At 38.3% G+C, this 72089-nt stretch overlaps 1 protein-coding gene across 3 annotated transcripts; it reads left to right on the top strand.

Moving 5' to 3' along the window:
• The first annotated feature begins 31073 nt into the window (after positions 1 to 31073).
• Positions 31074 to 71403, top strand: CCDC126 (coiled-coil domain containing 126). 3 transcript variants are annotated; one of them, XM_027075126.2, is made up of 4 exons: positions 31079 to 31344; positions 31767 to 31846; positions 47281 to 47668; positions 69623 to 71403. In XM_027075126.2, exons 3-4 carry the CDS (start codon positions 47431 to 47433, stop codon positions 69805 to 69807), a joined length of 423 nt encoding a protein of 140 aa, XP_026930927.1. In that variant the 5' UTR covers positions 31079 to 31344; positions 31767 to 31846; positions 47281 to 47430; the 3' UTR covers positions 69808 to 71403. The 3 variants fall into 3 exon arrangements, with proteins under 3 accessions (XP_014936500.1, XP_026930927.1, XP_053074278.1); XM_015081014.3 differs by lacking the exon at positions 31767 to 31846 and having other exon boundaries at positions 31074 to 31344; XM_053218303.1 differs by lacking the exons at positions 31079 to 31344; positions 31767 to 31846 and adding an exon at positions 44815 to 44833.
• Positions 71404 to 72089: the final 686 nt, after the last annotated feature.

The raw sequence follows: 72089 nt of genomic DNA, 5'->3' as shown, positions 1-72089 counted from the left end.
AGTAAGCTCTACATTCAACATGGGACTTGAACTCATGACCCTCTGAGATCAAGAGTAGCATGCTCTGCTGACTGACGCAGGCATGGGCCTCAAAATAGAAAGTCTTTAAAAGAAGAAGTCTGCTTAAATTTATAAAAATTGGAAACAATGAAAACAAACAGACTTCTGTTGAGAATAACTCACTTAAGATTCCTGAAGAGGAGATTACAAATTGTTTATTTAATGAGATTTAGTAACTGATCAATGCAGTGAAAGCAGGAAGAAAATTATTCTTTTCATATCACTACTTGAACAGGTCAAATTAAATCTCTGTAATTTCACATTCTTTACTAATTAAGGTTTAGCAACTGACTGAAGCAAATAGAATTCATTGAGAATTATATATGAAATCAGCAGGTTGAATGAATAAGAGAAACCCTGAGGTTTTCAATGTTTTGTTGAACAATGATCCTGGACAATGACTATCACATTCTTCTGTTCCAACTGAATAATTATAACTTTGAATTTTTATTTTTACTCAGAAAAAAATTTAGTAATTTCCTTCATACCAAAATGCTTCTAAATGGGATATAGAACTGTAGAATTTATATTTTATACTTTAAGTTTAAAGGCTATATATTTTGTTATACTGTTACATACTTCACAACCAGTTTTCAAGATCAGCTTTGGCCAGCAAAAGTTTTTGTGACTAGAAATATTTAGGTTTCTGATGAAAAGAACAAAAATGTCACTGGCACACACAAAAACACACATGCTATTCTGGAGCTGGAAAAAGAAAAGGCTGAGTAATCAGCAAACGATAGCATTTATCAACACAAGTAAACACTGACATAGGACATTATTGTAATACTCTTAAAGTAATATTATTTTAACAGCACAACATTTACAGAAAACAGTGGAACTAAATTTAGAATAAATTATTTTGAAAGTTGAAGCCAGAATGGGTAAACATTTAAGACAGGTAACTAATGATCACTATCTAGGATGGAAAATTCGGTATGAGATTATTAATATAATGGCTAGTAAAGGGAGAGAAGAAATCATATATAAAATAAAAACTTAAGTGTGTACATTATCAACTTCAACTAGATTGTGTAAAGTCATGTTGAATAATTACACACACACACACACACAATTACTTTCGAACTATGTAAGAAAACAAAGTGAAAATTTAATAAATATTTGATTGGTATTACCCCTGTTGTAAAAAAAAAAAAAAAGTATAGACTTTTGGCTTAAAAGACGGACTGAGAAAATATTTGTCAATTTTAAGCATTGATTCAAAAGATTGCTGAAGGTTAAGTCTGCTCAGAAACAAATTTGGATGGCCCTGGAAGAACATTTTCTCATTTGGTAGCTTACCAGAGAGCTGGCTCAGTGGAACTAAACCTGTCTGCAGTGGAATAGCTAAGCCGTTGGCTAATGCCAGGGTTCCTAGCAGGTAGAGACTCTTCAAAACTGTTCCCAAGGCCCTGGGTGGAAGAACTCAGCCTTGGATTTACATACTTCTAGTGTTCTTCTTGGGCCTGAGATGCCTTGATATATTCTTGTTTCTTGGAGAAACTAGATCTTCTGTACACTCTTTTAGTCCAGTTAATAAATATGTAAAACAGGGGCAGGCAGAGTCCTTCTCATTGAGTGTTTGTGGAAGAGCTAGTCTATTGCCTTAGGCAGGCCGTGGGACTTTGACCAAGACGCGCTGAGAACATCTACATCAGGCCTATGTCATAGGGTAGTGAGAATTTAGGAGACTGTGTTTGCTTTCCCAGTAAATCCTATGTAATAGATGTATTAGTGGTATATGTACCACTATTGGTACATGCCTGTGATGGTGATCTGGTCCATGCATGATGAAGCCTACCATAAAGGCTTCGTTAAAAGTGTACATACCATAATTTAGCACCAAATCTAGAGATATTCCTGAAACCATTTATGAACTTTGTTTGAATCTGGTTTTTTTTTTTTTTAATGTTTATTTATTTTTGAGACAGAGACAGAGCATGAACGGAGGAGGGTCAGAGAGAGAGGGAGACACAGAATCTGAAACAGGCTCCAGGCTCTGAGCTGTCAGCACAGAGCCGGACGTGGGGCTTGAACTCACGGATCACGGGATAGTGACCTGAGCTGAAGTCGGCCGCTTAACCGACTGAGCCACTCAGGCGCCCCCAAATCTGTTGGTCTTAATCCTGTCAATTGTAGTGATATTCTTTGGAGCAAATCAAAGATCACATACAACATTCTGAATCTGCCCAAACATTGAACATCTTGAGGAAGCATATACAAAAATCACTTTTTCTCTTTTTTTTTTAATGAATTGTTATTCAGGGACTTTTTTTTTAAGTTTATTTCTTTATTTTGAGAGAGAGAGAAAGAACAAGTGGGGGAGGAGCAGAGATTGAGGAGAAAGCGAGGGAGAGAGCAAGAATTCCAAGCAGGCTCTGCATTGGCAGCATGGAGCCTGACGAGGGGCTCGAATTCACGAACTGTGAGAACATGACCTGAGCCAAAGGTGGTCGCTTAACCTACTGAGATGCTCAGGCACCCCTATAAAATTACTCTTGAACATGTGAGGAAAATGTTTCTAAATTTTGTCAAATTGGATTTAATTTAGACAAGATACAAGATGCATTAGAAAAGTTAAAAAATAGAAGATTTCAAACAAAGAGCAATTTGTGGCCTTTGTAGGAAAATGAACTTTATTTTGAAGTTGAGCTGGTACAATTATTTGGTATAAACTATTCATTGTTATTACTAATTTTAGCAGAAGTTTACCAAAAAAAAAAAAAAACCTTACATAGCTACATTTCACTTTTGAAAATAATAATTTCTTTAATTTTAGAAAAAAGTTTTTCTAAATCAAAAGATCTTCAACAACAATACCATTCAAATGAAATATAAGGAAATTAGACCAAAGAAACAAAAAGGTTTTATATAAACCTTTCATAAATAAGAAGATTTCATAAATAAGAAGATTCATGTATAAATAACCATCAAACTAATTTCCATAGAGCATGTTTTCTGGCCATGATAGATTAAGATATAGTCTCAAATGAAGAGATGTTGAACAAATTGATTAGTATACTTGTTTTGGTTTCCTTTGTAATATCACAACATTGAAATTTTATTTTTTTATTATTATTTTTTTAAAGTAGGCTTCATGCCCAGTGTAGGGCTTGAACTTATGACCCTGAGATTGACAGTCACATGCTCCACTGACTAAGCAAACCAGGTGCCCTACAATGATGAAATTTTTAAAAAAGAACTTTAATATTCTAAGGATCTACATGGCTTTAAGAGATGAAGTAGCAATATAACTGAAAGCCATTGTATGGTAAAATGAAAGTACTTGTAATGTTTTCTGTTATAACAATAATTTATCATATGCATTGCAATATTGCACTGTGATGATATCATTTCATTATCATGTTATATAAGGATGGAGGTAAGAATAGTGGTCACTTTGTGGGGGTACAGATTGGAGAGGGAACCTGTGAGCCTTCTGAGGAGCTGATCTATTTCTTGATCTGAGTGGTGTGTACATGTGTATAAGCACATAAAAAGGTATTGTGTTATACACCTAAGATTTGTACATTTATATTGCATGCAAGTTATAGCTCAACATAAAAGTTGAAAAATTTCATGGTTCATTTGTTTTGTTTTGTTTTGTGACAGAGATAGAGAGAGAGAGAGAGAGAGAGAGAGAGAGAGAGAGAGCAGGGGAAGAGTAGAGAGAGAATCTCAAGCAGAGCCCAATGCAGGGCTCAAACTCACGAACAATGAAATCATGACCTAAGCTGAAATCAAGACTTGGATGCTTAATCCACTGAGCCACTCAGGTGCCCCTCATGGTTCATTTTTTAAAAATCTAAGTATGGCTTCAGCTGAGTGAGATTTCTCCAAGTTAGTAAAAATCTATAAAATAACTATAACCACTCAAGAAAGTTTAAGTTGATGTTACTGCCAGTAGAAAACAAAATAGGGGGGGAATTTTAATACTTTATTTTTTTTAAAGAATGAAATTGGACCACTTTCTTACACCATACACAAAAATGGATGAAAGACCTAAATGTGAGACAGGAAGCCATAAAAATCCTAGAGGAGAACACAGGCAACAACCTCCTTGAACTCGGCCACACCAACTTCTTACTAGACATGTCTCAGGAGGCAAGGGAAACAAAACTAAAAGGGAACTGATGGATAGGAGAAGATATTTGCAAATGATGTATCAGATAAAGGGTTAATATCCAAAATCTATAAAGAGCTTATCAAATTCAACACCCAAAAAACAATCCAGTGAAGAAATGGGGAGAAGACATGAATAGACGCTTTTCCAAAAAATACATCCAGATGGCTAACAGACACATGAAAAGATGCCCAACATCACTCATCATCAGGGAAAGTTTATTCATTTACTTTGAGAGAGAAAGAGAGAAGGAGGGGCAGAGAGAGAGGGAGAGAAAATCTCAGGCAGGCTCTGAGCCGTTAGTGCAGAGCCCTATGTGGGGTTCAAACTCAAGAACCGTGAGATCATGATGAGGGGAAAATTTTGATTATTATTATATAACGATTTTGTTGAAGTGAAGGCAAGAAAAAGTTTTGGAATAAATTTCCAATTTTATTTTATTTATGTATTTATTTTATTTTATTTTATTTTTTATTTTTTTAATGTTTATTTATTTTTGAGAGAGAGTGAGAGACAGAGCATGAGCGGGGAAGGAGCAGAGAAAGAGGGAGACACAGAATTCGAAACAGGCTCCAGGCTCCAGGCTCCAAGCTGTCAGCACAGAGCCTGTCGCGGGGCTTGAACTCACAAACCGTGACATCATGACCCGAGCCGAAGCTGGATGCTCAACTGACTGAGCCACTTAAATATCCAATTTAAAAATTACACATGTCAGTATTACTCCTCCAGATGTCACCAGTCCACCAACAGAATAACCAGACATGGGCAAAAAGAATTAAATGTAGTCCTCCTGTTGTTTTTGCCAAATCTACGTCATGTAAAAACCAGAGTTGTACAGATATGTTTCTATTTTGTGCTTAGGAAGGAATATTTGTCAAAGAGAAGGAATAATTTTACAGTGTCTTACCTTCACTTAATGTTTTTTAAAAAGTTTAGACATATGGTGTATAGGCCTCCTGGGTCTTTTGCCTCGATCCTCACAAACACTAAGGATGAGCCTCATGAAGGGAGTGGACAGGTAAAATGCGGCATGCAGTTAGATTTATATATCATGATATGGTTGATTTAAAAAAGAAAGCATCGAGAGAAATAAACTGAATGCCAGTTATGTTTTTCAGTGATGCACATTTATTTGACATTCATTTAGCACCTATATCACCTAATACGTGCTGGACACTGTTCTTGGCATTTGATAACTATTAGCTCATTTAATATAACAATCCTATGAGGTAGGTATGATTTCTTTTTTCTTTTCTTTTCTTTTCTTTTCTTTTCTTTTCTTTTCTTTTCTTTTCTTTTCTTTTCTTTTCTCTTCTTTTCCTTTCTTTCTTTCCTTTTTGATTTTTTTCTTTATTTTTTAGGTGACAAAACTGAGATACATAGAAGCTAGTTAACTTGCCCACAGTCACACAGCTGGTAGTGGCAGAGCTGGGATAGAACTCAGGAAATCTGGCTCCAGAATCTTAACCCGTACTCTATGCTATTTACCTGAGTAAATGTAGGGAAGTATGTGGGAAGAACCTCCAGTTAATGACATTGGAGCGTATTCCTGTTGGGAGAAGGAAGTAGGATTGGAAGTGAAGGAATAAATAAAACAACACCAAAAGAGAAGTCTTGCACTGACCAATGTGATTATGGTCACATTACTATAACAAAATACTATAGACTGGGTGCCTTGCAAACAGCAGAAATTCATTTCTCACAGTTCTGGAAGCAGGGAGGTCTGAGAGCAAGGTAGCAGCAGGTGAGAGCCTGCCTCTTGGTTCACGGGTGGCCGTTTTCTCCTTGTGTTCTCAGATGGCAGAAGGGGCAAAGGAGTTCTCTGGGGTCTTTTCATAAGGCTACAAATACCATTCATGACCTAATCACCTCCTGAAGGCCTCACTTCCAAATTCCATCACATTGGGGATTTGGTTTCAACATAAATTTTGAGATAGAGGGAGAAGAGGGACACACAAACATTCAAATCTATGGTATTTATTTTCAGTTTCCATAGTCTATATTTCCATGTTTGATATATATTTTTTGCAATCAATGGTTATTACCTTTGTAATAATAAAAAAATTGCTTACATATGCTTACTTACACATATATGGATATATAGTATTTTGGAAATTACTGAACTGAAGGGAGGTTTCTTTTAATTTATTTTTGTTTTTAGTGTTTATTTATTTTTGAGAGAGACTGAGTAAGCAGGGGAGGAGCAGAGAGAGAAGGGGACAGAGGATCTGAAGGGGGCTCTGAGGTGGCAGCAGCAGCCCCGCCCGATGCGGGGCTCCAACTCAGGAAATGCGAGATCATGACCCGACCTGAAGCTGGATGTTTAACCAACTGAGGCACCCAGGTACCCCTGAAGAGAGTTTTCTGACTCTAAATCTCCCAGGCTCAATCCTTGAGACTGTCTAACATTTTTGTCAGTTACTTGGCTTAAGAAAGTTAGGGCTGACCCATTGAGATGACATACAGATTTTTAAAAGTCTAAGGACTCTATCTCAAAAAATAAACATAAAAAAAAAGGGGGGTGCCTGGGTGGCTCAGTTGGTTAAACTTCTGACTTGGGCTCAGGTCATGATCTCACAGTTGGTGCGTTCAGGCCCGCAAAGGGCTCTGTGCTGACAGCTCAGAGCCTGGAGACCGCTTCAGATTCTGAGTCTCCTTCTCGCTCTGCCCCTCCCATGCTCATGCTCTGTCTGTCTCTTTCTCTCTCAAAAATAAATAAACATTAAAAAAATTTAAAAGTCTAAGGAGAGTACAGGAATATTTATGTGATTTTATGACAAGTATGTTTAAAATCTTAATTTTTCAAGCAAAAGTTAAGAGCACAGACTCTAGAAACAGAAGGTCTGGATTCAATTCCTCTCTACCACTTGTTGGCTATAGGGCTTTGGGAAAATTACTTGACTAATCACTTTGAATTTTCTCATCTGTAGAATGGAAATCATAATAATATTTATGTTTTAGGGTTATTGTCAAAATTGGTCGATTTAATTATTTTGAGCTAATTCTTTTGAGCTAATTCAAAGCTATTTTTTAAAAAATGTTTATTTTTGAGAGAGAGTGCAAGTGGGGGAGGGGCACTGAGATGGGGATAGACAATCTGAAGTGGGCTCCGTGAGCACAGCAGCGAGCCCAATGCAGGGCTGGAACTCACGAACCGTGAAATCATGACCTGAGCTGAAGTCGGAGGCTCAACCGATTGAGGTGTCCTCAAAACTACGTTTTTTTACCCTTATCTGTGGAGAAATACAAGTCAGTATCCTTAATTTGCATATTGGAATATAAATCTTGCTCCATGCATGCTAGTAGCTGAAGCCCTTGGATGTCCTTTCACTCTGCTTCTGGGTTTTCACTCATGTTGTGAGCCTTGTTAAACAACAAGGGCAACAGCAACAACACCATTCTTTCTTATTGTAAAAGTAATACATCTGCATTGAGAAACTCTGGAAAATATAGACTAGCAGAAAAAAAAATTGCCATAATGTGAGCAACCAGATATGCCAATTTTATTATTTTATTTTATTTCATTTTATTTTTGTTAATTTATATTTTAAAGTTTATTTTTTGATAGAGAGAGACAGAGAGCCAGCACAAGTGGGAGAGGGGCAGAGAGAGAGAGGAAGACAGAGGATTTGAAGCAGGTTCTGAGCTGACAGCAGAGAACCCAATATGGGGCTCGAACTTATGAACCTTGAGATCATGACCTGAGCCCAAGTCAGATAGATGCTTAATTCAATAAGCCATTGAGGTGCCCTATTTTATTATTATTATTTTTTCCTATTTTACTATTTTTTAATGTTTATTTTTGAGCTGGAGAGAGAATGCACATGTACGGGTATATGTGCACAAGTGGGGAAGATGCAGAGAGAAGGGGACAGAGGACCCCAAGCGGGCTCTGCACTTACAGCAGAGAGCCAGATGTGGGGCTGGAACTCACAAACCTCCAGATCATTACCTGAGCTGAAGTTGGACTGAGCCACCCAGATGCCCCCAGATATGTCAGTTTTAATATTGTTGTCTATGTTCTTTCAGTCTTTTTTCTATGCATGTGTATGTATAGCTTACCAAACTATAATTACACTATAAATACTGTTTTGTAATCAGTCTTTACACTAACAATATAGGGAACATTTTCATATGTGATTAAATATTCTTCCACTACACCACTTTAATGGCTGCATAGTATTCCATTATATGGGTACACAATACCTGAAATTATTATACCAGTCCCCTGCAATTAGACATTAAGATTATTTCCTTTTCTTTTTCCCTATTACACTTGAGACAGAGGAAAAGAGCCGCTGATGTCTGGGTGCTGGTTTGGTACTAACAGCTGGTGATGTAAGTACTATCAGCACCTGATGTTGCTGTGAGCTGGCCTGGCACTCACAGCTATGCCTTGATGCCTTTATTGAACATAAATAATTTCACAGAACACCAATATCAGACAAGGCTTCTCTGTGATTGTGATGGACACCTGTCCAAACAGAGGCAAAATATGTACAGTACATTGTCCAAAATCATGAAAATGACCAAATGTCTCCCTATCCTGGAAAAATATGAGTGATTTTTGCTTCTTTAGCAATTTCAACTTTAGCCTCATGCTAGCTTTAGCCTCTTTCCTGTATCTAGGTAAGGCTTGTTAAGATAGTAAGTCATGGGGTGCCTGGGTGGCTCAGTCCGTTAAGCATCCAACCTCAGCTCAGGTCATGATCTCACAGTCGTGGGTTTGAGCCCTGCATCGGGATCTGTGCTGACAGTTCAGAGCCTGGAGCTTGCTTCAGATTCTGTGTGTGTGTCTCTCTCTCTGCCCCTCCCCTGCTTGGTTTCTCTCTCTCTCAAAAATAAAGTAAAACATTAAAAAAATAATACATCACATAATTGTCCTTTTTTCCTGATATCTAATATTGTTCAGCACTGGCTATATTTCTAATGATCTTTTGGGTGGAGAACATTGGTACAGTCATCCACTAGTTTTAGAATTATTACCTATTGTACCTGCAAAAAATATTCCCTCCTAAAGCAATAGATATTCAAGTGGGATAACCCAAGGGAAATGTTAACCATCTATTTCTATAAATTCTCTTTTACCCCTATATCAATTCAAATTATCATTAAGCAGTATGTTTGCAATGCATTACCCTGGGTTTCTTCAGAAATACCCTTTCTCTCAGGTGACATTATATTTTGACTTTCTTAAGAGTCACTTTAAAAAAAAGAGTCACATAAAAAGTCATGGTAAAAGGTAGCATGCCTTGGTATTTTTTTTTTTTTTAAGTTCTATTTATTTATTTTGAGAGTGAGAGAGATACGGGGTGGAGGGACAGAGAGAGAAGACAGAGAGAGAATCCCAAGCATGTTCTGCACTGTCAACACAGAGCCTGATGCAGGGCTTGACTCCACAAACTGCAAGATCATGACCTGAGCCGAAACCAAGAGTTGGACACTTAACTGACTGAACCACCCAGGCACCCCACCTTTGTATTTTCTATAAAATTTTAGTAAAAATAATATATGTAATAATTTCATAGTAAAATTCTAGGGAAAAAAGTTGATCTCTGTCTGTGGTAGCTATTCTCCAAAGAAGGCTCCAATGAATTATGTTTCCTGATATTTACACCCTTGGGTAGTAGTCTCTCCTACAAGGAATCTGGCTGGCCTGTGTCTTGTGTTAACAAATAAAATGTGGCAAAAGAGAGAGTGTGTTACTTCTAGGCCTACCCTTTAAAAAGACTGGTAGCTTCCATTTCTACTTTCTTGGAATGCTCACTTTGGGTAGCTCTGAGCTCAGGTCAGAAGTCCAGGTGCCATATTGAAGAGGCAACATGAAGAGCTCATGTGGAGAAGCCTACATGGAGAGGAAGAGGCAGAGACAGAGGCCCAGAGACATATGGATAGAGAGGCCTAGCCCTCCTACTATTCCAGCTGGGCAGTTCTCTCAGGTGTCCACAGGGTGCCAGAATTGTGTGTCATCTAGAACCTCTCCAGACCATTTGAGCCCCCAGATGTGGAATACCAAAATCACCCAGCTATGGAGCCCAGTTGACCAATGTCACCATGGGATCAAAAGTGGGCCATAATTAACTGGTTGTTGTTTAAAACCACTAAGTTTTAGGGTGGTTTGTTATGCAGTAATAGACACACCTCCTAATGATCTGGTAAGAATGTTGACATTTCTTCCTTACCTTGAGAACTATGTGATTTTCCTGTCTGCCTTTGCTTCCAGAAAGCACTCATTTTGTACTCATTTTGAGTTTCTTCCTTTTGTTAAGTTTTGTTTTTTTGTTTGTTTTGGTGAGATCATCCTCTCCATCTCCATCATGTCAGTTGGCTGCTACCCTCCCACTTCTGGGTTGAATGTTTCTCTCCTTTGCAGTTTGTGACTGATATGCATCCTTGCATTTAAATAAAAATAGTTTCAAATCCTTTATCAAAGAGGTGAGGTAAAAGCTGGAGATAAGTTTATACAGTGGGGAGGTGAATAGCATTGAGACTATGAGCATGAGTTTGGAGTTAAGATACAGGTGGCTTTGAATCTGGGCTTTATACCTTACTAGCTGTGAGATCTTGGGCATGCCATTTAACTCCTCTGAACCTCAATTTTCTTGTCAGTTAAATGGGAAAAATAACTACCTGATACAGTTATAAAAAGTAAACTGATTGGGGAGCCTGGGTGGCTCAGTCAGTTAAGCGTCCAACTTCAGCTCAGGTCATGATCTCACAGTCCGTGAGTTTGAGCCCCGCGTCAGGCTCTGTGCTGACAGCTTAGAGCCTGGAGCCTGCTTTGGATTCTGTGTCTCCCTCTCTCTGTGCCCCTCCCCTGCTCATGCTCTGTCTCTTGCTGTCTCAAAAATAAATAAAAACATTAAAAAAATTTAAAAAAAAAAGTAAACTGAGACTATGTGAATCACATCACAGTAAGTGCTTGATAGACAAAAAGTAGAGCAAATTCCTTAAGTAACCTAATTAGGATCTAAAAAGATCTGCCCAGCACAACAGGCTAAATCTACTAATGTGAAATTTGTGAGAATAAATTTAAGACACTAATTTTGGAATTCCAACTCTCCTTTTTATTATCTATGACCTAGGACAAGTTATTTAAACTTTTAAGGCCTTAGTTTCCGCATGTAATGGAATGTTAAAATAGGACTCTTCTTGTCCCCATTTGGAATGAGCCCCCCAAAATGATTATAAACTATCCCAAATTCTAAAGTGATGGGTAAGATCACCAAATCAGAAGTTGAAGAAGGGGTAGTTGAACATTGGTTTCCCAATACTTAGCTGACAACACCCCTATCCTGAGGGGAAGGCTGGAAATTAGAATAGGATATTTGGAGAGAACTATTGTGCTAAGTATTCTTGACCCTGAAGTGGGATCCCACTCATGCATTACATTTAGTGTCATGTGTCTTCAATCTCCTTTAATCTGGGCAGTTCTTCAGCCATTTTTGTCTTTTACGACCTTGACATTTTTAAGATTATAGGCCATTTATTTTGTGGGATATCTCTCAATTTGACTTTATTAGATGTTCCCAATGACTACATTGAAATTTTGCATTTGTAGCAGGGGTATTTCATAACTGACTCTCTGTTCTTCTTAACACTTTATATGAAGAGGCATATGGTGTCAGTTTGTTTCATTATTCATGTTAACTTTTTTTCTTCTTTTTAAATAGGCTTCATGCCCAATGTGGGGTAGAACTCATGACCCTGAGATCAAGAGCCTAATGTTCCACTGACTGAGCCAAACAGGCACCCCTCATGTTGACTTTGTTTGGATCGTATGGCATCTGCCAGATTTCTCTACCATAAAATTACGATTTTCCCATTTAATGAATAATTATTTTGAAGGAAAATATATTGAGACAACATAAATTTCCTTTTTCTAATCAAACTTCCACCAACTATGCTTAACATTCATTGATGATTCTTGCTTGAATCAGTTAGTGCTATGACCATTGTAGAATGAGAAGTTGGAAGCCATCCTATTACATGGGACTGAATAACTAAAATGTTTAAATGCTGAAGTAAGACTGTTTTAGAAGCCTATAAACATACTTTATTACCTGAGTGACCAGAAAAGTCATAGGATTTATGTTGGATTTCATCCTTAAAGAACTGGTGTGAAGGGGAAGGGGAGAAAAGAAAGACAGTTGTTTTTCGAATTATAACTAAGGAATCCCACCTGTTCAGTGTATCAGCTTTACTCATATGTAATATGACATAATAACAATAGTGACTACTCAATAGGTTGTTGAGGAAAGTAAGTGAGATGATGCAAATCAAATGCTAAGTGCCTCTTGGTATGCACATCCCTTTGTGACTTTGCTGTTCCTCCCCCAAAGAAGTGGAGTCTATTTATCTACCTCCTTTATTTTATTTTTTTTAATTGTATTTTTTATTTTTTTAAATTTACATCCAAATTAGCATATAGTGCAACAATGATTTCAGGAATAGATTCCTTAGTCCCTTACCCATTTAGCCCATCCCCTCCCCAAACCCCTCCAGTAACCCTCAGTTTGTTCTCCATATTTATGAGTCTCTTCTGTTTTGTACCCCTCCCTGTTTTTATATTATTTGTTTCCCTTCCCTTATATTCATATGTTTTGTCTCTTAAAGTCCTCATATGAGTGAAGTCCTATGATTATTTGTCTTTCTCTGACTGACTCATTTCACTTAGCATAATACCCTCCAGTTCCATCCACATAGTTGCAGATGGCAAGATTTCATTCTTTTTGTTTGCCAAGTAATACTCCATTGTATATATATACCACATCTTCTTTATCCATTCATCCATCGATGGACATTTGGGCTCTTTCCATACTTTGGCTATTGTCAATAGTGTTGCTATAAACATTGGGGTGCATGTGGCCCTTCTAAACAGCATCCCTGTGTCCCTTGGATAAATACCTAGTAGTGCAGTTGTTGGGTTGTAGGGTAGTTCTATTTTTAGTTTTTTGAGGAACCTCCATACTGTTTTCCAGAGTGGCTGCACCAGCTTGCATTCCCACCAACAATGCAAAAGAGATCCTCTTTCTCCACATACTTGCCAACATCCGTTGTTGCCTGAGTTGTTAATGTTAGCCATTCTGACAGGTGTAGGGTGGCATGTCATTGTGGTTTTGATTTGTATTTCCCTGATGATGAGTGATATTGAGCATTTTTTCATGTGTCAGTTGGCCATCTGGATGTCTTCCTTGGAGAAGTGTCTATTTGTGTCTTTTGCCCACTTCTTCACTGGATTATTTGTTTTTTGGGTGTTGAGTTTGATAAGTTCTTTATAGATTTTGGATACTAACCCTTTATCTGATATGTCATTTGCAAATATCTTCTCCCATTCTGTTGGTTGCCTTTTAGTTTTGCTGATTGTTTCCTTCGCTGTGCAGAAGCTTTTTATTTTGATGAGGTCCAAATAGTTCATTTTTGCTTTTGTTTCCCTTGCCTCCAGAGACGTGTTGAGTAAGAAGTTGTTGCGGCCAAGATCAAACAGGTTTTTGCCTGCTTTCTCTTCGAGGATTTTGATGGCTTCCTGTCTTACATTTAGGTCTTTCATCCAGTTTGAGTTTATTTTTGTGTATGGTGTAAGAAAGTGGTCCAGGTTCATTCTTCTGCATGTCTCTGTCCAGTTTTCCCAGCACCACTTGCTGAAGAGACTGTCTTTATTCCATTGGAAATTCTTTCCTGCTTTGTCGAAGATTAGTTGGCCATACGTTTGTGGGTCCGTTTCTGGGTTCTCTATTCTGTTCCATTTATCTGAGTGTTTGTTCTTGTGCCAGTACCATACTGTCTTGATGATTACAGCTTTGTAGTATAGCTTGAAGTCCAGGATTGTGATGCCTCCTGCTTGGGTTTTCTTTTTCACGATTGCTTTGGCTATTCAGGGTCTTTTCTGGTTCCATTATCTACCTCCTTTAATCTGAAATGGCCTGTTTTGTTTTTGGCCAATAGAATGTGGGAGTACTTAGGCTGGGTCTTAATAGGCCTTGCAGCCTCTGCTCTCACTTTCTTGTTTTCTTGACACTAGTGTTAAAGTAGTCTAGACCTGTTGGGGACAGGAGACCATTTGGAGAGACATGAAGCTGACAGGCAGGCCAACCACTAGACATGTGAGTGAGTCCGTCTTAGACAACCCAGCAACAGTCAAGTTGCTAGATGATGCATAGTGATTCCAACTAAGACCAGTAGAAGAGCCACACAACTGAGCTCAGCTCCAATTGTTGACCTTCAGAATTGATGGACCTTGGAAAAGAGAAGACACAATGTTGGCAGGGTGTGGGTTGGGGTAGGCCACAGGTAGAACAAAGAGTGATTATGTTTTTGAGTATAGTCCTAAAGGATAGGACTCAGGCAGAGAGGTGGATGGCATAGGAAGTTATGTTTTATGTTCTTGTTATTTTCAGAGCGTTTTTAAAAATGTTTATTTGTTTATTTTGAGAGGTGGGGGGAGGTGGGGAGGCAAAGAGAGAGGGTGAGAGGAGAATCCCAAGTAGGGTCTGCATGCTACTAGTGCAGAGCCTGACATAGGGCTCGATCCCACGATCTGTGATATCATGACCTGAGGTGAAATCAAGAGTTGGAGGTTTACCGACTGAGCCACCCAGGCTCCCTGTTGTTGTTATTTTTAAACATGTGGAAGAACTTTAAGCAGATTTCCCTTAGATAAATTTCCTTTGAAAAAATCTCTGCAGATCAGTTTGGCCTGGCAGTTCTGAAAATACTTTCCTTTTAGAATTCACTATAGTAACAATTTTAACAGTTTTCTAAAAGTTTACAGCAACAAAGATGATTCATTGCAAACATCTGTCAAAGCTATTCCTTTTTGTCCTTTCACTTTATAAAACTAGAGTTTGAACTCCTGAACAAACTCCTGTCATCTTCTGAGTCCCTTAAAATTGTATAAATTCTAATAATTTTATAAATTCACATCTTAACATCTATGAAATCAGGATATGTCTGCAATCACTATCAGCCAGGTGCAGTTACGACATAGATGTAATGGTCAGAGGTAAATGTGGTCATAGCTGTTCAAATTGTCATCACTTCAACTGAGTTAAACACATTATTGGTACCACATATGTTGAATGTAGTTGATCTTCAGAATGACCTACAGAATGGATGCCAGTAGTTTGGTAGATAATCCCAGAGATCATTGAGAACACTCTTTTTTTTTTTTTTAAGATTTTATTTTTTTCAAGTAATCCCCATAGCCAACATGGGGCTCAAACTCATGACCCCCAGATCAAGAGTCACATGCTCTGCTGACCGAGCTGGTCAGATGCCCCAGGGAGCACTCTTAAGCAATGCTGCGTCACCAACATCCCTGATGGCACGGAGGATGAGATTATGTAGAAAAAGTCTAAGTTATAGAAAGTATTGTATCTGAGTTTGATCAGAAGTGATTTTCTTTCATTATAATTCATAAAATAATGATGTATTTTTATAACCGGTAGCATTAATTGATACTGATGAAATACTGTAGCTATTAACTTAGCTTATTATGTGTTAATGTTAGTGCTTGTTATGTTTTGGCCAGGCATAGTTGGAAGGGTTTTACGTGGATTGTTTTAGTTTAATCTTCACCAGAACTCTACAAGGTAGGTATATTTATTATCCATGTTCTTACAAATGAGGAAATTGAGCCCAGAGAAACTAACATTCCTAGGGTTTTGTTCCTCATAAGGGATGGTGGCAAGATTGGGGCAGTGTAGTTCTAGAGCAAGGGTTTTAAGCACTACACTGAACTGTTTCCTATTAGGAGTAACACTTTTTGGCCCATGGCATATGCTATCTTATTTTGAAATTTCTTTTTTTTGTGTTTTGTCTCCTCGCCTAGACCATGTAGATCACTAAGCCTAGAAAAATAAATATTTTTATTGGTCTCACATTTGGGTCTTCAACACCTTGGCATTGTGCCCACTTAATGCTTGTTGAATGTCCTGGGATAGAACAGAATTTTACATTCTATGTTCAGACTTGGTTTTAGGGTATAGCCTTCCTCTAGGGGCTATGTCACAGCTAATTACATTGCAAGAAACAGAAACATATAGTGGAATTTTTGCCTTTTTTGGTAGGCCATTATCCAACGCCTTACCTGCATGGTGAATCTCTTATTAGATGGCAACTTTTGGGGATACTGTGCTGTGCTCCCCTCCTTGGTTGCCCCAGAAGGGAGTTCCCTTCTCTTCTACTCTTTGTAGCTGGAACACTGGCAGGTGACCACCTTAGGACTGACCTTTCAGTCTCTTAAACCTGGAGCTTTAAGTCTGGAGCAAATGATGCCTAGGTGAAGAGACTGTTTTTGTTTAAAAAAATTTTTTTTTAATGTTTATTTATTTTTGACAGAGAGAGAGACAGAGCATGATCAGGGGAGGGGCAGAGAGAGAGGGAGACACAGAATCTGAAGCAGGCTCCAGGCTCTGAGCTGTCAGCACAGAGCCTGACGCGGGGCTCAAACTCACAGACCGCGAGATCATGACCTGAGCAGAAGTCAGATGCTCAACCGACTGAGCCACCCAGGTGCCCTGAGAGACTGTTAAGATTCACTAAATGTACCTGTGAAGCTAGCAATGTCACAGAGCAGTGGTGGAGGTGTTCTGACCAGGTCATCCTTGTTAAAAGACAGTCGTTGGCCCCCTGGACACTCCAGTGAAGCCTCAATTCTTATCTATCTTCTCACTTTTGTTTTATAGTGTCTTATTGACTCACTGAATCCCTGATATATTTCCTTTTTTTTCTTAAGATAATTAGAATCAGTTTCTGTTGCCTGCGATCAGGAAATCCTACTGATCCCTTTAATCAAGATGCCTTCAGAAAAGGTACATTTGTTATAGGGATACAGAAGTGTCTTATGGAACTCATTTCATATAGACCTTCCCTGTATAAAATAGTTCCCATGCCCCTTGCCACTCTCCATCTTATCTTGATTTACTGTTCCTCATAGTATTTATCATCCTCTGCTATAGCATCCATTTGTTTATTGCCTTCACTGGACTCTCACTCCAGTAGAGCAGGGACTGCTATTTTCCCAGAATCTGGTTTATTGCTGAATAAATACTTACATAAATGAATCCAAAGGCTGAAACCAAATTGATGTTTATAAGGGACTGGAACTGAAAACCATCAGGACTGGGGCAGGTCTCTCCCAAGGGTTAATCTTTAGGCCCATGTGTTTGTCTTTCTCTTTCCAATTACTTTTCTTATTTTAGGTAAACTCTATGCCCAACATGGGGCTTGAACTCAAGACCCCCAAATCAAGAGTTACGTCTGGCATGCTCTACTGACTGAGCCAGCCAGACACCCCTCTTTCCATCTACTTTTTTGCTTTTCTCTACAGACTACTCTGAGGGGAGGGAGGAATAAAGAGAAACAAGATGCTTTAAACCAGAAGTTTCCAAATCTGGTGGCTCATGAGAATTGTTGCAGAATCATTTTAAAAACATTGATTCTTGGGCCTCACTCAAGACCCCCTGAATAAAAATTTCCATGAATTGGGTTCTGGAAACTTGAATAATTTTAAAATCCATATTTAGTGAGTCAGGTAGTGAATTATAGTTTGGTCGAGAACCTCTGCCCTGAGCAAATCAATCTTTTCCCAAAATATTGTATAGGATTGACTCCTTTTTTTTAATGTTTATTTATTTATTTTGAGAGAGAGAGAGGGAGGGAAAAAGAGAGAGAGAGAAAGAGAGTGAGTGAGCCAGGGAGGGGCAGAGAGGGAGGAGAGAGAGAATCCCAAGCAGGCTATGCACTGTCAGCATGGAGCCTGATGCAGGGCTTGACCTCAGGTATTGTGAGATCATGACCTGAGCCAAAATCAAGAGTTGATGCTTAACTGGTTAAGCCACCTAGGTGCCCCTAAGGTTGACTTCCTTGACAAATGTTTATTTGGAACACCTAATATAAGTGAGGCACTGGTGTAGATAATAGGAAATTGTAGGAAAGAAAACTAAAGTCCCCAACATTCTTATGGTTGCTCCCATACACAGGAAAAGGGAGGGAAATGCTTTTAGTTTTTCATCCCATTACACAGCTATTCAGAAAACAGACTGCTACTATTATTGAAAGAGTAGAGTCCTCGAGATGTCAGCAAGCATGTGCGTGCATGAACATGGTGGATATGTGAGCAGGAGAGGGGCAGAGAGAAAGGGAAAGAGAGAGAGAATCCCAAGCAGGCTCCACACTTTAAGCATAGAGCCCCAAATGGGGCTTGATCTCATGAAACATGAGATCATGACCTGAGCTGAAATCAAGTCGGATGCTTAACTGACTGAGCTACCCAGGTGTTCCTCAAAAGATCTAATTTCTAATCTTGACTCTGCCACCAACAGTCTGTGTCTCCTTGGGCAAGTCATGTCCCTACTCTGAGCCTTTGTTTCCTCAACAAAGAAACTGAGATAATATCTTCTTTGTGTACCTCTCAGAGTGTTATAAAAATTAGATGAGATAATGCAAAAATGCTTTGAAAATTCTACAAATGTTAGCTGCTATGTTTTACCCACATATGTTATTGCCTCTGTACTTGTATAGAACATTTTGGTTATGAGTTCCCAATAGTGTTGGTAACAGAAGAATAGGGATCCAAAGTTAACAATGTCCTTTCATGATTGAACTTTTTCATCCACCAGATGGTCTGAGTTAAGCACATTATAAACATTATATTATCTTGTATTTCTGTAATATCACTGGTATCATATCATTTAGTAATATCTATATTGCTCTTTAATTACTCTCCTTGTTGGGCTTGTTTCCCCAAACACCTTGTAAAATCATTAAGCATGGGCCTGTTTTGTGCTTGGCTTGTTCTCCAAGGCACTAGCCATAAAGCTGGGCAGTTGGTGCTCCATAAATACTTGTGTGTGGAGTGACTGAATTGACAGTTATTTGTATGATAACTGAGAGTATGTGCCCTGCTTGTTATCATCAGCCATAAGAGCAGGGAGGCAAGAAGTGAGGAGAGAGTGTCGTTAATGCCTGCTAGTTTTTCTCTTTATTCCCTCCCTCTCATTTTTTGGTGGAATCTGAGAGAGATGGCTGACAGGATGTGGGTGGGAATAGATGGATCCGACAGGGACTGAGTTTCAAGGTTGCATCTATCTGTTCTGCCAAAGGATTGATCTGAGTAGTGTGCAATGGGGAATGTATTGGAATGTGTGAATTTTATAGAACACGTTAAAATGGAATGTATGACAGACAAAGCTCTCGGGATTATACAAATTAAACACAATGAGGTTAGGTAATGCGTAGACCAAAATATTGATAAACTCTGCACTATGTAACATCTTTTCTGAAATTCACAGTGTCATACATCTTGATTGACTAGATCTTATAATTAACCTGACAAAAATCAGAGATACCTATATATTAAACATTTATTTTATTTTATTTTTAATTTTAAGTTTTAATTTTAATTCCAGTTAGTTAACATATAATATTTGTTTTAGGTGTATAATATAGTGATTCAACACCTCCACACAACACCCTGTGCTCATCATGACAAATGAACTCCTTAATCCCCATCACCTATTTTGCCCATCACCCCCATAACTAACCTTTTTTAATGAATGGGTAAACTAAGACATAGCCATGGAAAGTAGCTTAATCCTTGGGATTAATCAAACACAATTATTAAAAATTGAATCCTTTTTATCTAAATTAGACTATTTGGAGGATGTAATTTCTTTTTTAAAAAATTATTTATTTATTTATCTTGAAAGGGAGAATTCCAAATGACCTGAGCTGAAAACAGGAGTCATATACTTAACCGACTGAACCACCTAGGAGTCCCTGGAGGATTTAACTTCTAAATCTAGTTCCTTGTGTGGAAAAAAAATGTATAGTAATGAGTTTTGAATGCTATAGAATTCATCATTCCATTTACTTTACAGTGGGTACTCATTCTGAATTTTAAAATAATGAGCAAAATGTAGGTAATTTTGTGGTTAGGTACATTAGCAAAAAAAGATAAATATTTGCCCCTTCTCTTTGGTTAAAATCTAACCTACTGAGTGTGTGTGAGTATGACCTCGAGTCTGGTAGGAAATACAGTGGTCATTATGATCTTGATAATTTGGATGTTCATCTTTGCCTTTTTTTAAAATATGAAATTTATTGTCAAGGTGGTTTCCATACAACACCCAGTGCTCATCCCAACAGGTGCCCTCCTCAATGCCCATCACCCACTTTCCCCTCCCTTTCACCCCCCATCAACCCTCAGTTTATTCTCAGTTTTTAAGAGTCTCTTGTGGTTTGCCTTCTTCCCTCTCTGTGTCTTTTTTTCCCCCCCTCCCCTTCCCCATGGTTTTCTGTTAAGTTCCTCAGGATCCACATAAGAGTGAAAACACATGGTATCTGTCTTTCTCTGTATGACTTATTTTACTTAGCGTAACACTCTCCAGTTCCATCCATGTTGCTACAAGAGGCCATATTTCATTCTTTCTCATTGCCAAGTAGTATTCCATTGTATATTTAAACCACAACTTCTTTATCCACTCATCAGTTGATGGACATTTAGGCTCTTTCCATAATTTGGCTATTGTTGACAGTGCTGCTATAAACATTGGGGTACAAGTGCCCCTATGCATCAGCACTCCTGTATCCTTTGGGTAAATTCCTAGCAGTGCTATTGCTGGGTCATAGGGTAGATCTATTTTTAATTTTTTGAGGACCCTCACACTGTTTTCCAGAGTGGCTGCACCAGTTTGCATTCCCACCAACAGTGCAAGAGGGTTCCCGTTTCTCCACATCCTCTCCAGCATCTATAGTCTCCTGATTTGTTCATTTTAGCCACTCTGACTGGCGTGAGGTGATAATCTCATTGTGGTTTTGATTTGTATTTCCCTGATGAAGAGTAACATTGAGCATCTTTTCATGTGCCTGTTGGTCACCTGGACGTCTTCTTTAGAGAAGTGTCTATTCATGTCTTCTTCCCATTTCTTCACTGGATTATATGTTTTTCGAGTGTGGAGTTTGGTGAGTTCTTTATATATTTTGGATACTAGCCCTTTGTCCGATATGTCATTTGCAAATATCTTTTCCCATTCCATTGGTTGCCTTTTAGTTTTGTTGATTGTTTCCTTGGCAGTGCAGTAGCTTTTTATCTTGATGAGGTCCCAATAGTTCATTTTTGCTTTTAATTCCCTTGCCTTTGGGGATGTGTCAAGGAAGAAATTGCTACAGCTGAGGTCAGAGAGGTTTTTTTCCTGCTTTCTCCTCTAGGGTTTTGATGGTTTCCTGTCTCACATTCAGGTCCTTTATCCATTTTGAGTTTATTTTTGTGAATGGTGTAAGAAAGTGGTCTAGTTTCATTCTTCTGCATGTTGCTGTCTAGTTCTCCCAGCACCATTTGTGAAAGAGACTCTCTTTTTTCCATTGGATATTCTTTCCTGCTTTGTCAAAGATGAGTTGGCCATACTTTTGTGGGTCCAGTTCTGGAGTCTCTATTCTATTCCATTGGTCTATGTGTCTGTTTTTGTGCCAATACCATGCTGTCTTGATGATTACAGCTTTGTAGTAGAGGCTAAAGTCTGGGATTGTGATGCCTCCCGCTTTGGTCTTCTTCAATATTACTTTGGCTGTTCAGGTCCTTTTGTGGTTCCATATGAATTTTAGGATTGCTTGTTCTAGCTTTGAGAAGAATGCTGGTGCAATTTTGATTGGGATTGTATTGAATGGGTAGATTGCTTTGGGTAGTATTGACATTTTGACAATATTTATTCTTCCAATCCATGAGCATGGAATATATTTCCAATTCTTCGTGTCTTCTTCAATTTCCTTCATAAGCTTTCTATAGTTTTCAGCATACAGATCTTGTACATCTTTGGTTAGGTTTATTCCTAGGTATTTTATGCTTCTTGGTGCAATTGTGAATGGGATCAGTTTCTTTATTTGTCTTTCTGTTGCTTCATTATTAGTGTATAAGAATGCAACTGATTTCTGTACATTAATTTTGTATCCTGCAACTTTGTTGAATTCATGTATCAGTTCTAGCAGACTTTTGGTGGAGTCTGTCGGGTTTTCCATGTATAGTATCATCTCATCTGCAAAAAGTGAGAGCTTGACTTCATCTTTGCCAATTTTGATGCCTTTGATTTCCTTTTGTTGTCTGATTGCTGATGCTACCACTCCAACACTATGTTAAACAACAGCGGTGAGAGTGGACATCCCTGTCGTATTCCTGATCTCAGGGGGAAAGCTCTCAGTTTTTCCCCATTGAGGATAATATTAGCTGTGGGCTTTTCATAAATGGCTTTTATGATGTTTACGTATGTTCCTTCTATCCCAACTTTCTTGAGGGTTTTTATTAAGAAAGGATGCTGAATTTTGTCAAATGCTTTTTCTGCATTGATTGACAGGATCATATGGTTCTTATCTTTTCTTTTATTAATGTGATGTATCACATTGATTCATTTGCGAATATTGAACCAGCCCTGAAGCCCAGGAATGAATTCCACTTGATCATGGTGAGTAATTCCTTTCGTATGCTGTTGAATTCGATTTGCTAGTATCTTGTTGAGAATTTTTGCATCCATATTCATCGGGGATATTGGCCTGTAGTTTTCTTTTTTTGCTGGGTCTCTGTCTGGTTTGGGAATAAAAGTAATGCTGGCTTCATAGAATAAGTCTGGAAGTTTTTCTTCCCTTTCTATTTTTTGGAACAGCTTGAGAAGGATAGGTATTATCTTTGCTTTAAATGTCTGGTAGAATTCCCCCAGGGAAGCCATTTGGTCCTGGACTCTTATTTGTTGGGAGATTTTTGATAACTGATTCCATTTTTTTTGCTGGTTATGGGTCTGTTCAAATTTTCTATTTCTTCCTGTTTGAGTTTTGGAAGTGGGTGGGTGCTTATGAATTGGTCCATTTCTTCCAGGTTGTCCAGCTTGTTGGCATATAATTTTTCATAATATTCCCTGATAATTGCTTGTATTTCTGAGGGATTGGTTGTAATAATTCCATTTTCAGTCATGATTTTATCTATTCAGGTCCTCTCCCTTTTCTTTTTGAGAAGCCTGGCTAGAGATTTATCAATCTTGTTTATTTTTTCAAAAAACCAACTCTTGGTTTCATTGATCTGCTCTACAGTTTTTTTTAGATTCTATATTGTTTATTTCTGCTCTGATATTCATTATTTCTCTTCTTCTGCTGGGTTTGGGGTGTCTTTACTGTTCTGCTTCTATTTCCTTTAGGTGTGCTGTTAGATTTTGTATTTGGGATTTTTCTTGTTTCTGGAGATAGGCCTGGATTGCAATGCATTTTCCTCTCAGGACTGCCTTTGCTGCATCCCAAAGCATTTGGATTATTGTATTTTCATTTTCATTTGTTTCCATATATATTTTAATTTCTTCTCTAACTGCCTGGTTGACCCATTCATTCTTTAGTAGGGTGTTCTTTACATTGAGGTTTTCCAGACTTTTTCCTGTGGTTGATTTCAAGTTTCATAGCATTGTGGTCTGTGTGCATGGTATGGTCTTAATTCTTTTATACTTATTGTTTGACCCAGTATGTGATCTATCTTGGAGAATGTTCCATGGGCACTGGAGAAGAAAGTATATTCTGCTGCTTTGGGATGCAGCATCTCTGACTTTTTTTGCAATTTATATCTGGGAGTTTAAATGAATAAGATCTGTTTCCTGTAAAGTAGGCTACATTTCAATTGTGTGAGATATGATGAGTTCCTAGTATAAGGGGCATATGTATCTCAGCCCAAACTCTTGCTTACACTTTTTTTTTGTTAATTTTATTAAGTTTTAACTGCAGTATAGCTAACATAAAGTTTTATATTAATTTCAGATGTACAGTATAGTGATTCAACAATTCTATACATTACTCAGTTCTCATCATGACAAGTGCACTCTTGGGGCGCCTTGGTGGCCCGATCATTTGGGCATCTGATTTCGGCTTAGGTCATGATCTCATGGTTTGTGAGTTTGGGCCCGCGCAGGTCTCTGTGCTGACAGCTTGGAGCCTGCAGCTTGCAGGCATTTAATAAGTAAAACAAAAACAAAAACAAAAACAAACAAACAAAAAAACAAGTGCACTCTTTAATCTCCATCACCTATTTCACCCATTCCCCTCCCCCCACCTTCCTTCTGGTAACCATCAGTTTATTCTCTATAGTGAAGAGTCTGTTTCTTGGTTTGTCTCTCTCTCTCTCTTTTTCCTTTGTTGATTTGTTTTGTTTCTTAAATTCCACATATGAGTGAAAACATATGATATTTGTCTTTCTCTGAGTGACTTATTTTGCTTAAGCGTTATACTCTCTAGCTCCATTCATGCTATTGCAAATAGCAAGATTTCATTCTTTTTTATGGTTGAATAATATTCCTCTGTGTGTGTGTGTGTGTGTGTGTGTGTGTGTGTGTGTGTGTGTATCACATTTTCTTCATTCATCCATCAGTGAATGCTTAGGCTGCTTCCCTAATTTGGCTGTTGTAAATAATGTTGCAATAAACATAGGGGTGGGTGGGTGCATATATCCTTTCAAATTAGCGTTTCATTAAAAAAAAACCTCTTTAGTAAATACCTAGTAGTAGGATTACTAGATCATAGGATAGTTCTATTTTTAAGTTTTTGAGGAGACTCCATAATGTTTTCCACAGTGGCTGTACCCGTTTGCATTCCCACCAACTGTGCAGGAGTGTTCCTTTTTCTCCATGTCTTTGCCAACTCTTGTTGTTTCTTGTGTTTTTGATTTTAGCCATCTGACAGGTATAAAGTGATATTTCATTGTGGTTTTGATTTGCATTTCCCTGATGATAAGTGGTGTTGAGCATCTTTTCATGTGTCTGTTGGCCATCTTCTTATACTTTTGATTAGAAGCTTTTCCTGTGGTTGCCAGGCTCCTCTCACATCCTCAAACCCCAAAGAAGAAAGGCATTCCAGGGTGATCCCTCCCCTAGCATGTGAAGCTCCCTCAGATGAAAGAAACACTTTGATATACTATACTGGAAAATAGAACTGTCCATGAAGGGTCAGGCAAATCACAGAAACATCATGATGGAGGAAGAACAAAGATTCCATTAACTTGAACGTGCTCTTTAGTCCTTACCAACAACCGTTATGTCTTTCAGAGAGGCTCCCTTCATTTCTCATCTGTCTCTCCTTCCTCCTGTTCTCCCCTTTTCAAACTCTCAGGAAAGAGCCACATCTCCCTACAGGTTTAGTCCAGAGTTCTTTGTATGGCCTTGGCAAATCTGAGCAATACGTCAGGTCTGAGCTGTGTCCTGCTGTCTCATAAATAAGAGTAGAAAAAGGTCCTCCAATTCCAATTCTTTCTCCCAGTTCAGTTTCTCTTTCCTTGAGAGACAACATGATTAGCCCCTGGAAAGGTGATTTTTCTTATTAGCATAATATTCCTAGTCTTGTCTTTTAGGAATAGACTACCTTTTCACTCTTATATTGCTAACAAGGCACTTTCCTATCTGAGACTTCAACTCTGATTAAATTTATTTGAGAAGCTGATTACATTCTTTGGATTCCACTTCTTGCTTTGATAAGTGAATGTGAGGATTTTGGCAATACATCTCATTCCATCTAAGAAAATTGTTTCTAAGTTGTAAGGTGCTAGAAAAGATAATGATCATTATTATAATCTCTCAAATCTTCCAAATTAATTTTCTCTTTGTCCACCAAGATGTGGGATAGAATAGAGGTGGTAAGAAATCTTGAAAACAGCATTGAATGAAACTTGGCCAAGGAAATCTCTGTCAAACAGCATTTATTAAATATAAATGATGTCCAGCGATTTTGCATATGAGGTCAGCAGGAGGATTCATTCATTCACCATATATTTACTGAGTGCCTTCTACCAGTGTCTGCTAACAGTGGATAATAATCTATCTGTTCTCATTTATTATTATCAGTCTAATATAGGAGATTGATTTAACATACATAAATACTACATGACAAGATAGAGTCTCATAGGCAAATTCATAACCATCTCTTCATCTTAGAACTTTTCAAAGTAAGTAAAAGTTCCTTAGTTTGGCATTTGAGGCCCTCTAAGTTCTTGCTCTGTACTACCTTTTTTTTTTTTTCTCTTCCCCATATATCTCCTTAGCAATATTGTCCAATAGAAGTATACTGTAAACCACAAATGCAATTTTATTTTATTTTTTAGAGAGAGAGAGAGAGGGCACAAGTGAGCGAGGGGAAGAGAGAGAGGGAGGGAGGGAGAGAGAGAGAAAAGCAGGGCTCATCCGGGGATCATCGTGTTTTTACCTGAAGCAGGGTTCATGCTCACCCAAAACAGGGCTTGAGCTCACCAAAAGCGGGGCTCCTCCTCACTGAATGTGAGACTTCAACTCACCAAATGTGAGATCATGACCTTAGTCAAAGTCAGATGCTTAACGACTGAGCCACCCAGGCACCCTGTAGTCTTATTTGAAAAGTAAAATGTAGCGAGTGAATTAGTTTGAATAATATATTTTATTTAACTGAATATATCCAAAATATTATCATGCTAACATATAATCAGTATTTTATAACTATTAGAGATATTTTACTTTCTTTTGTATTTCTTCAAAATTTGGTGTGTAGATTATACTTAACAGTTCATCTCAATTCAGACTAGCCACATGGCAAGTTCTAAAAAGCCACATATATCTAGTGGCTACTGTATGGGACAGCTGAGGTAATCTCTACCTAGATTATTCCATGTTTTGTGCACATGATCTGTATTCTCTCTTCCTTTATGCCAGGCTACCATGCACACTTTTCCCATTTAGACAGCAGTGACATATAGAGAAAACTGTCCGTATAGCAGATATATTCCACTGTGGCTGCTCGTATATTTATCTTCTCCTCCCTAACCCCTGCCACAAGGGACCATCTCATGATTTTACTGGTCTCAGTGTCTTCAATACTTTAACGTGATCACGATAACAATATTCCAGAGGTCTTGCCATATGCCAAGCACTATGCAATCTGCTTTACACACATTAACCCATTTTCTCATTTTAATCTCACAATGCCTCATGATGTACCCTTACTACTGCCATTTTGCAGATGGAGAAACTGAAACTTAGAGAAATTATGAAGCTTGCCTAGGGTCATTAGGCTGTAGGGCCTAGAATCGAAAGAATGTAATCTGACTCCAGATTTACGCTCTTTTATTTTTAAATAGGTAAATGTACCACATATGTGGAAAAATGCATAAATAATAAAAAGAAATATGTAGTCTAATTATCATAAAGCCCACAACAGTGTAACCACTATCTACATCAAGAAACAGAAGATTTGTGGAATTCGAACCTATTGTTTCTTCCCAGTCTCAACTCTTCTCCATAAAGTTCCTTTTGTCTTAGAGAGTCATTAACTTAACTATTTCCTTACTCTTCTCTACAGTTTTAACACCTAAGTATGCATTATTTATTCATATTTTTTAACTTTATAAAAATGGAGTGATACAGTATATATTCTTTTGTGAGTGGTTTCTTTTTAACATTATATTTTTTAAGATTCATATATATCATTGCATGTAGTTGGTTCATTTTTGTGTCATATTACATTCCATTATACAATGATACCACAATTTATCTATAATGTTACTGATAGAGGACATTGGACTGTTTATCATTTTTAGCTATACCAATAGTACTGCTATTAACATTCTTTGGCATGCATCCTGGTGCCCATGAGAGTGCCTTTCTAAGAGTTTATACCTGGAAGTGACATGCTGGCTCATGTATGGGCCTGTGTTCAACATTAGTAGATAAGGCCAAATGCTTTTTCCACACTGGTCTATTAATTTACTCTCCCTAGAGTGAAGTGAAAATTCCCATTCCTCCACTCCTAGTCAGCAGTTGTCATTTTCAGTCTTTTTTATTTTTTATTTTTTTTATTTTAGAGAGGTAGGGAGAGAGTGTGAGCGGGGGAGAGAGGCAAAGGGAAAGAGAGGGAGAGAGAGAGAGAGAGAGAGAGAGAGAGAGAGAGAGAGAGAGAGAGAGAATCTCAAGCAGCACCGTGTTCAGTGTAGAGTCTGACTTGGGGCTTGATCCCATGACCCCCAGATCATGACTTGAACCGAAATCAAGAGTCAGATGCGCAACTGACTGAGCCACCCACCCATGTGTCCCTTCAGTCTTTTTCAATTTTAGCCATTCTTGTGGGTGGTGTAGTATTCTCTTACTGTGGTTTCAATTGCCCTGTTTTCATATGAAGTTGATATTTTTTCACGTTTACTGATTATTTGGATTTCTTAGTGATTTGCCTGTTCAAATCTTTTTCTTATGATTGTAGTTCTTTATATATTCCGGATATAAGACTTTTCTTGGTCATACGTGTTATAAGTTTTTTTTTTGTTTTATTGAGATATAATTGACATTCATCTCTGTATAAGTTTAAGATGTACAGTATAATGTTGTAAATCTCTTATTAGACTCTGAGGATTGCTTTTTAACTCTTTAATGATGTCATTTGATGAAACTGAGTCTTAAATATTAATGTAGTCAAAATGATCAGATTTTCTATTATAGTTAGTATTTTTTGATTAGTTTAAAATAGCTGTCTCCTATTTTTAAAAAAAATTTTTAATGTTTATTACTTTTGAGAGAGAGACAGAGCACGAGCAGGGGAGAGGCAGAGAGAGAGACACACACAGAATCTGTAGCAGGTTCCAGGATCTGAGATGTCAGCACAGAGCCTGACGTGGGGCTTGAACTCTACACTTGATCTTAGCCAAAAGGCCGAGAAGCAATGTGGGGCTCGAACTCACTGTGAGATCATGACCTGAGCCGAAGTTGGATGCTTAACCAACTGAGCCACCCAGGCTCCCCCCCCCTTTTTTTTAAACTAAACTCTGCCCCAATGTGGGGCTTAACCTCACAACCCCAAGATCAAGAGTTGCATGCTCTACTGACTGGGCCAGCCAGGCACCCCAGGTGTGTCCCTTACTCTTGAGGTCATGGATATATGCTCCTATTTTATATTCTAAAAGCTTTGTTGTTTTGCCATTCAAATGTATGTCTATTACCCACCTGGAATTGATTTTTTTTTGAATTGATTTTTTTCAACATATACTTTTTTTTTTTTAATTTTAGAGAGAGAGAGAAGAGAGCACAAGTGGGGGAGAAAGGCACAGAGGGGGAGAGAGAGAGAGAGAGAGAGAGGGAGGGAGGAAGAATCCTAAGCTGGCTACATGCTCAGAGGGAAGCCTGATGCGGGGCTCGATCCCATGACCCTGGGATCATGACCTGAGCTGGAATCAAGAGTTGGACACTCAACCAACTGAGCCACCCAGGTGCCCGATTTTTTTAAGTTTATTTATTTTGAGAGAGAGAGAGAGCACGCAAGCAGGGGAGGGGCAGAAAGAGAGAGAATCCTAAGCAGGCTCTGCACTGTCAGTGTGGAGCCCGATGTGGAGCTCAGACTCACAAATTGTGAGATCATGACTTGAGCTGAAACCAAGAGTCAGACCCTTAACTGACTGAGCCACCCTGGTGCCCCAACTGGAATTGATTTTTGTATGTGATGTGAAGGGTATCATTTCACTGTTTTTCTTCCAAATGGGGATCTATTTGTCCTAGCACCAATTATTGAAACCATTTTTTAGGCATTGCTGTGCATCACCACCATGACAATATAAATTCCCATGTATGGGTGAGACTCTGGGCTCTTTATTCTGTTCCATTGGCATATTTGTCTCTTCTTGATCCAATATCACACTGCCTTAATTACTATGGCTTTATAATAAAACTTGATATCTGATAATACAAGTCTTCCTCTTCTTCCTCTTTTACTTTCTTCTCTTCCTCATGAGTGCTTGCCTTTGATTTTTCATAAAACTTTTAGTTGGCTAAAGTTTCACACACACACAAATACCTATTGGGAGTTGCATTGCATCCCTTGACATTTTTCAGCATTGCAATTTCTATGAACATATTATCTCTTGTTTAGGTCTTCTTCAATGTTATTTTATTATTATTTTTTTAAGTAGACTCCATGCCCAACATGGGGCTGGAACTCACAACGCTGAGCTCAAGAGTTGTATACTCTACCAACTGAGCCGAGTACCCCTTCTTCTATGTTTTTTAAAAATGTTTTCTTCATATAGATCTTGCACTTCTTTGATTTATTCCTAGGTGCTTGATATTTAATTTGAAACTATTACAAGTAGTATCTTTTTTTTTTTTTTTTTTTGAGAAAAAGAGAGAAAGAGTGAGTGAGTGGGAGGTGGGGGAGAGGGAAAGAGAGACTCTTAAGCAGGCTCCACGCCCAGCACGGAAGCTCTATGTGGGGCTGGAGCTCACCACCATGAGATCATGACCAGAGCCAGAATCAAGAGCCCCATGCTTAATCTACTACTGAGCCACCCAGGTGCTCTATTATAAGCAGTATCTTAAAAAAAAAATTAATTCTCTTTTTCCTTGGACTATAGAAATATTGATTTTTTAAAAATATGATTTTTAAATTAATCTGTTTAACTCATTAATTGTAACAATTTATCTGTGGATTCTTTTGGATTTGCCACATACATAATAATTACATCATCTGTGAATAATAACAATTTGTTTCTTTTTATTTAATGGTTAGTCTTTTCGTTTTTCTTGCCTTACACCACTAAGGACATTCAGGGGCAAAAACAGGCATTCTTGCCTGCAGCACCCTTTTAATCACTAGTAAGCCCCTTTGCCTCCAGCTCACAGCCTTGGAATCATTAGTTTCCTGGGGAGGGTCGGGCGTTAAGACGCCCACACTCTCGGTTCATCTCCTGCAGTGAGTTAAGGCAGAGCGTCTGCCTCTCGTAAGCTCATCTTCCAATCCTGGAGAAGAAGCCGGCCGCTTCCTCTGGTTGCCACGCAACGGCGTCGTCCTGCCCCAGGAGTAGGTGCAGTTGGGCTACAAGCACGTGCCGCCTCTTCCGCGTTCCGGGACTACATCCCCCATAATACAGCGCGCCGCAATCGGCTGGTCTCCGAAGTGGGGGAAGGGCCAGGACGGGCCGGGAGGCGGAGCGGAAGCGGACTGCGAGGGACGAGAAGAGTAGAATCTCTCCAAGCTGGGAACCACCTTGTCCCTGATTCTCAATCTCGGCCTTTTTCCATCCCGACCTCGAGGCTGCTTCGTGAGCACGGGACGCAGCTGACGCCTGCTAATCGACTTTCGCTGCGCCGCCCCGGCTCGGGAGCCTGTTGGCGGCCGGCGACACTGACAAGAAGCCCACTGGCAAGGTAATGGGGAAGGGGCGAGAGAGAAGGTGGAGGGTGTGTGGAGACGTCTCCGTTCGCCCGGCGCGCGCCTTTACGGTATTCCCCTCAGGCCCGGCGGCCGCTCCTCCGCCTTGTCCCGTCCTTACCTCCCCCAGCCCCCCACCCCCCGCCCCACCCGGGCCGCTGCCCCAGGTGTCCGCAGAGACCAGGCTCGGGATCGGCCGGTAGCCCGCGGCTGTGGAGGCTCTTTGTCCCTGTCCCTCCGGGTCTGACAGCTGTGGCCCCGTCGGCCCCGGGCGCAGAACCGAGCGGGGCTCAGGCTGCTTGATCTGAGCGGGGCGGGCTCGGTCCCGTGGCCACTAGCGCGGGGGAGCGATGGACCTGGTGCAGGGATGGAGCGTCCGCGGGGCAGCCGCACTCACTTCTTTTTCTGCATTTGACAGCTCAGCTGTGTTCTACTTTGAGGGAGAAAGTCAAATGCCCCTTTTTTACCCCCTCTTCAAACTCAGCAGCTGGGTGACTGGTAAGGATGAACTTAAACTGCCGTGTTGACTGTGACTTGTACTCGAAAGCGGTTCTAAGAGTGGCTCAGACAACCCGGATTTCCATCCTGATCGAGTCACTGCCTGGCTTTGTGACCTTGGTTAATTAAAGGTTTCTCGGCAGTCAAATGGAGATAACAAAACACACCTTTAAGTTGTTGGAATAAAAAAATAATAATGCTTACAACGCCATTAATTCATATGACGAAAAAGTCCTTTGAATATGATACTTGCATTAGTTACACTGAAGTGGCCTCTGGATTTATGAGTTTTGTGCTTTTCTTTGTTTAATCATTTGTACCCTAGATTGTGTGTTCTTCACTTTATACTTTGTTCACCTTAAACCTAAGCAAGGTATTCTTTAAAATACGCTGGCTTCTTCATTGCCACTGTTTTAAGATGGCTGAGAATGTTCTTAGGAAATTGATGACTCTGCTTTTCTGTGGATCAGCTCTGGAGATACAAGGACTTATTCACCATCCCCTCCCCGCGCACACCCCCCCCCCCCCCCAGCTGTGTCCTTTGGGAGACTCTTTAGAGGAGCTTAAGTGTTTGTTTCAGCAGGGTAAGCATCTAGGTGTTCTGCAGTCCTGACGTGGGGCTTCACCACCTTTACCCTACGTCAACTTTTTTCCACCTCTCTCTCTACACTTTCCCACTGGTTAGTAATTTTCCCCCTTAGGGAATTTTGTTTGCAAGTGGCAGTTTCCTTCGCAGAACATCTTGAATGAGTGCAGTAAAATTCATAAGGAGGGATTTGGAACGTTACACATTAGTCCCTCTATAGGTTTGGTTCTTGCACTGTTCTCTCCTGCTACTTACTAACATTGGCGATGAGTTTTTCTTTAAGGAAATGTTTATGGTCCTTAGTTGATTTTTTTTTTCATCGAAAATGTCTATTTTGGGGCATCTGGGTGGCACAGTGGGTTAAGAGGCCAACTCTGGATTTCAGCTCAGGTCATGATCCTGTAGTTTGTGAGTTCGAGTGCAGAGCCTGCGTGGGATTCTGTCTTTCCCTCTCGCTTTCTGCCCCTTCCCTGTTTGCTCACTCTGATTCAAAAATAAATGAATAAACATTAAAAAAAGAAAAGAAAATGTTCTGTACTAGTTTGGGTTCAAACACTTTTGTGTGATATGTGAAGTAATATGCCTCGAGGAATGCTGTTTTTGAATGTACAAGTATAGCGAGAGAAAAGCTAGTAGGGCCTGATAAATTTTCTGTGTCATGTCTTTAGCGACTGATGCATTTTAAAAAATTCAAGAAGGAGAAATCTAATGAATGTACTTCATAAGGATAACAGAGAGCTAGAGAGTAAGTAAAGGGAAAACTTAAACTGTGGGACAGGACATATGTATATAAAGATTTCTGAGTCATTTAAAAATATGTGGCAAAAATACTCATTTTGAAAAAAAAAAGTGTTTATGTTGGTGTTAGTGCAGTGTAGGACAGAGAGTAATGGACTAAGGAAATAGGAGACCTTATTTTTTGTCCTAGCTCTGGCACGATCTGTATAACCTTATATTCCTTTGTGTTCCTCATTTTCCTCATGCCTAACATAGTGAATTGTTCTGATTCCAGACTTTAAATGAAAAAGATTTTTAGGTGTTCTTTTTAGCATGGAACAAATTAGTATAAGCTCTTTTAGTCATATATTTGTGTCTTAGGGTCCACTCCCTGCCTTCCCCCTGCCTCCCCGCCCCAGCTTGAGGAATACACATGTAGGAACTAGAAAGCTGCCACAAATAAGAATCTCTATTGACGAGTTCATTCTTTCATGAACTGCCCATGTGTTGTTTACACTTTTGACATGCTTAGTTCTCTTCCACTCTACTGTGTGTCTTTTATTTTACTCATTGCCTGTTTACTTATTATGCCTATTTCTTTTTAACTCTAGTTTGTCAATTCTGATCCAACATCATTGTTTCTTTTTGTGAATTCTTTTCCTTTTGCTTCTATTCCTAACATCCTTGTTTTCCTAGGGGTTCTTTTTCCCCCAAAGCCTCAAGCAAAGGTGCCCAGTGGTAGTCTAGTTAGCTGTGGAAGGGGATGTGGGCTCATGTGGCACAAAGCATGATTGGCTGAGGCTGTGGGCAGGTGACTGAAATATATGGCACTGCCTAATATATTTTAGATTAAACTTTTGCTATGGCATAGTGATTGAGTAGTTTCCCTTTTGCCCTAACGTTTGCTCTTCTTAACCTTGAATTACTTTACCCATTTTCTTTTATCTTTGTACTCTTCAGAGCTATTGTCTTCTCTCTTTAATCCCAAATATGCCATCCAAAAACAATCTGATATCTTGAGATATGTTTCTATATCTCACCTGGAATTTTAGTGTAGCTTCTCTCAAGGCAGTCCACATTTTATTTTATTTTATTATTTTTAAAAATAATTTATTTTTTTAAACTAATCTCTACACCCAATGTGGGGTTCAAACTCAAGATCCCAAGATCAAAAGTTGCATGCTCCTCTGAGCCAGCCAGGTGCCCCAAGGCAGTTCTCATTTTAAATTTTAGACCTAATTAGTAGTGGATGGCTGTGTCCTATGTTAATGTTTTTCCCTAGATATTAGCCTCTGGCAATATTATGTAGAAAAAATATTTTAAGAATGGGCTCTTCCCCCTAAAGTTATATTCTGAGGTCAAGTCTATGGAGGACTTATTTCTGAGTTTTTTTTTGGAGGGAATTGTCTGAACCTCTGAGTTCTGGTAAACACACCATGTCTTTTTGTAAAGAATATGTGCTTCTCTAACTGTAAATTCCTTAGGAGACTAATAGGCACTGATTCTTGTGGCACCGTCGCAGGATTTTTTACCTAACTACCCAGGGTTCATTGTCTCACCACTTTGAAGAAAGAAGAGGTGGACACAAAATGAGCAGCGGGCAAAAGTTTATTAGAGTATAAAATTAGAAAGTAAGAGTAGTAGGAAAGCTCTCTTACAGAGAGGGGGCATTTGAAGTGAATGCCCACCGACAATAGGCAAGGGTCCTTGTTTTATAAGGTTCTGGTCGCCGCCCCCCACCCTCTTCCCCCTTGATCCTCTCAAGCTCTACCCTTATTGGCTGAACAATTCTAGGTGCTGGGTTGTCCATTCCTGATTGCCTTGTTTCCATTGTATGAGGGGTGGTCTGTGGCCAAATCTTTCCTTGTGGGTCGTAGGTTTTATGGTCTTTTGTCAAATTCTTGAGGGAAACCTGAGGGGGAGAAGGTGGTGTCTGTTACATTCTTAAGAGAGATGTTAAGCGTGTTGGGCGGGGGGGGGGGGGGGGGGGGGGGGGGGGGGGGTGGCGGCTTGCTCTGGTCAGACACTCCCAGCATTGTTCCAAAATATGTGTTTTTCCCCACCCAGGGACTTCAGGTCCTATTTTTTCTCTCTCTGCCTATTTTATCCTCTCTTTTCCTCTCATAGCACCTTTAGCTGAGTGAGAGCTTCTTTGCTTGCTGGTTGCTACTATTGCTGTTGATGGTTACTTGAGCTCTAGTCATAAAGAGTGCAAAAAGCAAGAGCACTGAGTAAATGCAAAAACCGTATTTGAAGGGCAGATTTTTTTTAGGTAGGATTACCATCCATTAATGGTTTTTAATGTTGCTATTGCAGTGTTTATATAAGAAATAGAAGCAAGTATTTAAGACAGGTAGTGTGAAATAAAGTGTTTTGAAAATTTTTGACTGCAACCCATAGCAAGAGATCTTTTTTATGTCAAGACTCCATAAATAAATTTTGTGTGTGTGCATGTGTGTGTCTGTGTATGAAAAAAAATAGGTATATAACGGAAAGAAAACTGATGTAAAACAAAAATCTGCAGTGGATACAGTCTACTTTGATCGCTTCTATTTTATCTTTTTTTTTTTTTTTTTTTTTTTTTTGAAGCGCCATTTGCAAACTGTTGAGTTTTGTTCCTTGCTTTTGAAAAACACGGGGGTCCTGGGTTGAGAGTTTGTCTAATTTCCCCCCATTTGTTTGCCATTGGGTAATCATCAGTCCTCTTTATGCTTCACTTTCCTTTTCCTTAAAATGAGAGTGTTATAGTTTCAATACTCATTGATCCTCTGTCTTTACCATAGTAATAATTTGGACTAATATATTTGTCTTTAGGTCCCTGGCTAGGGAGAAACCACTAAAAAATTGCTTAATATCTACTTGTTTGCATGTTTGTTATTTGGTAAATGGAATAATAGAACTTTGAACAGATCTTTGGAGACTTACAGATCTCCAAATCTCCAAAGATCTTGTGCATTGGAGTAGAGACATCAAGGCCTGTAATAAATGTGAAAACTAAGAAAAAAGTTTCCCTATGTTTTTCTTTTTCTACCTTTATGCCCTTTAACAAGGAATATTTTAGAGTTTGAAAATTTGTATTTAAAATGCTTAATAACAATTGTAACTTAATACACTGGTAGATTGCTACCTAGACTGTATTCCGTACCCCATCTTGCCACATTGCCCCCTTCATATATTAGAAAATGCCAATGGGGATATATTTTTTTGTGCAAAGATCGCCATATCAGATTATTACTATTACTGTATATTACCAAACAGTGGAACTGCCATTCTTATAAGAAAGGAGAACACTGAACTTTCTTTGCTTGTGGGTTTCCTTCTGTTCACTTTGGATGATTTCTCCAAACCAAACCATTCCATGCTGGGGACTAGGATCCCTCCCATTCTCATTTGTTTGTACTGAGGAGGCTAAGATTAAGGAATTTACTGCCTGCTCCCAAGATTCTGGTCAGAAAAGAATTCTAAAGGTTTTCGTTGGAAGGAAATTGGAACCAGACTCTACTTCCTCTTCTTTCTCAGATGAGACCTCCTTAATGGGGCTTTCTTGACCTGATACTTCACATAGACTCCTCATATATCCTCACATCACCCTGTTTATTTTCTCCATAGCAGTTTGTGACAAGCTGAATTTAACTTGTTTCTGTGTTTGTTTATTGTCTCACTCCAACTAAAACGTAATCTCCAGAAGAAAAAGAATCCCATCTTGTTTCACCTTTCACATCTCCAGTTTCTGGCACATAGTAGGTACTTCAATAAATGTGAATAAATAAGTGAGCAAATGAATGAATAAACCAAGCAAGTTCTTTCATGCTTTATTTTATTAAAAACATTTTTTTTAATGTTTATTTATTTTTGAAGGAGAGACAGAGTGTGAGCGGGGAAGGGGCAGAGAGAGAGAGAGGGAGACACAGAATCCTAAGCAGACTCTAGGCTCTGAGATGTCAGTGCAGAGCCCAGCCCGACAGGGGCTCAAATTCACAAGCCGAGCTGTGAGATCATGACCTGAGCCGAAGTCAGATGCCTAGCTGATGAGCTACCCAGGTACCCCAGTTCTTTCATGCTTTAAATGAAACTTCATATAGCAAAAGTTGTGTTTGAGCCTACACCTTTATGCAGCCTTCCTTCTCCCCCAAATTCTTTTTTCTGGAAAAATGTTTTTTCCTATCAGTGCTTGGCTGGTCATTGTGAAGGTGTCTCCATCCAGAAGACCTTATATTTATCTGTGCTTTACTTCATATATTTTTCCATTGTTGTTTGCTTATGTAAAAAAACCTAAGCTTTAAGACTTCTTAAATCCTTTTTTTTTTTTTTTAATGTTTATGTATTTATTTTGAGAGAGAGCACACATGGCATTAGTTGGGGGAGGGACAGAGATGAAAGAGACTAACTGTTGTGGGGCTCCATCTCACAAACCATGAGATCATGACCTGAGCCAGAATCAAGAGTTAGGTTTAACCAACTGAGCCACCCAGGTGCCCCTCCTAAATTCGTGTTGTAGCAACTTTGTAATACTTTGAGTTATGGGAATGAGGTGTATTTGAAACTTTAATGTGCCTACTTGATAATTTAATGAGTAGTTATTTCAGATTTAAGTAAAATTTCAGAATTTTAGGATCATTGCCCTAAATGCCACGAGAACAGAGAACAGGCTTTCATTTAATGTTATAATTCATTCAGTATTTACAAACCTAGCCTTCCTAGTGGAGGTAAAGAAAGTAGTGTGGTATAGAGAAAACCTAAATAGTAAGTCAGGACCTGTGTTATAGACCAATACAGTTTCTGCCACTAATTGTCTCATTTTAGGTAAGATACTTCACATCCCTGGGTTTTATTTCATGTGAAATATCAGGGGATTAGGTTAGATTTCTTCTCAAGTCCTTCCAGCGCCCAAATGGATAATTGAAGATACTTCAATTTTATCTCAAAACTTCCATCTTTTCTGCCCCTTTACCCACCAAAAACACTGCAGAGAGGTCACATTGCTGCTTGGGAGAAGGTGGGGTTGGGCTCAGGGATGGGCTTTAAGTAAATTATAGAGTAGTTCTACTGATTGTTCCTTGGGCTCTGGGAGTTGTGGCAGCAGTGGGGGACCTGTTACTCTTGTCCTTAGGAACCTGGGATTGATGGGACAAGGGTCATGACTGGATGAGAAGATGTGATGTATAGAATCAGCTGATATAAAGTAATATGCTGTGAGAGTTAGAAGAAGATCAGCTTAGGGCCACCTGGGTTGCTCAGTTAAGTGACTGACTTTTGATCTCAGTTCAGGTCTTAGGGTTCTGAGTTCAAGCCTTGCGTTGGGCTCCACACTGGCTGTGGAGCCTACTTAAAAAAAGAAAAAAGATCAGCATGGACTACAATAAGGTGATGAGGATTTGAAATCCTTCTGGCTAAGCATTTAAACAGATACTCTAGTCTCATTTTAGGCTATTTAGAAGATGAACTCTTGCCACCAACAGTATGCCATTATGCCATCTTTTAGGACTGGATAGTTCTTCAGGGACTAGTATCAATGAAGTATTTCATGTTGTCCACAAATTCTGAGTGGAAACTTGTTCAAGCCTGCAGCCTCTCTGATAGCTGCTAACTTACTGAATGAGAGGATATAAGGAAGCATGTTTCATAAATAAAAATACATATAAATGTTAAGGTATTATTATTATTGTATGAGACAGTGAGAATAGTGGCTTGATTGGGGGAAATATTTTTTTGACTAACGGGAAATAAATTTGCCTTTGGGGACTGGATTATGGAGGGCCATGAGAGCTAATCAGAGGAGTTTTATTTGGGTTTAGTAAAACATCTCCTGTATTAACTCACATTACTCAGATTATCAAGAATTAGTGGCATTGCTGCAGTAGTGCCTGACTCTAATAAATGTTAGTGTATATTGAGTAGTATGGGGTGCCATTTATCTTTATTAATATTAGGTAATTACTGTTGTCCCCATTACATAAATGAGGACATCAGGGTCTAGGGAGATAAAATAACTTGCTCAAGGTTTTAAAGATAGAATATGTAGTTTCATATGGCGTACCTTGAGGCTGGAGGTGGGGCAGGAGTGGGAGTGTTACTTTTTGAAGAGGCGACATTTGAGCTAAATACTGAAAAATGAAAAGGAACAAGCTGGCTGGGAGAGCATTCCAAGCAGGTGAAGAGTAGTTGTATATAGACCCTAAGGTTAGAAAGAATTTGGTTAGTCTTGCCTAGTGTGACTGTAGCACAGTGGGCAAGGTGAAAGTGGTGTGCGATTAGTACACAAGAGATAAGGGCAGAAGTCAGATTTTGCAGGGCCTTGTGGCCTGATGTAAAGAGTTTTAATTTTATTCTAAGTGCAGTGGGAAATTGTTGAAGGGGTTTTAAACGGGAGTGATGTGATACGATTTTGTGTGTGTGTGTGTGTGCGTGTGTGTGTGGTAAAAAATATGTAACATGAAATGTACCGTTTTTAGGTGTACAGTTGGGGGGCATCGAATGCATTCACAAGTGTTGTGCAACCATCACCATTATACATCTCCAGAACTTTTTCATCATCCCAAAGTAAAACTCTATACCTTAAACTTTATTTATTTAGAAAAGATTTTTTTAATGTTTATTTATTATTGAAAGACCAAGAAACAGAGCAAGAGCATGGGAGGGGCAGAGAGAGGGAGAGACACAGAATCCGAAGCAGGCTCCAGGCTCCGAACTGACAGCACAGAGCCCGATGCGGGGCTCGAACTCACAAACCGCAAGATCATGATCCCAGCTGAAGTCTGACGCTAACCGACTGAACCACCCAGGCGCCCCTATACCTTAAACTTTAAACCATAACTCTCCATTCTCCTATCCACCCTCCTTTTTTCCCTCAGCCTCTGTTAACTACCATTCTACTTTCTGTTTCTATGTATCTAACTGTTCTAAGTACCTGTCATAAGTGAAATCATGCAATATTTGTCCTTTTGTGTCTGGTTTATTAACTTATTTTTTAATTTTTATTATTATTATTATTATTATTTTAAAGTAGGCTCCATGCCCAATGCAGGGCTTGAACTCATGACCAAGAGTCGTATGCTCCACCCACTGAGCCAGCCAGGTGCCCCTTCCTATGATGTCTTGAAGGTTCATCCATGTTGAAGCTTGTATCAGAATTTTATTCCCATTTAAATCTGAGTACTATTCCATTGTATGTATATACCACATTTTGTTTATTTGTTCATTTGTTGAATACTTGCGTTATTTCCACCTTTTGGCTATTGTTGAATAATGCTACAGTGAACATAGGTGCATGGGTATCTATGAGTCCCTGCTTTCAAATCTTTTGTGATTATCCCCAGAAGTGGTATTGCTGGCTTATATGGTAATTTTGTGTTTAATTTTTTTGAGGAACTGACACACTGTTTCCCACAGTGGCTGCACCATTTTTCATTCCCACTAGCAGTGCACAAGGGTTCCAATTTCTCCACAGCTACTAACGTGTGTGTGTGTGTGTGTGTGTGTGTGTGTGTGTGTGTTTTAGTAATTGTTATAGGGAAAGAAAACTTTTTTTACCCTACCTTCTTAGGTTCAGTATCCAGGGCTCTGCAAATTAAACTGACAAAAGACAGATTAACAGGAAGAAAAGGTTTATTTCATATGCAAATGAGAGCATCACAGAAATGAAATGAAAACTCTAAAGAAGCGGTTAGGCCTGAGAGAGCTTATGTATCATTTAGCCAAAGAACCATAAATTGTGGAGATCTGACAAGACAAAGGAAAAGGAGTTTTAGCTTCTAGAAGTAGTAAATTGTGAGAAGGTAAATATATGGGGAAACTAACTGAAGACAAGGGTTGTTTAAGATGTGTTTGTACAGATTCATCTCAGCCTCAACTCCCTGTCTCCCTTGGTAAGAATGTTCTCACATTTCTGGTGGGAAATCCATGTCTTGCTTTTAGGAAGAAAGGTGGAGTGAAGGGCATGGAACCCTTCCTGCATCTGCTGTTTCTTAGTCATCTTCACTTCAAAATAATCCTTAAACCAATGTGGCATATTTTGGGGTGGTATACTCTGATGCCTTTCATATAATCTTAATAATGGGTATGAAGTGGTATCTGATTGTGGTTTTAATTTGCATTTCCTTAGTGATTAGAGATTTGGGCATCTTTCCATGTGCTTATTGTTTATTTGCATATCTCCTTTGAGAACCATTCAAATTGTGACTATTCAAGTCATGACTTGTTTTTAAAAGAACATTTTGGCTGCTCTGAGGACAGTGGCCTGAAGTGGGGTTGGAGAGGAATCTGGGAACCCACTCAAGAAAGAGCTGCAGGAATCTAGTTGGAGAGGTGATATCTGGACCACACTCTGCTCCCTCTTCATATACAGTGCTCTACAGATACTTCATTTTAAATATGTCTCCTCTCCTTCATTCTTCTGCTTTTGGGCCTTTTGTAATTTCTGCAGTGGGGCAGGAACTTTCCCCTGGGAATACTAAAAATATTGAGTCTGTCTTAGGTCAAAATAATGATGAAGGTGATGTTTTTTTTTTTTTCCTTTAAAAACTATTTGGGCCAAATATGACATTTGACTTTTAGTCATTGGTAGACAGTTAATATGGTGGCCTAGAATTTGGGATTCAAAGTTTTTAGAGTATATACTATTTTGGTTGAGAAAGGACTCTAATAAATACTGTGCTAGATGGTAGCCATAGGTTCTTAGCGACAATGTAGGCCTTTTAGGTCTAGTAATTATCTCCATCGTGACTTAGGTGGCCTTCCAGGAGCTGGATCCTTATGTGAAACCTAGAGAAACATAGGGGATGTTCAGAATGCAAGTTCCTTAGTCACTTGCAGCTTTGAACATTGCCCAGACAGGAGATCTTAAACCCTTCCCTTTTTTTCCTTTTTCTTTCCTGAAGATTGAGTCTAAGAATAATTTCTCTTTAGAACTACTAGAGTAAATTACCTTTAGTTGCGAAACAACTAAAGTCTTCTTGTCTGCTTTTTTCTTTCTATATGGCATCACAAAAAATATCTTTCAGGGAACAGAACAGTATATTCCTGTTGATCATAGGGACTAAAGTGGTACTGATAGAAGTTATTTTCTCTTCAGTCCACCTCTGCCTCGCCTAGTAAATATAGGACTTAGCTTGCCCTGGCAGGAGTGACTTGGGTTACAACAAAGATACCTGTTTTTTCTCCCCCTTACCCCTTCCTCTTTAGGATCATTATAGGTAGGTCCAAGTAAGCAGCCTCTGTTACACCTGATGAACTGACTTGTAACATTGAATTTAGTGGTCCTACAATGAGTGGTCCTAGAGCTACAATGAGTGTAGCTCTCATTGCTGCTTCATGAAGAAACTTGAGATTTGGAGAGTGGTTCCCAGACTTTGATGCACATTGGAATAATTTAGGGCTCTTTAAAAAACAAAAATGGATGTGTGGTTCCCACCTCCTAGACATTCTAATTTAATTGGTATGGGGTGTGACCTGGCATGGGGATATTTTTAAAACTCTCCAGGTGCTTTTAATATATAGCATACTGAGGAGAGACCAAAGGCATAATTGTATCCTTTTGGGAATCTTAGTCACCTCTGCTGGGCTTGCTTGGAATTACTTATGGAAATGAACCCTTAGAATAGCTTTCAGGCCTTCTTGGCTAGTTTCAGAAAATCCTCTTGTGCCTTTGAACTACTCAGCCATTTGTCAGTTTGTCAGGTATAAGCTGGCTCCCAGCCATCTTTTTTACTTGGAGAAGGCTCCAGGGTGTCTTTTTTCCCTGGTAGCTCCCACACTCCTTGGTGTCCTTCTTTAGTTCCGTAGTGTCGAGTGGGATTAACAGTTCCTGACTTCTCACCTCTTTGCGGTTCTCAAAAACAAACCCTTTTTATGTTAAATGTTTAACTTCTTATCAAGATAGAGAAATGTGTAACAGGGGCGCTTCAGTGGCCGAGTCAGTTATGCATGTTATGCATCTGACTTTGGCTCAGGTCATGATCTCACGGTTCTTGGGTTTGAGCCCCATATCGGGCTCTGTGCTGACAGTGCAGAGCCTGCTAGGGATTCTCTCTCTCCCTCTCCCTCTGCCTCTCCTTCACTCTCATTCTCTCAAATAAATAAATAAACTTAAAGAAAGAAAAACACGTAACAAACACAAGCAAGTTATAAAGCATATGAAGAATTTAGAATAGTAGTCCCTATAAAGCTTCTTGACTTCCCTCTGAGATGGTGTGCTTTAATTTTGTTGAGGGCAGTAATGAGCCAGATACCTTCTAAGGAGAGTCAAGGCTATGAAGACCTTCCTAGTAGGCTTCTCTGAATTTAATAGTCAGATGGTATACAGTTAATATGGAGGAATAAGGGGCTCTTTATTTGTCTTTGGGCCTGCCACACTGAGAAACACTAGGTTTAGACTAGGTTTTCTTTTTCTTTGGGATTTATTACTTTGGGGGCATATTCTCCTTAGCTAATGTTCTGTCTTGTCCACCATCAGTGTGTTTTCTCTCTGTGTCTGGTGTTGGTACTGCCACTCATCCTTTAGTCAAAGTTCGTGGTGGTGTGCAGCTTTCATTGTTCAGCCTGTACCTAATCGGAAGGACTTTATCTCTTAGAGACTCCCTGTGTTTGACTTTCAACCCCTCCTTCCTCTGCCAATCTCCTGTTCTCTGCCTAATGCTTTTACAGTCCTGTGATTTGTCATTTTACTGGAGTTCCGTAAAACTTAGGAGTTCTAATAGGGCTGAGTTTAAGGACCTCTTTTAAAGGAAAGGACATGGGGCGCCTGGGTGGCGCAGTCGGTTGAGCGTCCGACTTCAGCCAGGTCACGATCTCGCTGTCCGTTAGTTCGAGCCCCGCGTCGGGCTCTGGGCTGATGGCTTGGAGCCTGGAGCCTGTTTCCGATTCTGTGTCTCCCTCTCTCTCTGCCCCTCCCCCGTTCATGCTCTGTCTCTCTCTGTCCCAAAAATAAATAAATGTTGAAAAAAAAATTAAAAAAAATAAAATAAGATAAAGGAAAGGACAGACCCCGAATGGAGGTATACATTCTGAACTTGGAGCTCTTGCCAAAGTTCAGGCAAGGTGAGTTGCCTGTGTAAAAATCTGTCAGGTTAAGCACCTCTCTAAGCTTTAATGTGATCATCTTTAATGGGAGAATAACAACTTTCTTTTGAGGTTATTGCAGATAATGAATGAAATAGCCCTTGTGAAGTATTTATAAGAACTCAGTAGTTGTTCATGGCTGCAGTTTCTGCTGTTACTATTTTATTGCCATTCCTACAAAAGAGGGGCAGAGGTTCAGAGCCTGAGCTTTGAATCTTATCTCTACCATCTTATCTCTATCCAGTTGTATGACCTTGGACAAATTATTTAACTTCTCTTTGCCTCAGTTTTTTTCACCTGCTAAGTGAAAACATTCTTAGTGTAGGAGTTGTGAAAATTTAGTTAAAGCAGAATCTGGTACAAAGTAAGTGATTGTAGCAAGGCTGTTGCTGTTATTTAACTGAAGTACCCTCTTTGCCTCTGGATTTGGGTATCTTCCGTTTTGGCCTTAGAGATGTATAGTGACCTGAAACTTTCCAGGCTGTCATTTTAACCTTCATTTGCCAAAATACCTAGGAGTCTATGCTCTTAATTCTCCAGTGATGTCACTTTTCTGATTTTGTTACCATGCCATCTTTAGAACCCTATTGTGACTGCTTCAGAAGGACCTGCTTGGTCCTCTGCTGGTGGTAGGTCAGATAACGTGGCACACAGATCAGACTTAAAAAGACATCTGAACCAGTGAAGAAAAATCTCTAAGGAATAATATATTTAATAGATGTGTGAAGAATATTCTTTTAAAATTTTGCTGGGGAATCCAGAACTTCCACTTTCTAATCTCAAATGTAAAATTTCTGTAGAAAAAAACATAGGGTTACATTTACTTGACTTTGCTAAGCAATGTTTAGTAATCCAGTATTGATATTAATAGTGATGTTTCAGTAAGATCTGAAGAGATTTATTTATTCTTTGTATGATAACTAAAGAAATAGGCAGAAATAGAAGAAAATTTGAAAAGGAGTCAATTTCTAATTTTTAATGCAGTTTTTACTTTCTTATAGTAATTAGTATGCCCAGTGAGTGGTGTAGTGATGCTTGTAGTGAGGCTTGGCAGGATGGGCACATTTCAACAAGAGTAGATGGGTGTTCGGCAAACTTTGGAGGCCCAGAATTTATTAGACGTATATCAGGGACTGGGTGGCAGGGTAGGAGGAAGAAACAGTGGAAGTTTTCTGAACTGGACAGGTTGATTGCCAGGGTAGAAGACCCTTCTTTACACATATCTGAACACACTCACATCTAGAGACAGAGTTTTGTATTTGGATTTTTTACGTAAGATTAAAAGATATTCTTTATTATTTAAAAAAAGTTTTGAAAGCACCTGTGCTGGAAAGCAAGATTTTAGGGCAGAGCCATAGTGCCTAAGATGTGTGTTGGCTCAGTAAACATCTGTCAAAAGTAATTAAATGCTCTGCAGAGTTTACCTTTACTGAATTCTAGTCTTACCCTCAAACTAGATTTTATTAGTTCACCTATGTGAGTACACCCTATTTAAGTGGATTAAAGTAGGTATGTTTTATTTGCCCATACTGCTGAAAGTTAAAAAAGTTCTTAAGGATTATTTTCATTAAGCTGTGACTCCAGATGTATTTCTATGTAAAGAATTTTATTCCATTAGCTATAATTGAAGAGTTTTCTTTGCTGGACACTTTGGTGATTCATACACATTATTACTCTCCAGGTCTTTCTACATTCCATGATTGTCCCCCTTTTTTTTTTTTTAATTGAAGTACAAGGGCACTTGGGTGGCTCAGTCCTTTAAGTGTCCAACTCTTGATTTTGGGTCAGGGCACATTCTCCTAGTTTGTGAGTTTGAGCCCCACGTAGAGCTCCACGCTGATGGTGTGGAGTCTGCTTGGGATTTTCTCTCTTGAAAAAAAAAATTGAAGTATATATAACCTTTCAATTTTTCTTTAAATTATAAAACTATATTCCTGCAGCATTTAAAATTTAAAATTGCAGATTTGGAAACATAGGTCAATTTTTGAACCTGTTTTAGCACTTGTCATTATGCCTGGCATTAATTTAGAAGTAGAAACTTAGAAATGGTAACTTATTTTTCATCTTAGGTCGGATGCTCAGGATGATCTCCTTGCCATTAGTAATATTTTCTAATGACATTTCCAAATATTGTCATATTCTTGTGGGTTTCACCTTTCCTCATTTTCTTTTTCTTTTTTTTTTTTTAATTCTTTTTTTTTTTTTTTAAACGTCTATTCATCTTTGAGAGACAGAGAGAGACAGAGCATGAGTGGGGAAGGGGCAGAGAAAGTGGGACACAGAATCCGAAGCAGGCTCCAGGCTCTTAGCTGTCAGCACAGAGCCTGATGCGGGGCTGGAACTCACAAACTGCGAGATTATGACCTGAGCTGAAGTCAGACACTCAACCCACTGAGCCACCCAGGCGCCCCTCACCTTTCCACATTTTCTAACTTTCACTTTGGTATCTGCCTTTTTTTTTTTTTTTTTTAAGGAAGAGGAGGAGGAGGAGGAATAGCTTTTATACAGTTGGGTAATCTATATTTGAATAGGCTACTGTAAATCTTATTATATGTCCATAGTTTTAGTTACAAATGACAAGTCATTCAGAGAATTTTGTGACCATGGTGACATTTCAATTAATGGACATTTATTTCTATTTTTGAAGAGCAATGTAAATGAAACTGATAAAAGCCTTGAAAGCTTGCATAATGGTGGAGAAAGTTGTCAGAGAAATGATGTAGTTTCAAATCACGATGATTTATAGAATTTCCCTTTTTTTTTTAAGGGAGTATTTTCTTTTTCCTTTCTTAATGTTTATTTTTGAGAGAGAGGGAGTGAGAGAGCATGCGTACAAGTTGGGGGAGGGGCAGAGAGAGAGAGGGAGACGCAGAATCTGAAGCAGGCTGTCTGAGCTGTCAGCCTGATGCAGGGTTCCAACCCACAAACTGGGAGATCATGATCTGAGCCGAAGTTGGACACTTAAACCGACTGAGCTACCTAGGCGCTCCTTTTAGAATCTCTTAAATTTATCATCGTCTATTCTGTTGCTGGTATAGGTTAAGACTAATCAACTTTTCTCTTTTCAATTTTACAGAGTTAATTGAGAGTTGGAGGCAAACTTGCTGAAGATGAAGAATACACAGTATTAGAGGAGGAGATTTTTTTTTTCTTTCAAAAGTCTTGATTGTTTGGTGGCTTACGTCCAGTTACCACTCTTCATTTGAGTCTGTTTTCTTCATCAGAAATGATTTTTACAATTTCAAGAAAAACTATGTCCCAGAAATTGAGTTTACTGTTGCTTGTATTCGGACTCATTTGGGGATTGATGTTACTGCACTATACTTTTCAACAACCAAGACATCAAAGCAGTGTCAAGTTACGTGAACAAATACTAGATTTAAGCAAAAGATATGTTAAAGCTCTAGCAGAGGAAAATAAGAACGCAGTGGATGTTGAGAATGGCGCTTCTATGGCAGGATATGGTAAGATAACCATGGACTATTCCTCGTTTTCTCCTCTTCAACTTCTTCCCATTTAAAGATAGTTATGGAAGGAAATCTAACTCATCACTTCATGCGTAGGTCTTTACAGAGTAAATTTTTCTTGACTTTTTACTATGAAAAATTTCAGATATACTGACAAATAGAAACTATGATAAATACTATATGTCTGTTGCCTAGATTTAACAATTATTGACATTTTACCAATTTGTTTTGTCTAATTTTTGAAGACCAGTTAAATTATAGAAATTGTGACATTTCACTGCTAGATATTTCCATATGTATCTCTAAAAAAATCTTGTTGTACATAATTGTAATACTATTATAACACTTAGTTCATATTTACATTTTCTTGATTGTGCCAGTATAGACCGTCAATTGTATAACATCTATTAACTCCTAAGAAGCAGCATTTGCTCGTATCTTCAATATGGTTTATTGCCATTCACCTGTTCACATCCTGGTTTCCTGCTGTGGTGTGTTTTGTTTTGTTTTGTTTTGTTTTTTTCCTGCTGTGTTTTAAGTTTTGTATGCCTGCCGTAGTCTCACTTGCCTTTAAGACTTAAGAGAGAGAGAAGAGATAGAACACTTTGTATATGAGTGTGTGGGCATTTTCTCTATTTCAGTGGGGTTTTTTTTTAGTTATACATGTATGTATTTAAAGAATCAAAATGTGTTATGAGTCTGGTAATAAAAAAGGGCAGTTTTTCCCACCCCCAACAGTACTCAAACTTCCCATTCCTTACAGCCAGCCATCTTAAATTATTTTTTCTGATTTATTTGGTGATTACCTCCATACCTCTAAATAACATGCTCTATGAGCTGCTTCTTGACTTTTCAATTATAGAAATTATCTGTTAACTTCCCACTGTGCAGGGTGAGGGTTCAGCTTTCTTTTTCAACCCAAATTGCATCCCACCCACCCCAGGCTGTTTTCACACACACGTGTTCTTATAGTCCTGCCATTTTCCCATCATAATTTTGGTTAGAACAATATTCAATGTTTGCATTATTATGACTGTGTTAGTGGTATTCATTACTGAGCCATGTAGTACATTATTACTTTTCCTTTCACATATAACTGTATTTCCCCCTTCTAGAATTAATTAGTAAGTACTGATTTTTGTTTCTTTGCCTAGTTTTCTACCCTAACTCTCCCACAGTTGCTAAGTCTCCCCCCAGTATATTCAGACACATAAGGTATTTTATCACATTATTTATCTTGAAGAAATCTTTCCTAGAGCCTTCTGATCTCTGGTTTGGACTATTTCTTCTCTAGGCTTGTGGTGGTAAATTATTCTAGGATCTTCCTACATAATTATCCCTTTACCTCTCTCTTGTGTTGGATCTCCTGTTGCCCAGAATCCTGTGGCTTCCTCTTTATTGTTTCTCCCTCATTTTAGGGGAACTGATTCTTGTAGTTTCCTCAGAAAGATACGAGGAAGGTCAAAGTTTTGATTCCTTGCATATCTGAAAAGGTCTTTTTATCCCCCTACTCTCATGTTTAATTGAAAATTTGACTAAGTATAGAGTCCTAGTTTGGAAATAGTTTTCTGTTGGATTTTAAAGGCTTCCCCCCACTGCCCCCTTAGCTTCCAGTGTTCTTTTTGAGAATTTAATGCTATTCTGATTCTTTATCCTTTAAAATTAAAAAAAAATTTTTTAAATTTATTTTATTTTTAGTATTTATTTTTGAGACAGAGAGAGATATGACAGAGTGTGAGAGAGGAGGGACAGAGAGAGAGGGAGACACAGAATCCAAAGCAGGCTCCAGGCTCTGAGCTGACAGCAGAGAGCCCAACTTGGGGCTCAAACCCACAAACCATGAGATCATGACCTGAGCTAAAGTCTGATGCTTAACCACTGAGCCACACAGGTGCCCCTCCGATTTTTTTACCTTTTAAAATTTATTTGTTTTTAGAGAGGGAGAGTGCACATGAGCAGGGGAGGGACAGAAACAGGGAGAGAGAGAATACCAAGCAGTCCCCACATTGCCAGTGTGGAGCCCGACATGAGACATGATCTCATGAACGGGGAGGTCATGACCTGAGCTGAAACCAAGAGTCAGACGCTTAACCGACTGAGCCACCCAGGTGCCCCTGATTCTTCACCCTTTATATGTGACTTATTTTTGGAAGTTTGTGAGATCTTTATCACAGTCCCATAATGCTGTTCTGAGATTTTTCAGAATGACGTCCCTGGGTCTGGATTTCTTTCACATATGTGCTGGACTTGATTTATTTCCCCCCCCAAATTTCATGTTTATTTTTTACTAGTACCTATATCTAAGAGATGGAACATTTGTGACTCAGGATAATGATCATGCTCTGTTTGTCGCTACACATCATCTACAACATCTCAAGAGGTCTCCACCAAGTCAGCCACTTCCAATAAGGATATACTGTCCAAGGTATGAAAGTCCTAAAACCAAAATACATGGTTCTAAAAATTTTTTTTTAAATTTTTTAATTTTTGTGAGAGAGAGAGAGACAGCCAGAGCATGAGTGGGGGGTGGGGTGCAGAGAGAGAGGGAGACATAGAATTCAAAGCAGGCTCCACGCTCTTACCTGTGAGCACAGAGCCCAGTGCAGGGCTTGAACTCACGAACCGTGAGATCATGACCTGAGCTGAAGTTGGACACTCAACCACCTAGGCGACCCCACAAATACATTTGTTCTTAAAGTAATCATAATTGTACCTAAGCAATATAGTCAAAATGTTTCCAGACTTTTCAACTGCTATAACTCTAATACCTACCGTACCATTTTTTCCTTTTTCTACCAAATGATATATTACTTCTTTATGCAAATACCCTGCAAGTTCCTTCACAAATATAAATTTCATAAATGTCAGAATTAAAAATAAAAATTACAGAAAGTCTTTCATTTATTTTTACCCTTGGCCTAATTTCCTTTATTATTATTTTTTAATTAATTTTTTTTTTTTGAGACAGAGAGAGACAGAGCATGAGCAGGGGAGGGGCAGAGAGAGGGAGACACAGAATATGAAGCAGGCTCCAGGCTCTGAGCTGTCAGCACAGAGCCCAACGTGGGGCTCGAATTCATGGAGTGTGAGATCATTACCTGAGCTGAAGTTGGACGCTCAACCGACTGAGCCACCCAGGCGCCCTGGCCTAATTTCCTTTAAATGTGGATTCATTTCTTTACCCAACAGAGGTTACCTTAATGCCACATAGATATCACCTGTTATAGTTTACATATCCATTCATTTGCTGTGTTGATTCAAGTTACCACTGATGCCGTCAGAGTACAAGGTTTATTTTACATTTTATCATTGCTGCAAAAAAAGTTTAAAACCATTTCAAACACTTCATTAAAAAATGGTATTATTGAAATAATATTGGGAGCAAATAGAAAATTTCTGTATATTTATTTTGAAAAGAATAGACTTTTTTGTAACTGCTAAAAATGGTCACTTATCTTCTCTGTAGATATAGCAAAGAATAATCAATCAAGTATAAAACTAAGACTTTATATCTCAGATTACTTCAACATGCTAATTTGAATAAAGTGAACATTCTTTCAAAAGAACATACTGCCTTTACATGGATAAACTTCTGTTAGTGTATTAGGCTTTTGTTTTTCTCTACTTGCAGAAGAGTAACTATGTTTTGAGAAAAACATTTACTAGAGATCAGAATTTAACTTTCTTTAAAGTTTGGTTTTCTAAGATGTATCTATGTTAAATATATACCTTAAGTAAACCCTGCTACTTAAGAAGGATATATTTTGTTTACAACCATCAAGTAATGATTTTAAGATGGAGCTAAATCTAGTGAAACTTAAATTCTAAAGTGCTTTAATCAAAAGCTTGATATATATCTATTTATGAATCACAACTCTTGCAGTTGTTTCAAATAATTCTTTAAAGTAACTGGCTCTTTCTGCAATAATCTGCTTATTTCCATGACGTGCTTGTTCTATCCCAAACTGGAACTCATCAGTTTGTGTAAGAATACTTAATGTGTCATCTTTTTAAATTTCAATTTGGTAAATTAGTGTCTAATTTTTGTAGAACTATATCCAACCTAGCTTCTAGATCACACAAAAGATTCTGAAATTTGGGATGAAAATTCTCCATTCCTGATCCTTTAACAACATTGGTGCAAATACTGGCCTTGCTGCTTGCTTGGTAAAGGGAATTTATAGGTGACTCTAACAGATAAAACAAGAATGTTGTTTTGTAAATTCTGATTGGTAATTATTTTAGGTTGCAGCTTGAAAACAACCAGCATTTTATCTTTTGTGTCAGCAAACTCAGTTGTTTGCTCAGTTGGAAAAGGACATTAGATGCTGGATTGCGGCACCCTAAGAACGTTTGGTTCCTGTCATCCAAAAAATTGTTGATTTCAGGACAGCTGTACATGAGTGGCTGGTCCCAGGGTTCTGACACTGAAGTAATTCTGGGTAGTAGTGAAGATGAAAATCTTCAGAACATCCTCATTTCTGCCTGCCATGATTTTGGAGACAGGGAAAAGGAAGCTTCAGTGGGCACTTTAAATCCTGAAACTTACATCCTTCGGTTTAGGGATATTTTTTCCTAAATTATTTATTTGATTTCATCCTCCCCATTGTTTTCATTCTTCCTGAAATTCTGTTGTTCAGCATTTGGGCCCTATGAACTGGTTCTCAAATTTTCCTTTATTTACTGTCCTACTTTCCATCTCTTTGTCTTTTTGTTTTATTTTTTGAGATATTTACTCATCTTTATTTTCAACTCTTTATGGACTTTTTTATTTTCTTTCATATTTTTAATTTCTTAAAAAAATTTTTTTTAAATGTTTATTTATTTAGAGAGAGAGAGGGTGAGCTGGGGTGGGGCAGAAAAAGGGAGAGACTGAATCCCAAGCAGGCTCCATGCCGTCATCAAAGAGCCTGATGTGGGGGTCGAACTCATGAACTGTGAGATCATGACCTGAGCTGAAACCAAGAGTGGGACACTTAACCAACTGAGCTACCCAGGTGCCCCATCATATTTTTAATTTCTAAGAGCTCTTTTTTTTATTTCTCAAATGTTGTCAATGATACATTTTCTGAAATATTTTTACGTTTCATCCAAACATGTCTGGTGATCCTTAGCCTATGAAGGCTTTTTAATATTTATTCATTCATTCATTCATTTATTTTAAAGATTTTGTGCTTTTTAAGTAATCTCTATACTTAATGCGGGACTTGAACTCACAACTCTGAGATCCAGTTACATGCTCTACCAACTGAGCCAATCAGGTGCCCCTGAGGCTTTTTTAAAGAATGAGACACTTAAAGTTTGATGGGAAGTGTTGAGTTGTTGGTTGGTATTCACTATAGCATGATCTGGCTGGGACATTTCCTTGGGAGCATCCTTAATATTTGTAATGACTTCTGATACGAACTACCTGGAATTAAGCCAAATTTCACAGGTTAAGGGCATATCCTCCAAAATACTGCCTTCACTTCAGATATTAGCCACAAGTTTGGGTGTCCCAGGCCACACTCATTTTTGACCAGTTCTACTACCCCCTCAGGTTTGGTAATTCACTAGATTGGCCCAGGGAACTCCCTGAAAGGACTGTACTTACAGTTTTATTATAGCAAAAAGAAACTCAGAACCAGCAAAAGGGATACACACATAGGGCAAGTCTGAGAGGGTTCCAGAGGCGAAGTTTCTGTTGTCTTCTTCCCATGGAATCAGGCCGCATTACTCTCTTGGCACATTCGTGTATGATCATATTAAGAGTATTGTTACCTAGGGAAATTCACCTGAACTTTGTGTCCAGGATTTTTATTGGGATTTTATTGTGCAAGCACGATTGATTGGATTTAGCCAGATGGTTGAATTCACTTTCCAGCCCCTCTCACTCATCTGACATTACTGAAAAGCCACGACTCTCTAATTACATAGTTTGGTCTTTCTGGCATGCCCAGTCCCCATCCTGAGTCATGTCATTAGCACAAACTATCTAGGGGCCCAGTCTGAGTCACTTTGTTAATATAAACTATCAGTGGGGTCCCAGGGGCCCATCATGAATAACAAAGACAGTCTTATCGCTCAGGAAATTCCAAACATTTAGAGGCTACCTCCCAGGAACTAGGGACAAAGTCCGGCCAAACTCTATTGCACATTATCACTGTCTGTTTCTTTGCGGTATCCCAAATATGGGTGTATTTAGGTCTTTCTTCTTGAGCTGATCAGATTCCCTAGAGAAGGACTTCCAATCTTGCTGGAGAGTATAGGCCTTCAACTGTTGTGGGATCCGAATGAGAGGAAGAGGCTGGGGGAGGACAGGTAGTCTCAGCACTCACTGTGTAAATTTTCATTCACTCCCCCAGTTTTCACTGTGGCACTCAGGCCCTTAGCTGTTTCACTGGCTTCAGAAAATGAACCTCAGCTTTTCTGCAGGGAGTGAGGGGCTATTGCCCAGTTGGGGAGTGTTCTAGATAATTTAGGAATCAAATGTCTCCATAGATAAATTTTCACCCAATTCTTCTGTTTTAGTCCCTTTTTTAACCCCTATTTTCACTGGTACCCACTATAACAACAGTTCCTGGGCATTTTAAGGGTAGGGTTCCGTGGAGAACATTGAATTGTTTCTTAGTTTTTCTTCTAAGATCAAATTTTTCAGAGCTTCTAAGTCAGTTAACACTCGTCCCTTTGCTTTCTAGCTTCTGGAGTTGTGTTGCTATGGTCTCTTCTGTTATCCTTGGCCTTGTGGATTTATGCTTAAAGAAGGAAAGAAAGAAAAAGAGAGCAAAAAGCACCGTTACTGTTTTGGTGGAGTGGTCATGTAGCCGGGACCCATGGGTGCAAGAGCACCTGGTTCCAGGGGTCCCCAACAGACCAAGTTTGGCTCCCTGCTAACAGAATCCAAAGGCAGAGAAAAGTGTGGTGGTGAGACAAGAAAGGAATTTGTTTTAGTAAGGCCAACACGGAGAAGCCAGTGCACTAGTGTCCCAAATGTCTCCGTAGTGCTGAAAATGCCTCATGTTTTTATAAGGAAAATGTGGGACAGGGGTTGGTGGGTAGTACAGTTGGGCAGTAAAGGTCTCCTTGATCAGTGTCTTGGGTCAGTCACACAGAATCTTGCTGGCTCAGGGCAGTCCTTATACTTGAGGGGGTAGTTTTGGTTCCCATCACAGGGTGCTTTTCCCACAAGATTGTTAGCCTGAGTTAAGAGAAGCTGGAAATAAGAACTTAATCAATTAGCAAGTCCAGACTGAGGTCAAAACGGAGGTGGTTGAAGTCCTCTTTCATCCAAAGTCAGCAGAGGTTAATTGCCTTTTTTCAGTTTACCTTCTTTATCTGGAAATGCCCTAGGCACTTTCTATTTTTATAGAAACACCTTTATGATGGTTCTTATGAGTTGATGAAGGTTAGCCTGCCTTTGCTCTTGAGGATCAAATTTAGATGACTTAGAGATGAAGGAGCTGGTATATACTGAGATGGAGGTTCTTGCGGCAGATAGAGATGCAGAAATTACATTGTTTTGCATTCTGCTTAGTCCAAGGACACTGATAGAAAGTAAATCTTATAATAAGAAGAAAAATACTTGAAAATAAAGTTTTTGTACTTGAGCAAAATAACTGATCTCTCTCTCTCTCTATATATATATAGATCTCTCTCTATATAAATTATTTTTGAGAGAGAGTAAGAGCACATGTGAGCCTGAGCTGTGAAGAGGCAGAGAGGGGTGGGGAGAGAGAATCCTAAGCAGGCTCTGCACTGCCAGTATGGAGCCCGACACGGGCTCGAACCCATTAACCATGAGATTGTGGCCTGAGCCAAAATTAAGAGTTGGATGCCTGGGGCGCCTGGGTGGCACAGTCAGTTGAGCATTCAACTTTGGCTCAGTTCATGGTCTCTTGCTTCATTAGTTCGAACCCCACATCCAGCTCACTGCTGTCAGCTCAGAGCCCACTTCAGGTCCTCTGTACCCCTTCTCTCTGCTCCTCCCCTGCATTCTCTCTCTCTCTCTTTCTCAAAAATAAATAAATATTAAAAAATTTTGGGTGCCCCACCAACTGAGCCACCCAGGTGCCCCTAACTGTGATTTTAAAAGGTAGCAGCCATCTGTGCTATGCTGCCCAGCTGTGTGTAATGACTTGAGTTTTCAAAAAATATTTTTTTTCATTTTACTTATTTATTTTTCCATTTTATTATTTTTTTTTAGAGAGAAAAAGTGAGTACACGCTGGGGAGAGGGGGAGAGAGAGAGAGAAAGAGACAGAGAGAGAGAGAGAGAGAGAGAGAGAGAGAGAGAGAGAGAGAATCTTAAATAGGCTGTATGCTCAGCACAGAACTAAACACAGGGCTCAATCCCATGGGATCATGATCTGAGCAGAAATCAAGAGTTGGACACTGAACTGACTGAGCCACTCACGTGCCCCACGACTCAGTTTTAAAAGCAACGTTCAGACCTAGCTACACATGATATTTGATAAACTTTTAAAATTTAATGTATGGTGGAAATACTTATGTCAATGAATATATACCTACGTCGTTAATGGCCACGTGATACTTAACCAATCCCTGATATATTTTTTTACTTATTTCTGATTCTAAATATATGTTTATTATAAACATTCAAATAGTGCAGAAATATACAAGATAGATAAGTTAAAAGGGCAGAAAGAATGTCATTTAATTTGTTCTGTATTGGGGTAAGTGTACTTTTCTTTAAAGGGCTAAATAGTAAATATTTCCAGAGCATGGCTATGTTCTGGTGAAACTATTTACCAAGACAGGCAGCCAACCAGCTGTAGTTTGCTTACACATGATCTAGCACATTATTTTATTTTGAGCAAAAATGGGATTGTACTGTGGATACTGGTTTGCAGCTTACCTGTTTTCACTTAATTACTGTGGATATCTTTCCATATTATTACATATAGGTCTGTCTCATCCTTTACAATGACTTAATATTGTTTCATTTTATAAATATTCCTTAACCTGCCCGCCCTCACTCCTTGCCCACTTATTCTGTAATGATGGGTAATTTGTTGCTAACCTATTTTGTGTTTGATTCAATACTACAATGTATGTGTGTTTGTATGTGTATGACATATGTGTGAGTATAAATGTGTATTTCATGTTTGTGTAAATGTTTCTGAAGAATAGATTCCTTACATGTGGAATTTTTTGGTCAAGGATATGCAAGTTAAATTTAATAGACATTTGTCAGATTGTCCTTCAGAATGGCTCTACCAGTATACATTCCTACTGCGACCTTCACAACAGTGTGAAAGTGCCAGTTTCTCTACCAATTCTATTTAATTTTATATGATCTCTAGTTGTTTGCTTTTGCATTTCTTTGTTTACAGTAGAGGTTAAAGGATTGTTGGCTATTTGTAATTCTTGTATGTGTGAGTGAGTCATTTATATCCTTTGCCAGTTTTTCTGCTGGGAAATTTCTTAAGTGACTGATTCTTTGTAAAGGCATTAATGCCGTTATTATGTGTTGCAAATGTTTTTCTTCTGGTTTTTCAGTTGCCTAATAACTCGGTATTATTGTTTAAAAAATTTGGGTAGCAGAATGTGTGTGTCATTTTTTATTAAACAATTTTTCTTTTTTTAATTTTAAAGAGATTCAGTGAACAGGGGAGAGGGGCAGAGGGAGAGAGAGAGAGAATCTTAAGGAAGCTCCATGTTCAGCACAGAGGATGCTGGGCTCAGTCCCACAATCCTGGGATCATGACCTGAGGTGAAAACAAGAGTCAGATTCTCAACTGACTGCGCCACCCAGGCACCCTGTGTCTATCATTTTTTATGGTTTAGGTTTATGCTTAAAATATTTGCCCCAAAGCTTACATTCTAATATACTATGGTGGGTTTTGTTTTTGTTTTTACATTTATGTCTATAATATAGTTGAGATTTCTGGTATAAGCAGTAAGAGATGCAGATTCTTTTTTCCACATTAGGTAGCCAGTTATTCCAGATTTATTATTTGAATTCCATCTTTTGCTCCACTCATTTGACATGGCAGTAATATATAAATATTTAAGTTACAATAAAATCAGAATTTTACAAGTTCTGGAGAACTTGAACATTTAACCATCTATAGAAACCATTTAGCTTCTCATTGCTATACAAAAAAGGTAGAAGGCTTTTTATTTATTTATTGAATAGTCTCCCCTTGAACTGTTTAACCTGTTTTTCCCAGTTGGGAAAATAAGCATAAGCTTTTTTTTAATCCCAGTCACCAATGAATTGTTACTATCACAAAGGTCATAGGCAGATCAGTTCACCTTTATAGGTCATTGTCTGTAAATTTTGAACAGTAATTTGTGCTTTCCCTGTAAAAAACCATTTCCCCTGCTCTAGATCTTTTTCTCAATATTCTTAGTCTTCTCTGATAAATTTTTTTTTCTTCCCATGTAACATGTTTTGGATTCTGAGGTTTGCCTAGAACAGTGAATTGGGGATACTTGGTCTGAGTTTCCCAGTGACTGTTCATAGAACACTTTGCACTTGAGGCATTGTTTTGTTTCCTAAACTGTTTCTGAATCTATAGCAATACTATTATCACTACAGACTTTTCCTTCCAAAGATGAACCCTGCTTTCTTTTAAGAGTTTTGGTTTTACTGTCTACTAATGTGGTTGAACACTTTTAAAAACTAGATTTCAAAAATATTTTGGAAGAACTGGAGAACAATTTAATGTTGATATTTAAATGCTCTTCTGCAGGGGTGCCTGGGTGACCCAGTTGGTTGAGCATCTGACTCTTTTTTTTGGCTGGGTAGTGGTCCCAGGGTCAAGGGATCAAGTCCTGTGTTGGGCTCTACACTAAGTGCGGAGCCTGCTTGGGATTTTCTCTCTCTCTCTCTCTCTCTCTCTCTCTCTCTCCCCCCATCTCCCCTGCATGCTCTCTCTGTCTCTATTTCTCTCTCTCTCAAATAACTTATTTTCAGAAAAGTATCTATTTATTTAACAAATAGTTGTTTTTCCATATAAGTCTATAAAAAATAACCTTTAGAAACACAAGTTAAAATTTCTTAACTATTTAAAAATTTTTTTTAATGTTTATTTATTTTTGAGAGAGAAAGAGAGATAGAGTATGAGCAGGGGAGGGACAGAGAGAGAGAGGGAGACACAGACTCCAAAGCAGGCTCCAGGCTCCAAGCTTGTCAGCACAGAGCCTGACACGGGGCTCAAACTCATGAACTGTGAGATCATGACTGGAGCCGAAGTTGGACGCTTCACCGACTGAGCCACCCAGGCGCTCCTAAAATTTCTTAACTTTAATCAGTTTTTCAAATATGTAAATTATCATGTAAGTAATGAATGAAAACAGTGCTATAATAAGCTGCTAGAGAATATCTTTTATAGTTGAAGAAAAACAATTTAAATAAAATTCCCTAAACTGGGGAATTTGGGAAGATGGAGATCCCTCATTTTCCTGTTCCTATGCTATCCATCTTTCCCTATTCCCATTTAAGCACAACTGAAAGTCCTGGACATTTTATATAAAACAAACATAAGAATCTGAAAGAGAAAAATACTGGCTAGGGACCTCAGGACACAGTGGTATGATCCCTGTTTTGTTTTGCTGTGTTCAACCTCAAATATTCCAGACTTGGAGCTGAAGAAGTCAGTAATCTCCCCAATAGACACCTGCTCTTGTAGCCAAGAAAGGGGCAGTCTGGCAAGACAGAGAACTTTTGGACAATAACTATTCTCCTTCAGCCAAAGATCACATAAAAATATTGTGGCTGCACCACCACCTGCATGATCAAAGGCCAAACGGGGAGCCTACACTTCACCCTTGTGAGACTGTAATAGGGTATCCAATACCTCCCTCCCCCATGGTACCTGTGGAGACTACATGGGGAGCCAGGACTTCCATACCTCATTACATGCAGTAATGAGGTGCCCATCCCCTTCCCTCTGAGGTGTTGTCCGAGGAGTCTTAGTGAACAGTCAGGACTTTCACTATTGCCCAGGGGTAAGGAGGCCATCCCCACCACATTATCAATGCAGAATACATGGGGACCTGGAACTTTTCCACCTCCATTCAGCAGTGATGGGGAACTTACCACCCTCAGGTGACAGTGGAGGCTAAATGGGGAACCTAGACTTCTTCCACCTGGCAATAGTAAGGGGTACCCCTCTGTCCTGCCACAGTGGCATCGGAGAAAGTCATCTAAAACATATCTATATATACATATATATAGATATATGTGTGTGTGTATGTATGTATGTATACATACATATACATATATTTTTTAAGTTTATTTATTTATTTTGAGAGAGAGCAAGCATGGAAGGGGCAGCGAGGGAGAGAGAGAATGCCATGCAGGCTCCCCACTGCCAGCGCAGGGCCTGATGTGGAGCTTGAACTCACAAACTGAGATCATGACCTGAGCTGCAACCAAGAGTCACATGCCCAACTGACTAAGCCATTCAGGTGACCCTAAAATAGGAGGTTTAAATAAGATCCAAGATCTCATAAACTAATATGTAAGTGTCTAGGTTTCAAATATAAATCACTTCTCATACCAAGAATTGGGAATATCTGACTGAATGAAAAAAGACAACCAATGATAGATATCAGAATTATCTGAAAAAGATTTTAAAGCAGTTATTAAAAGTGCTTCAATGAGGAATATACACAAAGCAAGTGAAAAAATAGCCTCAACAAAGAAATAGAAAGTCTCAGCACATAAATAGAACATATAAAGAATAACCAAATGGAAATTTTTGAACTGAAAAGTACAGTAATTGAAATAAAAAGCTCAGCAGATTGACTTAACAGAATGAAGATGAAAGAATCAGTGAACTGGAATATAGAACAATATAATTACACAATCTGAACAAGAGAAAAAAATAGACTGGGAGAAAAAAAAAAACCCAGAGATTTAGAAACCTGTGAGACTATAACAAAAGATGTAACATTTGTGTCATTGGAGTTTTGGAAGGAGAGGAGAATGAGGGCAGAGCTGGAAAAGTACTAAAAAAAAAAAAAATAAATAATGGCTGCAAACTTCCTAAATTTGACAAGACATTGACCTCAGATTCAAGAAGCTTAAGGGGACCTATTTGGCTCAGTCAATTAAGCCTGTGACTTTGACTCAGGTCATGATCCTAGGTTGTGATCATGGGTTCAGGCCCCATGTCACTCTTTCTGCTGTCAGCACAGAGCCTGTTTTGGATCCTCTCTCTCTCTCTCTCTCTCTCTCACTCTCTCTCTGTCCCTCCCCTGCTTACTCTCTCTCTCTCTCTCTCAAAAATAGATAAACATTAAAAAAAGTAAACTTATTTAAAAAAAAGCTGAGTGAACCCCAAGCAGGCTAAGCCCCCTAAAATCCATGTCAAGATAAATCATAATTAAACTTCTGAAACTTAAAGAGCAACTGGAAAAACAAATCTTAAATGCAACTGGGGAGAAAAATGACATCTTATGGTGGAAAAATAATTCAAATAACAGTGCATCAAATCTTAAATGCACCTGGAGAAAAAAATAACATCTTACTTATAGTGGAAAAACAACTCAAATAACAGTGCATTTCTCATCAGAAACCACTGAGGCCTGAAGGAAGTGATAAAATATGTTTTCAGGTGCTAAAAGGAAAGAACTATCAATGCAGAATTCTATATCCAGTGAAAATATCCTTCAGGAATGAAAGGGGAAGTCAAAGACCTTCTCAGATGAAGGAAAAGAATAGCAGACCTAATCTAAGAGATGGCTGAAGAAAGTGTAAATAAAAACATGGTAAAAGGAGGGACCTTGGTACTATCAGGAAGGAGGGAAGACAGAATATAGTAAATAAAAATAAGGGTAATTCAGTAGGCTTCCTTTTCTGGAGTTTTCTAAACTATGATGGTTGAAGCAAAAATTATAGTGCTGAGGTGATTTTAAATGTGTGTAGAGGAAATATTTAAGACAATATAAATGGAAGTAGGATAAAAGGATGGTGTATTAGGGTTTTCCAGAGAAATAGAACAGAGAGATTGATGGACTTTAAGAAATTGGTTTATACAATTGTGAGGCCTGGAAAGTCAAAATCTTCAGGGTAGGCTGGCAGGCCGGAAATTCTGGCAAGAGTTAACATGATAGTCCTGAGTCCAAAGCCAGTCAGTCTGGAGGCAGAGTTCCTTCCTTTTCCTGGAATCTCAGTCTTTTTTCAGCTGATTGAGGCCCACTTACATTATATTGAGTAATCTGCTTTACTGAAAGGCTACTGGTTTAAATGCTAATCACATCTAAAAACTACCTTCAAAACCACATCCAGAATGGTGTATTTGTTTGTCTAGGCACTATAGCCTAGCCAAGTTGACACATATAATGAACCATCATAGATGGTAAAGAGAGGTAAAGCTTACGTATTTCATTCAGATTGGTAAAATGACTGGTAAGTTATATACATGATACAGTATCTAGAGTAGCCACTAAAACTGTACAAAAAGATACATTCAGATGAACCAAAAAAATAATTCTAAAAAATATTCCAAATAACCTATAAGAGAGCAGGAAAAATTAAACAGGGAAGTGAAAAACAGAACAAACAAAACAAAGAATTAAATGGCAGACTTAAGTACTAATATATAACAATTACATTAAATATAAATCTGTTTTAAGTATACCAGTTAAAAGAGATTGACAGACTGCATTAGGAAACATGACCCAAATATGTGCTCCCTGCAAGAAACTTATTTCAAATTTAATAATATCAGCTGCCTAAAAGTAAAAGGATAGAAAAAGATTTGTCATGCAAACATTAAGAAAAGCAGGAGTGGCTCCATTAATATCAGATAAAGTAGAATTCAGAGCAAAGAAAACTAGCAAAGTCAGAGAAGGACATTATGTAATCATAGACGGGTCAAACCACTCAGAAGAAAAAACAATCCTAAATTTGTATGTACAAAGTGGTGGAATTAAAAGGAGAAATAGGTAAATCCACAATTATAATTGAGACCTGAAACATCCCCCTCTCAGGAACTGATAGAACCATTTAGAAAATCTGCAAAGATACAGAAGATCATTAGAACACAATCTAACCAATTGGATCTTATTTACATATATAGAAGTTCTATCAACAACAGCAGAATATACATGTTTTTTCAGTCCATGGAATAGTTACCAAAATAGATCATATCCAAGGCTGTAAAACAAACCTTAATCCATATAAAAGAATTAAAATCATACAGAGTGTGTTCTCTAACCACAATGAACTCAAACTAGAAATCAGTAACAAAATCTCCAAGTAACTGGAAACTAAACACACTTCTAAATAATCTATGGATCAAAGAGGAATTCTGAAGGGAAATTTAAAAAATAGTTTGAACTAAATGAAAATGAAAGTACAATATAAAAATCATGGGGACCCTATACCTATTAGGGAAGTTTAATTTATAGTTTAAGAACTCCCCAAAAATAAATCTCCAGGCCCTGATGATTTCACTGGAGAATTCTATCAGAAGTTTAAATAGGAATATGAATTCCACACAGTCTTCCAGAAAATAGGTGAGAACATTTCTCAAGTTCATTTTGTGAAAATAGCATTAGCTTAATACCAAAATCAGACAAAGGTTATGTAAGAAATAAAAACTATGGACCAATATCTCTCATGAATATAGATATGAAAACCCTTGACTAGACACACCTAGTTATCAGATTTGAGGCAGCTCATAATAATAAAAACAGTAAAACCTATTGAGATGTAAATAAGAGATAAATCAAGACAGACCTAAGTATGGGGTTCACAAAGGCATGTATACTTGCTGTTTGTGCTGGTCCTGTTCCTGGTGTCCTTCACTTACCTTTCTCTCTTCTGTTTTGTATCTCAAAGGCGGGTGATTTGAGTAGGTAGTGTTTTCCAAGTTCCTAGATCAGCTAGCTTCTGCCTGGGTTGAGTCAGTGGGGGGCGTTGGCAGGAGTTTGGAAAGTAAGACAAGGAAAAGGCTAGGGTACTTTTCTTCCTCCCTGTCTGCCGGAGGTGGTGTCTCTTTTGTAGCACCAGCTTCTCCCAGACTGCCTGCCTTGGCTTTGTTTTCCACTGGTGGTTTTCCTTGGACTTGGGCTCTGGTTACATCACTACTTTCTTTCTCCCTCTGTTCCTTGGTATGAGAGTGGCTTTCTGCTATGTCTCACTGTCCCTGATTATGTTTAGTATAGTTAAAATCTGTTTATATCCAATATCCAATATCTTTAGTATATTTAGTAGCATTATATCCTCCGTTTGGTTTTTGTGTACAGTGAAATAATTGGGCTAGGTACTATTTTGATAGTATCTATGTCTTTATGTGCCTTTGTTACAGCTCATTTTTCCTTTCTTTCCTTCCCCCTGCCCCCCCATAAACCATTTGATTTTTTCTTCCAGAATAGGGAAGCTTAAAGCAGAAATAGAACAACCTTAAAAGGCTCTTTTCCTAAATCTGATCCTTCATGTCAATCTCAACAATACCACCTACCAAACACATGAATTGGACATTCAGCAAATGTTTATTTCAAACATTTGTTCAGTGTCTACTGTGTGATAAAATGTCAAAATGGTGAGCTGAGGGTCAAAGGTTGGATATGATATGGTTGCTTTCAAGTTGCTTTTAGGGTTTCTGAACAGGACTCATAGTTACGGAAAGAGTTCTTATTACCAGCACCTTTAGTTAATAGGGTTTATGGAGTACTGTGAACTCCCATATAATATAAATTCCTTTAAATATGCAATCCCTTGAGATGTAAACAGAAAATTATATTGTGAATTTAGAGAAAGGGAGTTTTGGTATATTCGAAAGAATCCCAAGTTCAGGAAACATTAATTTTATTCTTCTTTGTCAACTAACTAATTTTATATCATGGAGCAAAGTAGTTAAAAATCTGAGTTTTTTTTTTTTTAAACAGGTTTTTTTTTTTTTTTTTTAATGTTTATTTTTGAGAGAGAGAATGTGAGCGGGGAGGGGCAGAGAGAGGGAGACATGGAATCTGAAGCAGGCCCTAGGCTCTGAGCTGTCATCACAGAACCCAACGTGGGGCTCAAACCCACAAACTGTGAGATCATGACCTGACCCGAAGTTGGATGCTTAATGGACTGAGCCACCCAGGTGCCCCCCAAATCTGAGTTTTTTGTAATTTTTTTTAAAGTTTATTTATTTTGAGGTGGGGGCGGGGAGAGAGAGAGAGAGGGAACGAGTGAGCATGAGCAGGAGAGAGGCAGAGAGAGAGAGGGAGAAAGAATCCCAAGCAGGTCCTGAGAGCTGTCAGTGTAGAGTCCAGCACAGGTGGCGCTCTCTCTGGCATACTGTGAGATCATGACCTGAGCCGAAACCAAGAGCAAGACACTTTACTGACTAAGCCACCCAGGAGCCCCATGTAATGTTTTATTAAAACACTTGATTTTAGAATATTTGAGAGGATACATTTAACAGCTTAGGACATTGTTAAAATAAAATTATCATATAGTTGTTTCTCATTAGTCCCGCCTTTTCCTTTAATTGCTATGTAACTTAATTCTAATCAATAATTAGGCTTACCTTTATAATTCATGTCACACTCAGCTTGGTGTCAAATATCCTAGGGCTTTAGCTTCTTTTTTTTTTTTTTTAATTTTTTTTTTTTAACGTTTATTTATTTTTGAGACAGAGAGAGACAGAGCATGAACGGGGGAGGGGCAGAGAGAGAGGGAGACACAGAATCGGAAGCAGGCCCCAGGCTCTGAGCCATCAGCCCAGAGCCCGACGCGGGGCTCGAACTCATGGACCGCGAGATCGTGACCTGAGCTGAAGTCGGATGCGTAACTGACTGAGCCACCCAGGCACCCCAGCTTTAGCTTCATTTTACATTAACATGCTGGTAGACCCCTTCACCCCCTACCTCCACCCTGTTCTATTCTTTCTAGACCTCTCTGGCCTATGTTGCTACCTCTTCAAATACTGTACTGGAGATAACCTCCAGAGAAAAACCCTTTAGTCTTGTTGCTGAAGGATTTTTTTAAAAAATTATTTAATTCTGTCCTATTTACCAATACTATTATAACTCTTGATTGGAAGATCTCAATAAAGAAAGGTCTCCTCTCTGCAGTCTTTTATTTTGAAAAATTTGAGTCTATCGAAAATTAGGGAAAATTGTATAATAAACATCCTATATCTTTTGTCTATACTCACCATTTGCTAAAAACTTTTCTGCATTTGTTTTTATCTTTCCTTCTGTATACAAATGTATTTGTCTTTTGGGGCACCATTTGAAAGTTTTATGTATCATGACATTTCATCCCTAAATACTTGTCACAGGATTTTTTTTTACACTTTTTTTTCTTGTACATTTCTGCCGTACTAGAATATGTAAGTTCTCATGATAAATGATGCCAGAAGATATTTTTGTAGAGTCTCATTCTTCCAAATAAAGTTTTCCCCTAACTTTATATTACATTGATTTTTTTGTTTTGTTTTTTTAATAGCATTTTCTAATCACCTTCTGCTACCACCCACAACCACTATTCTCACTACTCCATTCTGATTTTTTTCATTTTTTTCACTTTTAAACATTATGGTAAAATGTATATAGCATAAAACTTGCCGTTTTAATAATTTTAAAGTATACTGTTCAGCGGCATTAATGCATAGTGTCGTACAGCCATCACTATTAACTTTCTAAAACTTGCATCACTCTAAGCAAGAAACTGTAACCATTAAGCAAGAGCTTGCTGTTTCCCCATTTCACTGGCCCTTGGTAGTCTCTAATCTACTTTCTGTCTTTATGATTTTGTCTATTCTAGGTAGTTCACATTAGTGGATCCATACAATATTTGTCCCTTTCTTTGTCTGGCTTATTTCACCTTGCATAATGTCTTTAAATTCATCCATGTTTTAGCATGTATCAGAACATCATCCTTTATGGCTAAATAATATTCCATTGCATGTATATACCACATTTTGTCAATCTCTTCATCTATTGATGGACACTTGGATTGTTTCCACCTTTTGGCTGTTGTGAATATTGGTGTACAAGTATCTCTGAGTCTCTTTTCAATTTGGGGGGTATATACATACCTAGGAGTGGAATTCCTGGGTCATGTGGTAATTTTATACTTAGCTTTTTGAGGAATTGCTAAACTACTTTCTATAGTGGCTGACCATTTTATATTTCTACCAGCAGTGTATGAGGATTCCAGTTTCTCTATATGCTCACCCATGCTTATTTTATTTCTTTAAAAAAAGTTTTTTATTGAATTATTATTAACATACAGTGTTATGTTAGTTTCAGGTGTACAATATAATTGTTTTGTTTCTTAAATTACACATATGAGTGAAGTCATACAGTATTTGTCTTTTTCTGTCTGACTTATTTCAATTAGCATTATATGCTCTGGCTCCATCCATGTCATTGCAGATGGCAATATTTCATTCTTTTTTATGGCCGAGTAATTTTCCCTTATGTATTTATGTACCTCTTCTTCTTCATCCATTCATCTACCACTGGAAATTTGAGTTGCTTTCATGTCTTGGCTGTTGTAAATAATGCTTCAGTAAACATAGATGGGCATATATCTTTTCAAATTAGTGTTTTTTGTTTTCTTTGGGTAAATACCCAGTAATAGAATTACTGGATTATATGGTAATTCTATTTTTAATGTTTTGAGGAACCTCCATACTGTTTTCCACAGTGACTGTGCCAATTTGCGTTCCCACCAACAGTATACGAGGGTTCCTTTTTTCCCACATCCTCGCCAACACTTGTCATTTCTTATTTTGATTTTAGTTATTCTGACAGGTGTAAGGTGATATCTCATAGTTTTGATTTGGATTTCCCTGATGATGAGTGATGTTGAGCATCTTTTCACATATCTGTTGGCCATCTGTTATGTCTTCTTTGGAAAACTGTCTACAAAGGTCCTCTGCCCATTTTTAGTTGTATTATTTGTTTTTTTGGTGTTGAGTTGTGTAAGTTCTTTATGTATTTTGTATATTCACCCCTTATCAGTTATATCATTTGCAGATCACTTCTCCCATCCAGTAGGTTGCCTTTTTGTTTTGTTGGTTGATTCCCTCACTGTGCAGGAGCTTTTTATCTTGATATAGTCCCCAAATACTTGCTTTTGTTTCCCTTGCCAGAGAAGACATATCTAGAAAAAAATTTTTTTTTAACATTTTGTTTTTTGAGAGACAGAGAGTGCGAGCAGGGTAGAGGCAGAGAGAGAGGGAGACACAGAATCCAAAACAGGCTCCAGGCTCTGAGCTGTCAGCAGCCCGATGCGGGGCTCAAACCCACGGATGTGAGATTATGACTTCAGCCAAAGTCAGACGCTCAACCGAATGAGCCAACCAGGCACCCGTAGAAAACTGTTTCTATAGCCAATGTCAAAGAAATTACTTCTTATGTTTTCTTGTAGGAATTTTATGATTTTAGGTCTCACATTTAGGTCTTTAATCCATGTTGAATTTATTTTTGTGTCTGATCTAAGAAAGTGGTCCAGTTTCATTCTTTTGCTTGAAGCTGTCCGGTTTTCCCAGCACCATTTGTTGAAGAAACTTTTTTCCTATTATGTATTCTTGCCTCCTTTGTCACGGATTAATTGACCATATAAGCACAGGTTTATTTCTGGAGTGTCTATTCTGTTCCACTGAGCCATATGTTTATTTTTGTGCCAGTATCATATTGTTTTTCCCTTTCTTTGATTATAGCCATCCTGAAGTGATATCTCATTGTGATGTTGGGTATCTTTTCTTGTGTTTATTATCCATTTGCATATCTTATTTGCGGAGAGGTCTATTCAAGTCCTTTGCTCATTTAAAAAATTGGGTTGTTATCCTTTTGTTGTTTAAGGGCTCTTTATATGTTTTTGAAATTAAACCCTTGTCGGATACATGATTTGCAAATATTGTCTTCCATTCTGCCTGTTATTTTCACTTTCTGGATAATAGCCTTTGATACCCAAAAGTTTTAAATTTTGATGAAGTCCAATGTATCTTTTTTATTTTGCTTTTGCTTTTTCTGATCTCTTAGTGACAGAACCATCAGCAAATTTATCAATTGTGGTTAGATGATTGTTTCCCTGGTCACATATTAGGGCTTGAGTTGCTTTTTAGTTCGAAATCAGCAAAAAATAACAATATTAGTTGCCACTTACTGAGTACCTCATATGTACAGGCGCCTTTGGGAAACTTGAAAAAATAATCCTAAGGAAAAGTCCTAATTTCATTCTTTCTAGGTAGATTCTATTGAAACCCCTTAATCTCCCAAAGACATATAAACTTCCCTGTCATTCTGGAAGAAATTTAACTTGGAACTATTGTTATTATCTCTACTGCACTAATCAGTTTCCTGGCATCTGCCCTGGTCCTAGGCTCCCCCACTCATACACACATTTCAGCCTCTGGAGAATCCAGGTTTTGTGTTTCTGCATTTCATTGAATTTCTTTTTTTTTTTTTTCAACGTTTATTTATTTTTGAGACAGAGAGAGACAGAGCATGAACAGGGGAGGGGCAGAGAGAGAGGGAGACACAGAATCGGAAACAGACTCCAGGCTCCAAGCCATCAGCCCAGAGCCCGACGCGGGGCTCGAACTCACAGACCGCGAGATCGTGACCTGGCTGAAGTCGGACGCTTAACCGACTGCGCCACTTAGGCGCCCCTGCATTTCATTGAATTTCTTATTTACTTACCTAGTTTGTTTTACCTGACCTGCCTAGTCCACAGTCATCTTTACAAACTGCTTACAAAGGGAATACAGTTTTGAACCAGACTTCAAATGTGTTTTATTGCACTAGAAGGTGAGAGTTGCCCTCACATTTATAACTCTGAAATTCCTTTAGGAAGGTCTGTATACGGTGCTATTGATTTACACAATTAGGTTTTTCCTATTTGTGGTATGAGAGCTTTCTCTCTAGTATATTTTCTGTCTGATGACTCAGTAATGTTTCATTATCCCCCCTCTCAAACTAGGAAAATACAAATATTAAGTGTTCTATCAATGTTTAATACAGTTTATTCTGATTTTTTCCCCTGTAGCGGATCTAAAGAGAACAATTGCTGTCCTCTTAGATGACATTTTACAACGCTTGGTAAAGCTGGAGAACAAAGTGGACTATATTGTTGTGAACGGCTCGGCAACCAACACTACCAATGGCACAAGTGGAAACCTGGTGCCGGTAACCACAAATAAAAGGATCAATGCATCGGGCAGCATTAGATAGCAGTTGAAGATCACCTTGTGCTGCTACATCCACCGTGGATCATATCCTATGGCAGAAAGCTTTTAAGTTGCTGGCTAGGATAGAATAATACTGTACAATAAAAGCCCTGCGCATTTCTGAGGAATATGCTGGATTCACAGAGCTCTAATTCTGTATATAAATTTTAAAAGTTATTAGTTTGCTTTCAGGCAAGTCTCTTCAATGCTGTACTACTATATCCTTAAAGGGAATTTGGTAACATGGTTGATGTAGTAAGCAGGTAGGTGATCTTTGTATAAATCTTTTGTGTTTGGGATGGAGGTGAAACAAAAACACTGAAAGACATGGGTTCATTTCTATAAAATATTTATTTAAATATGTAACATGTTTTTTAGAGAATATTGTTATTGAATCATTTTGTCATTTGTTCTCAATAGGTTTAACTGTTAGACTAATACTATTAGAAAATGTGCTTACTTCCAGTACTATATTTTGTTACTCAGATTATGAGCAGAGAAAGGAAGTATAATGTTGAAAATAATGTTTTGAAATCATGACCCAAAGAATGTCTTCATTTGCACTAGCCTTCAGAATAACTGGAGGTTAATTATTGTATATTTTGAAAAATTACATTTGTAAGGTTATAATCTTGAGATGGTTAGTAGCCACTGTCCATAACCTATTCTAAACATTGAGAAAAATAATGTAAAAATAGGAATCTCTAATCTCATGAATAACATTTTCTTATATATACCTTGAAGAGTAAAAGATATTTTTATGATGAGATTAAAATTAAGTAAAGTATTAATTCATGATTTTTCACATACATGAATATTAATTTAAAAGTTTAACCTTTTGAGTGTCTGTGCTATTGAAAGCACATTATTTCCGTATTTGGGTAAGTTTTGCTTTTGTTATGTTGGCAGTGGAAGGGGAGACTGAGATATTTGTGAGACTGGGATGCTTAAGGTCTTTAGCCAGGTGTGTGTACTAAAGGTATTTTGTGCTGCATTAAATTGCTTGGAAAATGTTAACATTATGTAAGAGTATCTGGCTTCATGAAATTGTGGATTTGTGTAAAAGATATATTAGGTATTCATTTTATATAATGACCACTTAAAAACAAGAGCATTTAATTTAAGCTATGAAGATTGACTCTCTTTTCAGGAAAACAGCTATTGTATATAGCACAAGAGATCCTAATCTTGGATAATTCTAGTATAGAGGAACGTACAACTTTATTTAAATTTCCCTTGTAGCAAATTTAATTGCCATATGGTGCCCTGTATTTCATAGTATTTATTCTCTATAATAACTGCTTAAGTGCAGCTAGCTTTTAGATTTAGGCTATATTGAATTTAGTTTTGGATATTGTATTGTTTATTATTATAATATGTTACCACACATAGTAGCAATAATTATAATGCTTTATTAAAATAAGTATGAGAAAATATTGTTTCATGAAAGGTAGCTTTCTAAACTCTTTTCCCTATACTCTATGTGAAGAAATTAATTACATACCATTGCCAGTTGAAGTTTGGAATAATTGTTCAGTCTTATTAGATGTAGACATTTTTGTTTTTGTTTTCAGGGATGAAATAAAATATATTATTTGTACTTACAAGGTGTGATAAGTTTTTTTCTTTAATGGTGGTTGTGCATTTAAAAAGTGGTAAGTGATTGAAAGGAATCTTACATAACTGGGGGTTTTGTTTTATCAAAAGAAAACAGTGGAAAATTGCTTTGTTCATGGTAGGAGAGTTTGAGTTCAGGATTTGATGGGAGTAAGTCTGAGGATTATGATCAGAGGTGGTTCCTAGGTTTGTACCCTCAAGTTGAAGTTTACTATTGAGTTTTTAAAGGTCATACTGTAGTATTTATATCTTCAATTAATCTTAATTAATCAGGACGTTAACACAAAGGGTGTCACGAAACATATTTAAACTTTCATATTTATTTCAGAGTAATTTGGGGTTATTTCAGAATATCTTTAAGCAGTATACTGGCAAAAAAGTAATTTAAACATTATTTTACATAGTTGATGATAACTTGGGTCTCATTTGTCTTCAAGAAATACTTAGGACCTTGACTGTGGAGTTAGGTAGACTATAGACGCTCAGGTCTGCCTTTTTAGTGACACCATGTTCTTTATTTTAAATGTATAGAATCTGCCTCATCTTATTTAATTCTGTCTCAGAAGACTAAAGTGTTAACAGCGTACATAAGAACCTCTGACTTGTACATTTGGTTTAATTGCAAACACTGTTCTGTTTTTAACCACTTTCTGCTGAATAGCTATTGAT

This window comes from Acinonyx jubatus, chromosome A2 (assembly GCF_027475565.1).
Source record: "Acinonyx jubatus isolate Ajub_Pintada_27869175 chromosome A2, VMU_Ajub_asm_v1.0, whole genome shotgun sequence".
Lineage (NCBI taxonomy): Eukaryota > Metazoa > Chordata > Mammalia > Carnivora > Felidae > Acinonyx > Acinonyx jubatus.
The sequence above is the reverse complement of the archived record's forward strand: the minus strand, read 5'-3'. Positions and strand labels throughout refer to the sequence as shown.

What these genes read in the sequence shown, in the direction of transcription:
- CCDC126 (XM_015081014.3), top strand. Translation starts at nt 47,431, where the DNA reads ATGATTTTTACAATTTCAAGAAAAACTATGTCCCAGAAATTGAGTTTA. An exon ending in CGCTTCTATGGCAGGATATG is followed by an intron (nt 47,669 to 69,622) that starts GTAAGATAACCA and finishes TTTCCCCTGTAG; the next exon opens with CGGATCTAAAGAGAACAATT.